Source organism: Peromyscus maniculatus, chromosome 5, assembly GCF_049852395.1.
Source record: "Peromyscus maniculatus bairdii isolate BWxNUB_F1_BW_parent chromosome 5, HU_Pman_BW_mat_3.1, whole genome shotgun sequence".
NCBI classification, from domain to species: Eukaryota; Metazoa; Chordata; class Mammalia; order Rodentia; family Cricetidae; genus Peromyscus; species Peromyscus maniculatus.
Window position 1 is genome coordinate 98525215 of NC_134856.1, and position 72089 is coordinate 98597303.

At 41.9% G+C, this 72089-nt stretch overlaps 1 protein-coding gene across 1 annotated transcript; it reads left to right on the plus strand.

The window, feature by feature from the left end:
- Window positions 1-17383: 17383 nt before the first annotated feature.
- LOC143273524 (uncharacterized) lies at window positions 17384-22083 on the plus strand. Its single transcript, XM_076573603.1, has 3 exons — window positions 17384-17434; window positions 17850-18141; window positions 20359-22083. The coding sequence occupies exons 1-3, from the start codon at window positions 17384-17386 to the stop codon at window positions 20724-20726; spliced, it is 711 nt and encodes a 236-aa protein (XP_076429718.1). The 3' UTR covers window positions 20727-22083.
- Window positions 22084-72089: the final 50006 nt, after the last annotated feature.

Sequence of the window (72089 nt, forward strand, 5' to 3'; positions counted from 1 at the left end):
CGAGCATTTGGAATGCACATCTAGTTTTCAGTATGTCAAATCTAGAACTTCTCACCATAACATGGCAATAAATCAGAAGGAATAAAATCACTGCAAAACAAATGTCGGGGTAAAAATATTGAAAAAGTTTCTGAAGTTATGTTGAGACATTTTTTTGCTCGGTTGGTAATCAACAGACTGCTGCATGTCTTGACTAAGTTAATGCAAGTCGAGCTGCACTCGTGTGATGACACACTTCTGTTCACTGCTTGTGTCTAGTATAGGTTACCCTGTATGCTGCTTTCTAGCTTTAATTATCATGAAGCATATTCCTTTATCCCAACTCCAGCTTCCTTCTATGAGAGCCAATGCCAGCTGTCCTCCTGCTACAGAGCAGGGTCACAAACAGGATACATTTTTTTTTTTTAATCTGGAGCAGAAAGGATACATGGAGAAAAGGGTAGAGTTTTGTCTCTACTTATGCCCTGATTTTATTTTACCCTTCTCTTTTGAAACAATAAGTAACAGCAAAGCCTTCACACAACTCTCAAAGATTCCTAAGACTGCCAGGCTATCAGGAGCAGGGATGAACTTCAGGCAGAACACATTGGTAGAACATTGATGTAAGTGTGTGATCACCATGATTCAGGCAGTGGTTAAGTCTCAAGATGTGTTAGCTTTGTCCAGGGCTTGACACAGCATGAGGCTGTGACTCAGAGAGTGGAGTAGAAAACTCCTAAGTTCCAGAGTATAGCTCCTGAGAAGGACTTTGAACTCCATTGATTGCTTCGACCTTCAATGACCCAGACTCCTAAGCTATGAAATGATGGGAAAAATCGCCAGCCCTCACCGCTTACAGACAGATCAGAACTCACTCATGCTTACATGATGAATAAGTACTGAGATTTAAGCCTAGCTAGCCAAAGCCAGAAATTTTGGCCTACACTCCACTCAGCCTCTGGCAGATAAGATACTGTTTTTTCTCCTCTTAAATTTTCTTCCTCGGAAATAGTATCCATAACTATATTTATATTAGGATACAATGAAATGATTCAAATGGGAAGCAGCAGCCATCTACACATTTAAGTGCTCCAGGCCCCAAGCCCTTTCCCAGAATGGGTCCCTGACATAGAGCCAGGACTGGGAAGTATGTGAGAGTCTTCCTGCTGGGATCTGGGGTGCAGTTCTCATGAGCAAAACTGTCTTATAAATTACACTGTCCTAGTGACCTGAATCAACAATAGGCTTTCAGTACTCACAGATTAGCTGGGACCTGGGATCTGAGTCATCCATAGGCTGTAATCAGGATATAAGTCAGAGCTAGAGTTAACTAGATGCCCGGCTGAGACCTGAGGACACACTTTTAGGGTGACCTGCTCATGGACTATGTGAAGGAAGCTTAGTTCCTTGGCTTGTGACCTCTCTAGATCACTGCACAAGGATTTTCAAAAGATAACGATGGCCTCTTCCAAAGCAAGAGGTCTGAGAGAGAGTAGACCAGAGTGTTGGTTGCTATGCCTTCTGCTTTGTTCTACCAATCACACTATCGTGCCCAGAGAGGAGCAGAAAATTGTGCCAGGTAGTATGCCGGAGCTGAGGACTAATCTCAGAATCTGGCTGCCATCACCACTGTCTTCTACCTGTCATCTGTTAGGACAGGAAATTAGCCCATATAGTTACATTTTTCTTCTTTAGAAATTGTTATGATTTTCAGGACATATACCATATTCTGAGTCAGCTTTATTCTCATATTGGAGATGCTTTGGCACAGGTGGATATTTTTTTACCTGTCACCGCCAATCTTCTTCCTGACAGGCTGGGGAGCTTCAGGAAGGAGGGGATCACTGTTACATCTTGGGGAAGCTTTAAAGTAGGATGGTAAAGGGATGGCAAAGGACCCAGTATACATCGTCAGAAGAAGAGGAATGACATGCTAGGACAGCCCCTGATCACAGGAGGCTAGCTTCAGGCTGGAGACCGAGGAGAAACAGCGATATGTGGGCCAGCCAGAGCCCAGTCAAGAAAGGTGTTACATGCCACATTTCAGGGTGTTATGTTTGATGCAACAGTAGCCACGGGATCCTAAGTACATTCTCGATTGCTGTGATTATCTCAGAAATACCCCCCTGGCTGTGTGGGAAGACGGTTTCTGGAGAAGAAAGAAGAGGCCCACTTAATTAGCAAGCCCTGCCACTGTTTAGGAGGCCATGGAGCTTCCAGCAGGAGCAGGGTTGCCATCACAGAGGGAATGGGAAGAAACAGTTTAGTTACCAAGAGAAGGACAAGGGAAAACTGTTGACTAGGTGATTCAGCACAGAGAAGGAACATTTACCAGCTGAGTGAGGTGGTGAAAAAAATCTACAACTAGAAATCACATTTCTGTGTGCTTATAAAACTAAAGACAGCCTCTATAAAGTTCTTAATCACATTTTCAGCATGGTAAGGATAACACTGCAGTTTAAGCCCCAGAACTCACATTAGCGAGTACTTACAGATCTGAGAAGGCAAAGATAGGCAGACCCAGGACAATGACTACAAACATGTAACACAGACAGAACAGTGAATCCTAATTAACAGAAAGGCCACTGTGCATATGCCATGAACATATAAAGAAAACCTAGTACCAATAAGCATTTATCATTAAAATTATAATTTATTTTAAAAATATTGGAGTAATTCCTTAACTATCCAGAAGGGATTTCCCTCCAGGGAAGTACCACCATACTTCACAGAGCTACAGATCATAAGATTTAGGTCTAATAAAGATATATTGAAAAAACTAAAAATGATATTGATTTTATAGAATATCCAGAGTCTGGAAGCACAAATGAACATGCCTAACCCTAAGTGTAGTCATTATATGAAGAAAAAAAACTACATTTCTATATTTTATAGAAACACATATATACACACAGGATATCTATTTTTATACAATATATACATATATATTTTTAAAACATCACAGAAGAGTAATGAATCTAAAACAAATAAGATATTCCTATATTTTATGTTTCTCTGAGAGACATCCCTTCTCCAAAATCAGCTATTAGTATGTGTTCACATATATGCCTGTGCACTTGTATGTACACATACGTGTGTGCATGCATGTGTGTATGTCCATATGAAGATGAGGTTATCAATATCATGTACTCTCCTTCATCACCCTCCACCTTATTTTTTGAGGTAGGGTCTCTCACTTAACTTGGAGCTTAATAACTGACTAGACTTATTGGCAAGTGATGCCCCAGATCTACCTGTCTCTGCCTTTGTAGCTCAGAGACTACAAGCACCCTCTACCACACTCACCTCTTTATGTGGGTGCTGGCTAATGTACAAGGACTTTATCTACTGAGCCGTTCCCTCAGTCCCTCAGCTCTTCATTTTCACAAATCTTTACTATAGTGGCAGTAAAGTTAGCTGAGGAAGGTTCTTCTTTGTTACTTTTAATTGTTTAGACTATGCTTCATGCTATTGTTAAAATTAATTGTAACTGCTTGAATTTGAGGGCTTCCTTCATTCTATACACATTTTCTGAGCCACCTTCAGGATCTCTGCAATGAATTTTAAAATTGCATTCTTCCTTGTATTTCTGGTTTTCTTTGATAAATGTTTGCACATATACAATGAAATACGTCCCTGTGGCTGTTTCAGATCTTACATGTCTGGGACTACTTTGCTGTGTGTAGTCTCTTCTGCTTTATCCAGCTGGTGGAGTCTAGCCTGCTTTTTCCTTCCTTTTCTGACCCCTCCATGCGACCACCGACTCTCTGCAAGGAGCCATGTTTCATGGCTCCTTTTGATGAAGGACAGTGACCTGTAACCTTTGCAGAATGCAGACATACAAGGGTGCTAGACAGAAGAATGCCAGGCAAAACCTCTGTTGGCAACAAATTGCTGTATTGCCCTTTCCAAAGACATTCCTTAGTCTGTCACTGCCCTGGGTTCAGGATCTCCAGTGAAAAATCCTGGGGGAACATAGGAAACTCTACCAGCCATTGTTAAGTGAGGAGGACTTCTAGAAACTGCCATCCCCAGTCTTGTTTTCTCACTATCTTTCTCCCCCATCCCCATGTTTAATATGAGTCACTGAGAATATAAATATAACCAGCTGCTAGGAGTATAAGAACATGGGTTATTATATTATAATGAACTAGAGGGGCGCAAACTGAACTTTTCCAAAAAGTTCACTGCTCATCTCTAAAGAAGCCAGTTGGTTTTCTTCATTTGCTGACTTCATTTCTAACCCCAGTTGTCTTTTAGGAGCTTCTAAGCACCTTTGGAAGTAAAACCTCCCATGCTACCTGCTTTCTTGGGATTGTCCCCAACAGTGTGTGGTATCCTGCTGTGATTATAAATACTGGACCTTTTGGGTTTCAAAGGCATTTTTAGCTTGCACTAAGTATGACATTTTTTATGAGAAAATTGATTAGATGAATTTATTAGATGTATAGAGGACTTGTTCCTAATCTTACTGGTGAAATGGGATAAAACTTTGGGGCAGCAAAAAGAGCCACATGTATCTGGCTGGACCTCATAAATGTCTTGTTATATGAGGCATCAGTTTGTGTGGTTGCACAATTTCTTCAAAACTAAAATTACATGTTTTTTATATTGTTTTTGGTCAGGACTTGCTGTGGATATTGCTCTCTATATTGTGAATGTGTTGCTCTGATTGGTTAATAAATAAAATGCTGATTGGCCAGTAGCCAGGCAGGAAGTATAGGCAGGACAAGCAGAGAAGAGAATTCTGAGAAGAGGAAGGCTGAGTCAGGAGTAGCTAGCCAGACACAGAGGAAGCAAGATGTGAAGACAGAACTGAGGAAAGGTACCAAGCAACATGGCTAAACATAAATAAAAATTATGGGTTAGTTTAAATGTAAGAGCTAGTCAGTGGTAGGCCCGAGCTAATGGCCAAGCAGTTTTAATTAATATAAGCCTCTGTGTGTTTACCTGGGTCCAAGCAGCTGCAGCACTGGTGGGTGAGAGAGATTTGTCCTGATCACGGGCCAGGTGGGACACAGGAAAACTTAAGCTATAAAGGCTAATTTGCATAATAATAATTTTACCTGAAAAATTAAAACCTTCATTTTGTAAAACACTTTCTTTGATATGGGATGATGACTTCCCTTTAGTCCTTTTTTTTTACTTTATATTTTTCACAGGTCCCCCTCTCCTCCTTCCTCTTGCCTCCCAGCCTTTTCCCCAACCAACCCCCTATTTCTACCTCCTCCAAGGCAAGGCATCCCATGGGGAGTCATCAGAGTCTGGTACATTCAGTTGAGGCAGGTCCAAGCCCCTTTCCCTGCACCAAGGACTGTGTGAGGTGTCCCAGCATAGGCACTAGGCTCCAAAAAACCCACTCATGCATCCTGATCCCACTGCCAGGGGGCCCCTTAAGCAGGTCAAGCTAAACAATTGTTTGACCTATGCAGAGGGAATAGTCCAGTCCCATGGAGGCTCCATAGCTATTGGTCCACAGTTCATGAGTTCCAGATAGTTTGGTTTGGTTGTCTCTGTATGTTTCCCCATTATGATCTTAATGCCTCTTGCTCATGGAATCCCTCTTCTGTCTCTTCAACTGGACTCCTAAAGCTCAGCCTGGTACTTGGCTGTGGATCTCTGAATCTGCTTCCATCAGTTACTGAATGAAGGCTTTCTTGGTCCAATCTGTACTGGTAGAGTCTGTCAACATTTTGTTTTGTACAGACACTTTATAGATAAGACACCCACCTTATTAGATTTCAAACAATAATGGAAAAAGAAAGGGGGTGGTGCCTTCGATTTTGATGCCCAGGCAGAACAGACACTAGGCTATAACTTGAGTTCCTACCAGTCAGTGCTGAGGGGTTAGTACTACTCTTCCTTGTTAGCTTTCCTGTTTTCTTTTAAAATTAATTTATATAAAGTACATGAGCAATTGTCTTACACAGTTTAAATATTATAGATAAGACAGAATTTCTTACTCTCCTAAGTATTACATCCTTACCGGAAAAATAAAAATAATTCTCAAGTTTCTATTCATGTAAATCTTTTCAAAAAAGAACAACAACAACGACAAAAAAGATACTCATAGGAGTGCTTCTATACTCCTATAATTAAATTAAGATATATATTCACACAGACTCTGTTTGTCTCTCTGTCTCTCTCACTCACACACATGCATACACTACTATACACACACACACACACACACACTCTACTTGGCACACAGGACATTTATGACCTTGTCACTCTGTACAACCACAAATTCATGTCCTTTTAAAGGTCTCCTCCTGGGCCCTGGCTTTGCACTGTGAGGAACTGGAGAAGCAGAAGCCTGCATCAGCCTCAAGGCAAATACCAAATACCCAAATATCAAGTGCAGTATGTGTCTCTGCCCAGCTGAGGCCTGCGGTTGGCCACGGTTGCCACCACCTTCTTTTCCCCAGGGTAGAAATTTTCTCCAGATGCCTCAGGATCCCATTACAATTCAGCTACTGCCACCCTATTTAAAATGCTTATACAACGTGACCAAGACAGACTGCTTGAGTTTTAGTCTCACCATATGTCTTTGAACACATTGTCTACTTGCCTCAGTTTCTTCTCCTACTCTACTACCTTAGTTTTGGAAAAGGAGCACCTGCCTCACAGGGTGATAGGGTCATACCTGAGATGAATCTTTAAAGCGTTAGATATGGGCCTGAAATAAGTAAGGGCTCTCCATGGTGAGAAGCATAGGCTCAAGTTGCTTTTCTAGACGTGTCTGATCCTGCACATAAGGGAAGATGCAGGGGGAAGGTTCCTGGGTCTGAACCACCCAACCCAGGGCTGGTAGCATTTAGTGCTTTTTGCTGTGCAGGAACCACTTAGTGTGGATCACTGTGCTTCGTTTTGTGCACAGAAGATAGAGGCACCGTAAGGAATAAGTGGATGTTTGAGGGCTGCTAGGAGTTGACATAGTATACAGAACACAGGAAGAAAAAATCAGGATGTGGTTGTGTGGCATGAGGACACACAGGAGGTAGAGGAAGGGGAAATGCTGTAAGAAACACCAGTTAACAAAGTCTCCCTTCCAAACTCAGGGGTTGGCATCAAATAGTCGGAGGGGAGCAAATATTTTCTGAATAAGTCATATGTTCCAGGCTTGTCTTAGACAAGGCAAGTTCTCATATACAACATTTAACCCTCAGTACACATCTGAGGTCACTGTTATCAGGCTCCTTTTTGTTGTTCTTTTGATTTGTCTCTTTGCATTTCTCTTGTTTTAATGAAAAAAAAAATGAACTTATTTCTGGCTGATCCTAATATTCTATTTTACTTCTTTTTCTAAATATCCCAACCTTAGCTTCTCTTTGAAATCTTTTTTTTTTTTTTCTGAAAATGGAAGGAGATGTGGAATGCACAAGACACAAGAAAATGAAGCCGTCAGTCCATGATTCTCTGGCAACAGCAACAAAAGCATACTCTGTGTTACAGTGGTTATCGAATGTTGTTTTGAGTCACTGGGAGGGCAGAAATGTATGCAGCTACTGGTGGAAAAGCCAAACACGGGGAGGATTAAAAGAAAAGGGGGGGTTGCTGGGCATAGGGAGGATAATGATGGTTTCTTAGGAAATCTTAAGAGAAAGAGAAGACACATGATATACTCAGAAGCCAACGATTTATTCAGAAAGTAGAAAGTTTCACATCCCCCATTCCAAAGGATGTACTAGAAGGAAAATAGGTCAAGCCTGGAAGAAGACAATGAGAAGAGGCAGCCACAGGTTTAGGGACAGCAGGCTAGTTACCTGCTGATGTTTCCCTTGTGAAATACAGCTCAAATTTTTTATTTGTGTGGTAAGAGCAGCACGTTTGGATGATGCTAATTGACATAACTGTGTGGACAGAGGTTAAATTCAGTTGATCTGTAACATCCTTTTCCCAAACTGATGACACACTTCAGCTCTGTGCAACAGGGTTTTTCCAAAAGACCCTTTTCTCCTATAGGGTGAAATCACTGGCAGCTGATTATGAAGCTGTTTGCCTGGGCTGCCTGGAGGAGTGAATGTGGATGAACTTCAAGCAAATAATGTTGACAATACTAACAGTTCTGAATTTCCTCACCTGCACCCTTGCTTCAGCTTCCCTTCTTTTGATGTTACAAAAAGGAAATCTTTACCAATCTCTGACATTGGGAACATTTCTTAACTTCTACACTGGCTTTCTTTGCTCTTTCTTTAAAATTCCACACAGTCAGTCAGCACTCAGTGTTCACATTGCTGGGAATTATTAGGAGAACAAAAGTTCCCAGGACAAAGTTTCATGCTCTATGTAAACAAAGCCTTGTTTCTATTGTTTTCCTTTTAACCATGAGCAATTAAACTGGAAACACAATTGTGAATTTTCTTTGTGATGACTTTGCACGTCCTGTGACATGAACTCCATTTTCTCTGGGATCAGCAGAACCCTTACTGGCATGTACACATATCTTTGTTGCCTCTGCTGTTCTGTTATTATTAATTCATTTATTAACTCAATAAAGTGCAAAGTTTGATTGCACAAGGCACTCAGTGGACACTCAGTGAATCTCAGCCCTGAATGAACATGCTCATTTCAAATGAAACTCAAAATGACTTTTCCTGGTTGAGTGGCTGATAAGTTGTTCTTCTTGTGAGATCTTATTGAAAGCTATTGCTGCTGTGTAGGTGAGAAAAGGGTTAAGAAAGGTCAGTCACCCAAAGATGGCCTGCAGAAAACTTTAGCCTGCTGCCATAAAATATTTAGTGAAAAAAAATAAGGAGAATGAAAATAATATGCAGAGGAAAATATAGCAAAGACTCCTGGTATCTTTTAGATTTTCAATACATGAAGATGTTTATGTCTATAAATGTTCTTGCAACAACCTGGACCTAGTTGGAACAAAGCTGCTAACAGGACAAAGAAACTTTGAATGGCTCAGCGATTATGTGTCTGAGAACAGTATTACCTCTTTGTCTTAGGGTTTTTTTTAGTACTGTGAAGAGACACCATGACTATGGCAACTCTTACAAAGAAAGCATTTAATTGAGAGTGGCTTGCTTACAGTTTCAAAGGTTCAGTCCATTATGATCATGCTGAGGAGCATGGCAGCATGCAGGCACACATGGTGCTGGAGCTGAGAGTGCTACATCTTGGAGGGAAGAGGAAGTCAACTGACTGACACGCTGAGTGAAGCTTGAGAAAGAGACCTCGAAGCCCACCCCCACAGTGACACACTTCCTCCACCAAGACCACACTTCCTCTAACAAGGCCATACCTCCTAATAGTGCCATTCCCTTTGGGGGGCATTTTCTTTCAAACCACTACACTCTCCTTCATGGACTCTTTACAATACTGATGAAATCAATATGACCAAGGTCACTTACATCTCTCAAAAAGATCAAAGTCGTTTAACTGGTAGAAGAGCAATTACAAGGATTGAGGTGAGGATGGAAATGAAATATGCTGACCAAACCATTCACAAGCCGAATACATGCTAGAGATAGAGGAAGCACAGAAAGAAAACTGTGATAATTAATGTACACCAACAGTAGAACTTATTTTCACCACATAGCCTCATATATAAGGTAAGTATGTGAAGTCATAAATGTTACTTAGTTAGCTTCATATAAGGAAGTATTTGTGTACCCCAAATATAAGCAATTTTGTGTCAATTAGACTTCTATATAGGGGAAAATAAAATAAGTTAATAGAGAATTGTGAAAAAGACCAATCAACAAAAGAAAAATAAGTCACTGGGAATCCTAGTTAATGCTCACTAGATAAATGAATACAGGGTAAACAGTGATCAAAAGTCATTGAAAATACGGTCCCAGTGGTAAGACTACCTGTACTCACTTGTTTTATGTCTACTTGACATAAGCTAGAGTATCAGATGAGGGATCCCCAGTAGAAAAAAGTGTCTCCATAAGACTGGGCTATAGGCAAGCCTACAGAATATTTTGTTAGTGATTAATGTGGGAGGGCCCAGCCCACTGTGAGTGATACCATTCCTGGGATGGTGGTCCTGGGTTCTGTAAGAAAGTAGACTGAGCAAGCCATGGGGAGCCATCCAGTAAGCAGCTCCCCTTCATGGACTCCCCATCAAATCCTGCCTCCAGTTTTCTGCCCTGTATGAGTTCCTGCCCTCACTGCTTTTGATGATGAGCTGTTATATGGAACTGTGAGTGAAATAAACCATTTCCTCTCCAAGTTGTTTTTGGTCATGGTGTTTCATTTTATCACTAGAAACCCGAATTAAGAAACTATCCTCACAAAGGGATAGGTACAGAGTATTGCAACCACTGGGGAAATGCTGTGTCTTTGGCAAGTCCAATATTGGGTGGATAAGGATGGCTTGATACTTTCAAATATTCTATTCAAATTAATTTTTTTTGCTTCTCCTTTGATCCTTTCCATGTTCCCTGGGGAACTCAAGACCATGCAGAGAGTATGTGCTGACCTTAGGACTTTGAACATGGAAGCACTTTTGAGAGACTGCATTGTAAATCAGTATGTTGACACTCCATATATTGTCATTAGAGTTACCTAAGATGCAAATGAAGTGAAATAGATTCCAGTTGTACCTCTTTCCATGAAAATTACCTTCATGCAAAGAATATATTGTTCTTCTGGTATGTCTGCCAATCTTGACAGCTTGCTGTAGTGATTGGTCCCAAGAGAAGTAGATGGAATAGTGGAGTGTTTTATCAAACAGGTGTCTGTGCCAGAGAACCATGAAAAATTCCCTGAAGTAACAAGTGCCCCCTGCTAGATTCTTAGGCGATAACTTGATGGCCTCAGAAGCTTGGGAAGCTGAGTGGAACTGTGCCCACTGAAGGGCCAAGGTAATGTTTCCTATGCCGAGTTAAGGGACTGGAGCTAGAAGTGTGAGATCCTTAGTGTTGTGGTAGTACTGGGCTTGGAAAAGCTCCATTTTTCTCTCACGTTATGCCTAGTGATGTATAATGTCTTACATCTAAATGGTATAGGGTGCAGATTATAATGTGGGGCACAATTGCTGAGTCCTGGATCACTGCATTGGGTCAAGGACACATGGAAAAATGACAGAAATAGAGGCAATTTACTTAGAAAAAAAGTGCTCTTCGAGGCAGCAGTGGGCTAGCAAGCTGGAAGAGACCCCATCACATGACTTCTGATCCTTAATAGGTAATTGATTCATTTACCTAGTACCTGTCTTCCCTAGGAGCTCTTGCAGCTTCTTTGACATATGTGCTCTACTCACCATGTGTAGCACATGGCTGGAGGGTTTACAGTCTTCCTCGGACAACTTTTAAGTGTTAATTTTGATCTCTATTTTACTATCCTTATTGAAAACCTAGACAAACAAAGAAATGTGTTTTTAAGCCACACAATGGGGCTACCAAGAATTGAACCTTAGCCAACATTTCTGTAAACTGTATGTGGCTACGTACTCTCCTGATCCAATGACTCATTTTCTTCCTCCTTTTCCTTCTCCCCCTACTGTTTCTGTATTGTCTTCCTTTAGAAATACCTTTGCTGGCAGAATAGTACTATTGAAATCAGCTTGGGTTCAACCAAATTGTTTAAACCATACCATATCAGAGGGATGGTCTGCAACCTCATAACTTTATGTATGTACCTTTGCTGAATCAACTGAGGCTTCCTGGAACTTAAAATATTTATCTTCACTTGAAAATGTCCAAGCCTCATTTTCCTTACACATATTCTAGTCTCATCTTCCCAAGCCACAGAATTCTGCTACAATATTAAATGTATCCATGTTCATAATATAGTATTCACAAGTGCCCTGGTTTGCTTTTTGGTTGCTGTAATAAACACCATGATCAAAAGGAACTTGGATTTACAGGTTTATAGTCTATCATTGAGGGAAGTTAGAGCATGAACTCAAGGCAGGAACCTGGGGGCAGGAACTGAAGAAGATACCATGTAGGAACACAGCTTACTGGCTTACTTCCTCTGGCTTGTTCACACACCTTCCTTCCTTCCTTCCTTTCTTCCTTCCTTCCTTCCTTCCTTCCTTCCTTCCTTCCTTCCTTCCTTCTTTCTTTCTTTTTGTCAGCTCACCAAAATACTTTAATGAGAGGAAAATCATAATAAATACATCCAGGAATAATGACTTGTGTGTAGCTGGTGATTTATTGCTAATTAATAAACAACTTATTTTTACTAATAAACTAAAAACACATTAAACATTTCTCAGTGATAATTCATAAATACATGTTGGCAAAGTATGCAATTCTATACGGCAATATAGGTAGATGATCATTCAAGAGAAAACGACTTGGAGCCTTTTCCAAAGGGCATTCCTGATATTGCATGTTACCATGGCAGGGTTTGTATGAAGATATAAGAAGCTTCATTAGAGCTAAGAGCAAATGACTTAAAGTGACATTGGATTTCATTGTCAGAGTGTCTAGAATTACCCTGTAAGCTCTACTTCCAGGGAAACATGAGCAAAGCAGTGTACTGTCATGGATTAGCCTTATTCTACAGACCAACACCATTAGCTTCTATATAAAAAGTACTCTGCAAGTACATAATACACTTGGCTTAATTTAAAGGAAGGTTTAACAACTCATTGTTGGGTGGATATCAAAGCTGGAAAATCTTCTAATAGAATTCCCTACCCTCCAGTTTCCTTAGGTTCGTCTGCTGTTTAAAACACTCATCCTTCCTTCAGTTCCCAAACCATCCTTCCTCTGGAGAGCAGAGTATAAATTATCCTACCTAAAGTTCAAGAATGACTATTCCCACATGTATCATATCAAAGCTGAGAAGAGAATACAAGAACGCTTTAAAACCAGTATACTTCAAACTAGTTCATCTGAAAATTCCTAATAAAACTGATGGTTAATCTCCCCCAATTTGTCTGTATCTTTTTTTTTAATTAAGAAATTTTCTACTCACCCTACATATCACCCACAGATCCCACCTCCTCCCTCCTCCCAGCCCCCATCCCTCTCCCCAAGCCATCCCCCATCCCCACATCTTCCAAATCAAGGTCTCCCACTGTGAGTCAGCAGAGAGCCTGGCACACCAAACCCAGGCAGGCCCAAGCCCCTCCCCACAGCACCAAGGCTGTACAGAGTGCCACACCACAGGGACCGGATTCCCCAAAGCCTGTCCATACTCCTGCCTGATCCCCCCGCCTGGGTGTCCCCCAAACAGTTCGAGCTAAACAGCTGTCTCGCTTATCCAGAGGGCCTGGTCCAGTCCCATGGGGGCTCCACAGCCACTAGTCCACAGTTCATGGATCTCCACGTCTTCCCATCATGATCTTGACATCCCTACCCGGGGAATCCCTCCTCTCTCCCATCAACTGGATTCCCAGAGCTCAGCCTGGCACCTGGCTGCGGATCCCTGCATCCACCTCCATCAGTCACTGAATAAAGGCTCTATGATGACAGTTAGGATATTTGCTAGACTGGTCACCAGAGTAGACCAGTCCAGGCACCTCCGCAATCACTGCCAGTAGTCCAAGGTGGGGTCATCCCTGTGGATTCTTGAGAGCTTCCCCAGCACCCTGCCTCTTCCCACTCCCATGATGTCTTCATCTATCACGGTGTTTCCTTCCCTGCTTTCCCACTCTGTCCCCGCTCCAGCTCTACCCTCCCCTTTCCCTATGTTTTCACCCCCTATTCCTTGCCCGCTCATGAAGATCCCATCCACTTCTACTTTGCTGGGCTATCACAGCTTCCTCACAGCTAGAGTGACAGCTAGAAGAGACTACACAGGGGAGTCCATTTGATAGATAAAGAAATAGACTCAAATTATTGATTGTTACCTTTACTATCTAACTGATACCTGTGCATATAGGAAGTACCTGATACATAATTAGGGAATAAATAAATAACTTATCTTGTGTATTTAATGCTGTCGCCTCCATATATTACATTATAAAGTATTTACTAGATAATTCCTTGTCCTGCTCCCATACTCATCACATTGTAATTTTTCTTGGAATAGAAGAGTGATACTTTGCCATGACAGCTTTGAGGCTGGCTGCTCCTTCAGCACCGTGGAATTCTGCCTTTCTCATTCATATCAGAGGACTTCTCATTAAGTCTTCACACATGTTTCCAGTGCATCTCCACTATAGGATACTCATGAGTGTTTGTCCTTTTAACTGGAGTGAGGTCCCCTCAGTGCATCAGAAACCTCACTAGATCTCTACTCGTGTTACCTTTTCAGGAACCTAGGTCTGCTGTACCTATAGAATGCATAGAGCACATTAATGATCTATCAGTAGTTGTTGAATAAGCTAATTAATTCATCATATTATCTTCAAAGTTAAGAATGAATTGATGAGGTAGCTATCACATCCTTGGAGTCCCAATAGTAATGGTACCATGGGCATGATGTGAAACAGCAGCTCTCCAGTGTCTATTCATCTTCTGAAGCTGGAACATTATACTTCGAACAGCAACTTTCCATTTTCTCCTCCTTCAAGTCTGCAGCAACTACTGTCCTGCTTGCTTCTATAAATTTGCTTGTTTTAGATACTTCCTGTGAATATAGTTATCCAGCTTTTACCATTCTGTGCCTGGCTTATTTTATTTAGAACAATGTCTTGCAGATTTATCCATGTTGCATGTGTCAGACTTTCCCTTTTTGAAAGCTGAGTATATTCCATTGTGTACCACATTTTCCTCCATCCATTGATGGGTATTGAAGTTGTTTATGTATCTTGTTTTTTGTTAATAATCCTGAAATGCAATGAATAAAGCTGACATCGCTCTGAAATCCCAATCTCAATAATCATGATAAATACCTCAAAGTGGGATTGCTGGAGCACATTGTACTCCTACAGTCATACTGTTTCCCACACTGGATGCCTCAGTTTTCTTTCACTTCAACAGAGTATAATGGTCCTGCTTCCTCCTCATTTTTTCCTAACACTTGTCAGTTTTTATTTTTGACAATGATTTGATGATTATCATTATAGGTATGAAGTTCTAAGACATCTTGGGTCAGACATACAATTCCCCAATGATTCTTGAAATTGAGTACATATTTGTTGGCTATAATGATGTCTTACTTTTCATTGGTAATAAAGGAATGCAAGCTTAGTTTTTTTTCAATAATATAGTGGCTACCACCTTCAGATAACCTTCAACTCTGTACATTTAAGAACAACTACTTAGAATGAACTCAACTTAGTTTGATTCACCCCAAATCCTGATTCCTTCCACACTCAGTGAATAATTCTGCTTAGGCTGAGAAAGCAAGACACCACCCTGCAGGAGGTCCAGTATTGCAGCAGGAACATGGCTAGGAAGAAGCTGGGCAGGGGCATTATAGCCATAGCAAGTGAAGCTTTCCATTGCATTCTCAAGTGTCAACCCCTGTATCATCACCTGTGCTAAGTAAGCATGTAATCCTGAATCTAAGAGGTTCTCACAGGGCAATGCTCTCCAGAAGAGTACCAGGTTGTGCACAGGGTGATAGCATCCTCATGAGGACATGTCGTCTTGTCCTGAATTCCTTCCCATGCTGCTTGTCTTGCCACTCATCTCTGGCAGCCAGGCAGGGCACTTTACAGCTAGGAAACCATTCAGTGCTGTCTGCCTCTGGCCTGGCCAGGTTTCTGGCTGGGTGGAGGCCCTCTTACCCCACTGTACAGCTGCAAGATCTGAGCATCTGCAGCCCTGCCCTCTCCCAAGGGCCCCAGCAGCTGCAGCTGGTTACTCCTTGGCTTGAAGTGGGGACCAGGCCTGGGCATAGCCATACCTTCCTGCAGCCCTAGAGACAGCCTGGCTCTACAAAGGAAGAAGCAGGGGGTAGCCAGAATGAGATGCTCTGATCCAGACTTATTTTGCTGTTCCTTGTGGTTTTTCAGAGGAGAGAAACCTAAGTTTGACCAAATCCCCTGGATCAGGAACAGGAAAAACAAAATGAAATGAAACAAGACTAAACAAAAATGTCACTCCTTGTTCCTTGGTTGCAAACTCTCAAGAGACTGTGGGAGAGGGGAGCTCTCAGAAAGAAGAAAAGATAGACTTCTCTTTCAAAAGCTTCCCAGTGCTACCTCAGAACTGTGGGGTGTAGAACTGAAAGATCCCAGCATACTAGCTTAGCCTAACGCCATTTCAAGTAAGGTCTGAAAAGCGCAGGGTGTCTACAGCCGGCCTCCTGGCCCCAGAAAAGGGTACTAAAGGTCAGAAAAACAACTTGGAGCCAGGCAGCAGGCGTGTCAAGCTCGGGGAAAAACCACGAGCTGCCCTGAGTTTGAACCCGGCCTCATTTGAATCGTCCAATCAGAGCCCTGTAAACCATGAGTTGCCCTGAGTTTGAACCCGCCCTCCTCGTGCTCCTGCTGCCCGACCCTATAAAAACCCTCCGCTCCAGCCCGGGGGCGCGCCAGTCTCTTGAGCTTCTTGAGGGACTGTGTTGCCCCGGGTACCCGTGTTCCTGAATAAAGCCTCTTGCTGTTTGCATCTGACTTGTGGTCTCGTGTGATCTCTGGGCGAGGGTCTCTCCAGAGGGAAGACTGCCTTCGGGGGTCTTTCATTTGGGGGCTCGTCCGGGATCGGAGACCCCCACCTCGGGACCACCGACCCACTGTCAGGAGGTAAGCCGGCCTTGGTGTATGTCGTTTCTGTCCTGTCAGATTGTTGTCTGTTTGCGCGCCTGAATCGGTCTGGAGTCAGTGGGGCTGAAGGAGCTGACGAGCTCGGACTTCGCCACTGCGACCCTGGAAGACGTTCCACGGGTCTCTGAAGTCCCCTTCTGGGGCACGGGAAGTCCACTTCGGGGGCACGGTTTGTCTGAATGTTAAATGTTATCTGTTTGCGCGCCTGAATCGGTCTGGAGTCAGTGGGGCTGAAGGAGCTGACGAGCTCGGACTTCGCCACTGCGACCCTGGAAGACGTTCCACGGGTCTCTGAAGTCCCCTTCGGGGGCACGGGAAGTCCCCTTCGGGGGCACGGGAAGTCCCCTTCGGGGGCACGGGAAGTCCCCTTCGGGGGCACGGGAAGTGTTGTCGGTTTGTCTAAGTGTTGAATGTTGTCTGTTTGCGCGCCGGAATCGGTCTGGAGTCAGTGGGGCTGAAGGAGCTGACGAGCTCGGACTTCGCCACTGCGACCATGGAAGACGTTCCACGGGTCTCTGAAGTCCCCTTCGGGGGCACGGGAAGTCCCCTTCGGGGGCACGGGAAGTCCCCTCTGGGGCACGGTTTTTCGGGGCCACCCCCGTATCAGAAGGATACGTGGTGCTGGCAGGGGACGGAGAATTCAAACACTCCGTGTCCCCATCTGAGTTTTTGCTTTCGGTTTTACACCGGAGCCGCGCAGCGAAACTGTTTCTTGTTTGTGGTGTCAGTTTGTTTTGTGTTCTTTGTATAATCCTTCTCCATCCAGGCGCGGCGCCTCCTGTCATGGCGCCAGCCGCGATCCCGGCGGCTGCGCTCATGGCGCCTCCTGTCATGGCGCCAGCCGCGATCTCGGCGGCTGCGCTCACGGCGCCTCCTGTCATGGCGCCGGCCGCGACCACCTCAGCGGCCGCGCTCGCGGCGCCTCCTGTCAAGGCGCCGGCCGCGATCCCGGCGGCTGCGCTCGCGGCGCCTCCTGTCATGGCGCCGGCCGCGACCACCTCAGCGGCCGCGCTCGCGGCGCCTCCTGTCACGGCGCCAGCCGCGATCTCGGCGGCTGCGCTCACGGCGCCTCCTGTCATGGCGCCGGCCGCGACCACCTCAGCGGCCGCGCTCGCGGCGCCTCCTGTCACGGCGCCAGCCGCGATCTCGGCGGCTGCGCTCGTGGCGCCTCCTGTCAAGGCGCCGGCCGCGATCCTGGCGGCTGTGCTCGTGGCGCCTCCTGTCATGGCGCCGGCCGCGATCCCGGCGGCTGCGCTCGCGGCGCCTCCTGTCACGGCGCCGGCCGCGACCACCCCAGTGGTTGCGCTCGCGCTCGCGGCGGCTCCTGTCACTGCGCTCGCGGCGGCTCCTGTCAAGGCTGCGCTCACGGCGGCTCCTGTCACGGCGCCGGCTGCGACCTTCCCGGCGGCCGCCCCCCCCCATGATGACCCCGCTCGCTGGGGACTCGGAGGAAGAAGAAAAGCAGAGAGTTTTCCTGGAGGCCTGGAAGCAGGTTCCGGGCGATGACGGGAGGCCAACCCAACTCCCAAATATCATCAATGCCGCCTTTCCCTTGACCCGCCCAGACTGGAACTTCAATACACCTGAAGGTAGGGAGCATCTACGTCTCTATCGCCAGTTGCTCTTAGCGGGTCTCCGAGCGGCCGCCAGAAGGCCTACCAATTTGGCTCAGGAAAGGAAAAAGAAAAAGGAAAGGAAAGGAAAGGAAAGGAAAGGAAAGGAAAGGAAAGGAAGAATCACCCGCTGCATTTTAGAGAAGCTGAAGGAGGCTTATAAGATGTACACTCCGTATGATCCAGATACCAGTCTAGCTCAGATATCCGAACCAAATTGCAGCGGTTGGAAAGTTTGCAAGCGCTAGGTTTGCCAGATTTATTGAAGGAAGCAGAGAAAGTGTTCAGTAAGAGAGAAACTCTTGAGGAGAGTGAGGAAAGGAGATGGCAGAAACGTGAGGAAAGGGACAAGAAAACAACATAGGGAGATGAAAAAGGTTTTGGCCACCGTTGTGTCTCAGGGACAGCAGAGAGAGGGAGATAGGTTGGGAGAGCGAAGGAGGCCACCCCTTGATAAAGATCAATGTGCTTACTGTAAGAAGAAGGGACCAAGAGTCACAGGTCCTAAAGGAGACCCCCTACAAATCCTTGCCCTCAGTTTAGAGGAAGAATACCGTTTGTTTGAGGCAGAACCCACGGAGAAGTCACCTGAGGAGCTACAGAACTGGCTGAGGAAGTTTCCTCAGGCCTGGGCAGAGACTGGGGGCTTGGGGTTGGCACGCGATCAGCCACCGCTGATGATCTCACTAAAGGCCTCCGCGACTCCCGTTTCAATCAGACAGTACTCAATGTCACGGGAAGCTCATGAGGGGATCAAGCCCCATATTCAGAGGCTCCTGGATCAAGGGGTGTTAAAGCCCTGCCAGTCACCTTGGAACACCCCTCTCTTGCCTGTTAAGAAACCGGGGACAGGAGACGATAATCTCCATCCCCCCTCCTCGGAACCCCCGCCAAGTTCGAGAATTCCTGGGTACGGCTGGGTACTGCCGCCTTTGGATTCCTGGCTTTGCCGAACTGGCAGCCCCATTATACCCCCTCACTAAACCAGGGACCATGTTCCAATGGGAAGAGAAACATCGGAAAGCATTTCAACAGATCAAAAAGGCCTTACTCGAGGCCCCGGCTCTGGGTCTGCCAGATCTAACCAAGCCCTTTGAGCTGTTTGTGGATGAGAACTCAGGCTACAGGATGGCCTCCATGCCTCCGCATGGTGGCAGCCATTGCCGTATTACTCAAAGATGCCGGAAAACTGACTCTGGGACAACCATTGACTGTGCTGGCCTCCCATGCAGTGGAGGCCTTGGTCCGACAACCACCGGACAGATGGCTTTCTAACACCAGAATGACTAACTATCAGGCCTTACTGCTGGACTCAGACCGGGTAAATTTCGGGACCACAGCCTGAGAGAGACCCCGTGCCCTATAGCCCAGAAGACCATGAGCTAGCAAAGAAAATGGACTGGGAACAAAGAAGACAGGCATATATACTAGGGGACCGGATGGTCATGCCAACTTCCCATACCCGATATATGCTGAGATTCCTCCATGCATTGACCCATTTGAGCAAAAACAAGATGAAGACCTTATTAGACAGAGAAAACACCTGGACAGTGCTGCTGAACCAGGATCAGGTACTCCAGCAGGTAACTTCCACCTGCCCAGCCTGTGCTCAAGTCAATGCAGGAAAGGTTCATCTAAACAAGGGGGCCTGCCAAAGAGGCCATCGTCCTGGTGTTCATTGGGAAATAGACTTTACAGAAGTAAAACCTGGACTCTACGGGTACCGGTATCTCCTGGTCTTCGTAGACACCTTTTCTGGATGGATCGAGGCATTTCCAACCAAGAATGAGACGGCTAACGGGGTAACAAAGAAACTGTTGGAAGAAATCTTCCCCAGGTATGGGATGCCTCAAATGTTGGGGTCGGATAACGGGCCTGCCTTCGTCTCCCAGGTAAGTCAGAAGGTGGCCAAACTATTGGGGGTTGATTGGAAACTCCATTGTGCATACCGCCCCCAGAGCTCAGGACAGGTAGAACGAGCTAATAGAACAATTAAGGAGACTCTAACCAAATTAACGCTTGCAACTGGCACTAGAGATTGGGTGCTCCTACTTCCCTTAGCTCTCTATCGAGCCCGAAATACCCCCGGCCCACACGGCCTAACCCCTTTTGAGATCATATATGGGGCCCCACCTCCTGTTGTAGACTTTCTCCATCCTGATATTTCCTCTCTTGCCACCACCCCTACTTTAGAAGCACATCTTCAAGCCCTCCAGTTGGTGCAGAGGGAGGTCTGGAAGCCCCTGGCCAAGGCTTATCAGGAGCAGCTAGACAAGCCGGTGGTGCCCCACCCCTTCCAGATCGGGGACTCCGTTTGGGTCCGACGACACCAGACCAAGAGCCTGGAATCACGGTGGAAGGGGCCCTACACTGTCTTGCTGACCACCCCCACTGCACTCAAGGTCGACGGGATTGCTGCATGGATCCACGCCTCTCATGTGAAGGCTGCCAGGGAACCCGACCCAGCAGGATCCAGAAAGTCAACATGGACAGTGCGCCATACACAAAACCCCTTAAAAATAAGGTTGACCCACGACTCCTCTTCCTCCCCCTCCTCTTAATCTCTACCTATCCCCAGGGGACTAGGGCGGCAGAGAGCCCGCACCTAGCTAAGAGGCTCACTTGGCAGGTCATCTCACAAACTGGGGAGACGGTCTGGCAAACGACCGCCTTTCACACCCCCTTTACATGGTGGCCTAACTTACATCCAGATCTCTGCCAATTAGCAGCAGGGTCAGAGGACTGGGACATCCCTACCACTGACCCCATGAACCCCAGAGCACCAGACGTCTGTCAGGATGGTAAGGGAACTTGCAAATGTAGTGACGGGAGATACGGATGTGGCCACCCCGAAGCCAGGAAAGCCCTGTCACAACTATCCTTCTACGTCTGCCCCCGGGATGGTAGGGACAGAAAGCTGATTAGCCAATGTGGGGGTTATGAAAGTTACTTCTGTAAAGCATGGGGATGTGAAACAACTGGCAATACCTATTGGAAGCCTTCGTCCACTTGGGACCTCATTAGGGTAAAAAGGACTACCCAAGGGGAAAGCCGCACATGGCGCCCACTCACCCGAGCATATTGTTGGGGTTTCCCAGGCGAGCTTAGTACATACTGGGAGGGGGAGGGCCCCTGTATAAACTTCACCTGCAACCCCCTAAACATATCCTTTACTCAGAAAGGAAGGGGGACGGCACAAGATTGGATTAAAGGAAAAACATGGGGACTTAGATTTTTCATGACAGGACAGGACCAGGGATTTACCTTTATGATTAAACTTAAAATTGAGGAGCCCTCCGCCTCTATAGGCCCCAACCAGGTTCTCGCTGACCAAAAGCGCCCCTCTTTACCTGCTCCAGCACCCCCGAGGGCTACCACCCGACCCAATTCGGTCATTCGCCCAAGCACGGCTCCGAATGCCGCTGTAACCCCTGTCACCCTCCAACCACCCAGACCCGGTACGGGAGACCGGCTATTGAATCTTATAGAGGGCGCTTACTCAGCCCTCAATGTTACCAGCCCAAATCGGACTCAGGAGTGCTGGTTATGCCTAGTTTCCACACCTCCCTATTATGAGGGGGTGGCCGTAGTCGGAAGTTTCACCAATTCCTCTTCACCCCCATCAGGATGTGCCTCAACACCTCAGCATAAGCTTACAATCTCCGAGGTGTCAGGACAAGGACCAATTTATCAGGGAACGTGTTTCTATAGTTCAGACCTTGGTATTGACCCAACAATACCAACGACTCAACCAAGTGGGAATGGAGCCACATCCCTATTCTTCCCCATGAATGGAGGATTCCATTCCCTGAGATAAGAAAATGGGGGAATGAAAGATCCCAGCATACTAGCTTAGCCTAACGCCATTTCAAGTAAGGTCTGAAAAGCGCAGGGTGTCTACAGCCGGCCTCCTGGCCCCAGAAAAGGGTACTAAAGGTCAGAAAAACAACTTGGAGCCAGGCAGCAGGCGTGTCAAGCTCGGGGAAAAACCACGAGCTGCCCTGAGTTTGAACCCGGCCTCATTTGAATCGTCCAATCAGAGCCCTGTAAACCATGAGTTGCCCTGAGTTTGAACCCGCCCTCCTCGTGCTCCTGCTGCCCGACCCTATAAAAACCCTCCGCTCCAGCCCGGGGGCGCGCCAGTCTCTTGAGCTTCTTGAGGGACTGTGTTGCCCCGGGTACCCGTGTTCCTGAATAAAGCCTCTTGCTGTTTGCATCTGACTTGTGGTCTCGTGTGATCTCTGGGCGAGGGTCTCTCCAGAGGGAAGACTGCCTTCGGGGGTCTTTCAGAACTTGGCCTTTGGTGTGGACAAGAGGATGGGTCCCTCTCTGGTACAAAGCTAAGAACTGATGCTTAGATCAGGTACAGCTGCTGTGTTAGCTAGCTTTCTATTGCTATAACAAATTACCTGATGTAATCAACTTATGAAGGGAAAGGACTTATTTCGGTATAGTTTTATGGTCCATAATTAATTGACTCCATTGCTTTGGGCCTATGTCAAGACAACACATCATGACATAAGCATGTATGAGTGGAGCAAAACAGCCCTCACAGCCATGAAGTAAGAAGAAAAAGGAAGAGCTAGAGTCCCACAATCCCCTTCAAGAGCATGCCCCAATTATCTAAGGACTTTTCACTAGGCCCCACCTTTAAAAGGCTCATTCCTCTCAATAGTAACATCCTGAGCACCAAGACTTTAACCAAGCCTTTAAAGGGCACTTAAAACCCAGCCACAGCATCTGGGTTCTCTCCTTGGCTTTGCCATTAACTTATATTCTGAGGTCAATGTAGTCTTTAGGGATTCCAGAAACAAAATATGGGAGAGCCAGTAGTTTAAAGTAGAATATCATGTATTCATCATTTTCATTGCACAAAGAAGCCATGGGCTTGCCATTTCTTAAAAACCAATGTGGTAGAATGAGGTTGGTTTTTAACCCAAGATGTGTGTGTGTGTGTGTGTGTGTGTGTGTGTGTGTGTGTGTGTTGTGTCTTGTTCCTGTCATTCAGACACTATTATTTCATACGCAACCTACCTTACTCTAGAGTATTTTACTCTAAAGTACAAAGATCAGAAAAGAAAAAATGAGTATTTGCATTCTAGCATGTCTTATAATGGGCAATTTAATTTGTTCTTTGAAATTTTCACATTCATTTAACCATAGAGCAGAAGGAAGGAAGGAAGGAAGGAAGGAAGGAAGGAAGAAAGGAAGGAAGGAAAGAAGGAAGGAAGGAATAAAGAAGGGAGAGAAGGATGGATGAAGGGAAGAGGGAGGGGGAGGAGAGAGGGATGGAGGGAAGGATGGAGGGAGGAAGTGGGGAAAGGGAAATGTTGAGTAAGCTGTGTTACAGTAACCTGTATTAAGCTCACTGAAATGCAAAGTCTTTTCACATCTCTCTTTAATAAATATTTTAGAATAGGAAATATAAAGAAGACAAAAATCACATGAACTAATGTTAACACACCCAAATGAACAACTTTCCTTATTTTGTCTGTTTGTTTCTAATGGCACACTTTATACCAATTCACCTATCTCTTCATGTGAACCATCTCCCTTCTCCCTTGCACCATGCCATAGATCACATCCTGTCTTGTGGCAAAGCACTGCCATGACTTCTAGACCTGGATCTTTAATCTTTGCTATACTCATATAGGCATGTACATGTATGTGTGTATAAACAGGTGTCTTTCTAATTGTAGTTCAGTAATAACCACATAATTTATAGTGCTTTGTAATTTTTAAAAATCTTATAAATATCTCATCGTGATATGTGTATCATTGGCTGCTACCTCTTTTCAATGAACATCATGGACTTATCTGGCTTTCTTTAAAATGCAGTTTTCTTATTCTGTATTGACACATCCTATTTTATCTTCCCATTCCTATACAGGCATTATTTTAGGTCCTGATTCCCTAAGACCATTGTGCATATACATATAATATCATATTGAGAATTTCTTTATTTTATTTGTTTAGAAGTTATAATTCTATAGACACATTTGGTTTGGTTAGATAACCACAGAATTCACTCCAAAGTACTGTAGAAGAGTTTATTTAGGCTTGTGGTTCCAGAGGGTTAGAGTGACAGAGGCAGCAGGTGGGCATGGCAGCTAGAGCAGGGTGCCATGCCAAGGGCTCACATCTTGAACTACAAGCACAAAGGAGAGAGAGAGAGAGAGAGAGAGAGAGAGAGAGAGAGAGAGAGAGAGAGAGAGAGAGAGAGAGAGAAGCTGACCAGGCACAACATAAGGCTTTGAAACCCTAAAGCCTGCCCCCAGTGACATACAGTGACATACTTGCTCCAGCAAGGCCACACCTCCTAGACAACCCCCCTCCCAACAGTGCTACCAACTGGGGACCAAGTGTTCAAATACATGAGCCTATGGGAGGCATTCTCATTTAAAAAACCACAGCACTCTTACCAGTTTAGAAAGATTACCAGCAGAAATCAATAAAATACATTCCAGATAGACTAACAAAGTAGAATAATCACTTTTGAAGGGAAGTTGTCAACTTTGAAGGGAAGATTATAACTATACATCATGCAGTCAGTGACTTCTATTCTGAAAATCTACCCCACAAGACAGAACACTTGTATAGTGTACTACTGGTGACATCACAAGACTAGATGCTGTCCATTAACATAGCACTGATCAAAAATGTTGGCAACAAATTAAGTGGGCAAGTAGGGGTTAGCTTTCTTGATCATATTTTATATTGTTTTGCTGTTAAAACCACATAAAGGCAGTACTCATAAGGATAAACAACACTCTGTGAATGTATTTTCTACATTGCCACTAAAACACATATTATACAAATATTAAACTCATACAAATATTAAACTCATATTATACAGATACTAAATGTAATGTATTTTACATTGATCTGCATCCATTGTCCTTAAAGCAAAAAAAACAGTGGCAATCTTCACGAAGATTATGGTTGTAATGATAGTAAGAGTTCCCACTTATAAACTCATATCATCGGGAACAACTGCTTAGTGTAAAGGGAACATTTGGCCTGAGCTCTCAACTACATGAAGACTGTCTGCCACATACAGTTGTATGTTAAGGCCCTGTCCTACATGACCATAAGAAGACAACTATGTGGGCAGTGGATTGTTCTAAGTCCCCTCTCCCTTATTAGTACATGCTAATTTTGATATTAATAGGATTCAGTTTTATATTTTCATATACTATACAACAATGGTCCTTTACCCATCCTCTCACTTTTCAGCTTCCAGGAATCCTCACTACACTCTATTTTCTAGAAATCTTAAGAGGTTCTGAGTTTGGATAGACATATTGGGACTTAGGATGGCAACTGAATTCAGCCTGACTTCTTATTCTTTGGACAATATCCCTGTTTTCAGCCCCCAAATACCTCTTACAATACTTGTTTTATTAACTTCTTTCACAACCTTTGATTTTTGGGTGTGCCTGTCATATGATTTCCTTTCAGGCATTGCAAATTCGTGGTAACAATGGCAACAACAACAACAACAAACCATTCTGGGCATGGCTCCTCCTGCTCTGGAGAAGAAAGGAAGCCCAGAGAACTTGGTGGCTTGTCTGGTGCCCATGGGCTGGCAGTGAAGTTATAACTTGGATTTAGAGGGTTGCAACTATCCTAAAATTCTCTCATTTATCACATGGATGACTTCCTCAGAACTGTAAAGAAGGACTCTCGGGTTCTTTAGACAGTTTGCCAACAGATGGGCAGCTACTGACTCCCTGAATTGAGACTTAAAGCCGGCTTTGTCTGACTCTCAGGCCATCTATGTTCTTTTCCTTTGGAGGCTTGCTCTTTTCCAAGAACTCACCTCCATAGGAGGTAGATGTTCTTCCGTAGAAATTTTAAGGGTATTTTGTTTAGACATTTTGGTAATTGAAAATAACTTGTTTGTCAGCTGGAGGTTGTCTTCCCACCAAGAAACACCAAGAAAGATACAATAAAAAAATAAATAAACGAATGAAATAACTGAAAAGATTTTGCTTGAAATTTTCTTAAATATTCCCTGACTCATCACTTTCCATGGGGTAGGGGATGTTATCTTCACTGAGAGTGGGACCACCCTGTTACCCATGTTGAGATAATGTTCTTTTTGTACTGATGTGAGGTGTCTGGACACACAACCAGACATGTATCTTCAGCTCAACTTTTTGAGTATTGATTCATTGATTCATTATTACACAATTACTAAATTCCAGCAAGTTCTCTGATGTTTCCATAACCAAGAAAGTTCTGATGATAACGGGTATATTTCTTGCTTCATGAGTGTTGGATATAATGAATATGTATCTCCCTAATCCAAAGAGAAGATATAACTTTAGAGTATTATTAGCCCCCCCTCCCAAAAAAAATTGCTTCTTTTCTGGCAGGGCAGAGGCCTGTGAGGTGCCAGATAATATCTTGGATTAGAATGTGTCCACTGGATTGGCACACCCAGTAGGGATGTGCACCTTGTCACTGGTCAAGCTCTGTGCTGAGCCTTCACCAAGAACCAACATGTCTAACTCAACACAGAAGTGTTGGTATGTAGTGTAAATGAAGCTTTCAAATGTAAGACAATCCATTTGAGTCCATGCAATCAGTGAATGCTCAGGCAAGGATCTGAGTCCCATTTCTTAGACACTTTACTTGACTAATATGCTATTGGCTAATGCGGATGCAGATGAGGGGTGTATTATATAGGATTGAAACTACAAAAATTACAGGTTCATCTTCAGACCTTTTGGCTTCTACATTCCAGCTACTTCAGAGCAAAGAAGTTTGTTCCTGCTGTTGTATTCTGCTTCTGACATTCTTTGTATCAATTTTGCCATAAATAAGTGGTTACATACAAGCCCCTTATCAGGACCTTTTTTTTTTTAGTTCAAAAAAATCTCAAATATATGGCAGTCTCCCCAAATGACCATTCAGTCAACCCTCACCCTATTTAGTGTGGGACCTGCTGTCTACATTCTTCATGCTGTTCTGGGAACATGACTCCCCATCAGAGAACCTTCTCTCTGTGTAACTGGTAAGTTATCAGTGTGGATAGTGAATCATCTTTTCCCTCTGCTTACTGGAGGACAAGCCCCTTAACGAAAAGATATTAACATATTTTCTCCTCATCTTATATCTATCACTGACTATGAACAACTGGAAATTTTCAGTAACTTCTTGTTTGAGGAATAATTCAATAAAAAATTAAAATCCAAAATCATTTGTAAAATATAAATTATAGTTATAATTCGTAAAGTTGTGCTGAAAATAAAACTAAGGAACTGGACCTTCAAGAAAAGCATTGCTGCTGAGTAACTGAGGTACTTTTCCTTTCAGCACAATTCACTGGAGAAATGAAGTCATACCGGGTCTTTCCTTTCTGTGTCAGGCAACACAGCACATGGTGATGGCACATATACCTAGTTCAAGTTTGTCTTCAGGTTATTGTACATCTACTAGAGCATTGATTCACTATCACAAAATTGCTAAATTCCAGCAAGTTCTCTGATCCTCGCATCCCAAGAAGGCTCTTGAGATAAGAGGTGTAATTCTGGCTTCATGTGTTTGGGATGTTTCAAGTTTCAGCTTGCAAGTACATGAACCAAAGGGTATGGGCTCAGAGCCTCTTAACAACTGAATTGGCAACAGGTGAAACTCTCAGCCATGCCTAACTAATTAATGTGCTCCACAGACATTGCTGTTGTTATTATTTTTCCTTCTTAGGTCCACCTGGAAACCGGAACTCACATTGCCTGTGTGATCTGCATGGTCTTGATCCACAACTGTTTGTCTGTACTATCCCCAGGGAAATAATGATCCCTCATTTTCAACAGGGTAGAAATGGGCTGACAGGCCCAGCCACTGTGAAACTACCCTGAGATCACAAGATGAGTGGAATTCCAAGCTTTGGAATCTGTTGCCTCCAATATCACACTTATAAGTGGGTGTCATCATCAAAGCTAACAAATTTTCTGGCCCCACACCCCAGAGATTTCGGTGGGTTATTTTAGGGTTGCTTTGCTGTTTAAGGCAGGAAGAAAAATTGTAGAAGGGCATCATGTCCAACAACCTCTGAATTTGTGGAAGATTCTGTATTTGACCACAAGGTCCTAAATTAGGCAGAAAGGCAACCACAGTGTAAGGCCTAGTCCCTTGTGTGCCTCGGCAGGCAGTTCCTCCTCTCCGACATTACTTCTCCACTGTCCCTAAACCCACAGAGACTGTTATCCAATTGTCCTCTGTTCTCTCTTCCAGCCTGAAGGGTCAAGAAGTGTCCTTATTAGCGTTTAAACCTGCTTTCTGTACTTGTCACCTCAATTCAAGACTCCTTTTAGTAAGATATTTTAACCTAAAAAGGTTAGTGTATAAGATGAGCTAGTCTGGGGGCAGGGGCAGTGTTACAAGTTCAGTAATCTAGATAAATATTGATTCATCCTGCTATACCGAGACAGGTAAGTTTAAAGTAGGGAAATAGAAGAAAAACAGAATTTTAAGACATTTTACCCCATCTGTATGCCTTTCTCTGTGCTCTTCATAACCCTTGTCCAGCCTCGCTCTTAGAAACATCCCTGATGTTTGGGTCTAAGATGGGGATATTATAGCCTTAGCAACATTGGAACTCACATCCAAGAGGGCATACTGCTCGAGTAACAATCTCTACTTTGTAAACTTTGATCGCCTCCCCATTCTTGCATGGGATTTCTAAGGCAGGGTGGGGAGGAGGGAGAAATGTCAAGGTTTTCCTAGCTGTAGTTGCCATTATCGTGCTGTGTTTGATAATCGGCAGGACTGATATTACTCCACTGACCGGACGTTTCTGAAATAGTACCACTATCAGGTAGATCAGATAGTTGGCCAAAGCTTTGGCACCAAAGAGACTCAACAAATACATTTCATCACACTGCCCCTGTGCTAACAGCAGCTCTATGTGGATAACCTCATGGGAATGGAAGTTGAGAAAGAGCTATTTCAAGGCTGCCAACTCCTTAATCTCTGCTCTGTTCAAAATGCAAACGTGCTGCTTTTTATGCTCGCAGTAGTAAAACAAATCTGTGGGGTTTTTCAGCCCTCAGCATGGGAAGGTAGGGAGAAAAGTGAACAAGGAGAATCACATGTGAAGAGTCTGTAGTCACAATGGGAGGAAGAAAACGGGAAGTGAAAACACCTTTCAAAAAAAGAAAAAGAAAACAAGCACTCAAAGACCAAAAAATATAGGAAATTATCTGACTAAAGGAGGGTGAAAGAAAGAAAGAAAGAAAGAAAGAAAGAAAGAAAGAAAGAAAGAAAGGAAAAAGAAAGGAAGGAAGAAAGGAAGAAAAAAAACAGCTTATTTTATTTGCAACCTCAACACTCAGTTCTTTGTTAAGGCAAACTAGAGAAGTGCCCTGTAGACTCAAAGGCTCCTGAGTTATCAGGGAGCTGTTTCCTGGGAATGCGCTCACCCACTGAATACAGCTGCCTGAAGAAAGGCAGAAAGAATAGTGCAGAAAAGAAAAATCTGTAAAAACAGAGCCGCCCTCCGGGCTTTGTCACAACAAGGATGACATTGATGTGATGGAAGCCTGTGGAGATGGTGGGTAGGCGCTGCCTAGCTTTGGAGGGCTTCCTGAAGGGACCCCAACTCTTCTAATGCTAAGGGATCTCCTGATGCCTACAGGTTCTGTGTGCAGCCTGTGCTCCTCCTGTGACAAGGGTGGCAGCCTCCTGGGAGGCTCTCGCCCCCATGCAGACTGTGGAGCCCAGGCTCCATGGTCCAATAGGGGCTGGACTACAGCCATAAAGACACTAGGACTGAGACTTTCTCATCTTTTTACTTGCCTCCAGAGCAACAATGGGAAGGCTGTCATGGCCCTGGTCTCCCAGTGTCTGCTAGGTGTCTGTCTGCGACCCTGAGATCTTCCTGTGCCTTCCATCCTGCCCTTCTACCCATTGAACTAATCTAGAGGGACTAAAACTCTTAAGCGGTTTTCAGAACATTGGGAAAGAGGCCCCTAGTCCCCTTTCTCTGTTAGTCATTACAGGATGATGGTTCTCCACAGACGATTTAAACAGTGTGGTAGCTTTGCTATGACTATATAGAGTGATTCCAAACCTATTGAACTATTTCTTAATTGTGATTTATTTGTGTTCCTTAATTGAAACAAAATGGTACAGCATTCTACAATAATGGTACCAAGTCCTTCAGCCCATAATAATGTGCAATGCTACTTTTTTTCTTTGTCTTTTATGGGGTCTGGCTATTTAAATCCCTCCTAACTACTTGTATGTCTGGGTGTGACATTCCAGATTGGATACAACAGAGAGAGCCCTGCAATGCTCCTTTCTAAATCCAATCCTCGCAGCCTTGTTATCTTTGTCAGAACAACCTAGTAACTGCTTCCTCAATGTTTTAATTTAGATTTCTGAGATACAAGAGGAATTTAGATGTTATCCCCCACCCCCACCCCACCTTAAATGTGTGGCAGCCTTGCTGTTTCTAGGACAGGGCTAAAAAGAAACAGATCAAGCCTCAGTGAAGCCCTGAAATGTTATTCTAAGGATCCCTCAGATTTCCGTCCTTCTGTACAGTATTGAGCCTCATTTAGAGCTATAGCACACAAGAAAACAGTTGTGGCGTAGCCAGAAGACTGAAGACGTGCAGGAGATGGGTGACGATGAACAGGAGGCAGCTAATTGTTTCAGTTCTGCAGTTTGGGCGAGTTGTAAGTGCAAATGGAAAAATGAGAACTCCTGTTTCTTTTACTGTAAATCTTGAACGCAAACACTTTGAGCCCCTTGAGCATTACAGTGTGTCTTTTTATATATCTTTTGGGAAGGCCATTGATACACATTAAGGAATCATTTGGGTGAGATTCAAAGCTCAGGTCATTTGATGACTGGACAGTTTCTAGATGAGACATTAAGTAGTTCATACAGGCCCAGAATTCTCTTGTTAAAAAAAAAATACATATTGCAACAACTTCACCAGACTGAATACATTTAGAGTCTAAAACACTTTTGTATATCCCCATCTTGTCCTTGAGAAAGTCAGGTGTCCATGGTTAGTGGATAGTACAGCAGATATCCAATCCAAACTGTGAAAGACAAAGAGCTACTGTGATAGGGTAAATGTTTCCTTCTCTGTTTCTTTGCCAGCTCACTCTGTTTCTCAGGTCACTGCTTTGGTGAGGTCCCTAGCAGCTGACAAACAGAGCCTAAAATTTAAGACAATCTTGGAAGGTGAAGGCCCCCTTCCTTGCACTTTCAGTGAAAGAGCCCAGGCAGCTTGCCTTGGGAAAGAAACAGAACAAAAGAGAGGCATAAGCATTTATCTGAGGAATTCCCCTGCCTCCTCAGCAACATGCTTGTTTTGGTGTGCTGTGGTCCCTAAAATCCTCCTCAGAGTTTTGAGATTGGAGCATCGAGATATGATAAAGCAATATGTTTGAAATCTAGAAGAAGAAGAAGAAGAAGAAGAAGAAGAAGAAGAAGAAGAAGAAGAAGAAGAAGAAGAAGAAGAAGAAGAAGAAGAAGAAGAAGAAGGAAAAAAAGAAACAAACAGAAGACAGCATTCCAAACAAGGGTGATGGTAAAGCGAGAAGGGGTAACAAAAGAAAAACACAGCATTGGCTGGCTAAGCCAGCTTCCAAGTGTGGAGCACTCGGAGTTAATTTCAAAAGCTAATTGCAAGTGTAACTATTGTGATCTTTGTAGGAAAATCCAATAAAGCTGTCAAAGGAATTTCGTATTGAGTGCTTTGTGGTTGGGGAGCTATCTGTTTGTTTGTTTTGGGCTTAGTTTATTCCTTTAGTCATTTAGGTGCCATTTTTGTTGCCATGGTTTAACTTTTTCTATATAAATTATAGCCATTTTTCCATTATTTAAACAAAGGCACAGTTCTAGTTTTCTGTAAATTTCAGCAGAGAAGAGTGTGGGGAAGCCAACGTTCATTGTCCTTCTGAAGCAGCTCTTGAGTCTGGAACCAGACATTTTCAATCCCCCAAGCGTTTCAGATTGAGACAGAGCTTTCTGCTCTCCAGTCTGTATCTATGGAGAACAATGGCTGTTTTAGAAAATAAGTTTCCCCTAATGGTATTCTCACCATATAGATAGTTTACGTTTGCCTGTTAATTGAACCTGGGACACCAAGGGGGAAGGTATTTCATCAACATGGTGGAGAAGACAGTACCTGAGGAAACCAAGAAGCAGGGGAAAGAAGAGATCTCAAAACCAAAAGGTTGTGGCTTTTATGCTTTCAGTGTTTCCTCTCTCTGTGTCTCTGTCTCTGCCTGTCTCTGTCTCTCTGTCTCTGTATCTCTCTCTCTTTCCTTCTCTCCCTTTCTTCCTTCCTTTCTTCCTTCCTTCCTTCCTTCCTTCCTTCCTTCCTTTCTTTCTTTCTTTCTTTCTTTCTTTCTTTCTTTCTTTCTTTCTTTCTTTCTTTCTTTCTTTCTATGTGTCTATGTGTGGTTATGAGGTTCAAACAGCAGGGCCGCACTGTTGCCCATGCTGTAAATTCTTTGCCTCTGATCTAAGTCTTTAGTTCCAAATTAAGTTTTTTTTTTTACAGGGAGGAAAGCCTAGGCTGACTGAGAAAAAAAATAAAGTTCTTTTGGGAAAGAATTTTGATTCTTTTTTTTTTAAATTTTTATGCTTGTAAAGAAAGAATATTTATAATATTTATATTTATAAAGAAAGAATATCCCAGTTATTTCTACTTAGAAAGTGACGGGGCTGCATGTTCTTGTTCAAAACCAATATTACAAAGACGGGTCTCAAAGGTTTCCACAACTAATGGATTTGAGAGTAGTTGAATTTTGTATTTCTAAATTGTGTGTGCCAATTTCTATATGGATTATACTTTCAAGTCTTTGATTTTGTCCTTGGGCCATGGTTTCCTCTCTGAAACTGCTACAGGCATCTATTTTAAAGGAAAAACTAACATCCTATACATTGTGCAGTTTTATATGCTATATAAGCTTTGTATATAAATCCTTCGCTGTAGTGTATGATGAATTCAACCAGTGCTCAGACAGTTAAAATTGTACAAGAAGGAAATCACAGTCACTGGTATTATAGTATCTAGCTCAATGTCCTAAGCAGTGGGACTCTGATTATAATGTTGGTAAATGAGTGGCCAGGGGATGTAAAATAATTTTGACTTAAATTTAATGTTTTGGGGACAAAATGACAGTATTTACAGAAATAGTGATACTCAAGTATATTTTGAAAATAAACTCTTCTACTGTTAAATCATTTGATCATTTCTGTCTTTTCCACACTAGTGGAAATTGCTTGTCCACTTGCCCAGCATCAAGTATCCATTAGCTTTCTCCTAGTGACATCTTGAATTTTTTGGGAGGCTGCCTATCCTAATAACCTTTCCATTGTTGTCTCTACAGCTCCTTCCATCCACAGTCAGTGTATAGTAAAAGTGAAACTATTCCTACCCCTGGCTGAAAAGTTGGGTTTATAATCCAAAACTGAACAATAAGGCATAGCCACTGCTTACTGGCTGAACATAGATCCAGGCAAGCTAAATCAACCCAGTAAAGGATTTAATGAGAAAGATTAAGAAACATTGAAAGAGCTGACAATATGGAGTTTGAGCTAATAGGAAGCCATTTTGACCTCAAAAAGGAAGTAATTGACAAAAAAATGAACTGAAAAGTTCCAAGATCTTCTGAGGACTTAAATGTAGTGATGAAAAATAGCCAAACTAGGTACATTGAATATTGGCTGAAAACATAGTATGTGGTATTGCCATTTACCAAAGTGAGGAAAGAGCAAAGAGACACAGGATTGAAAAGGAATAAAACCAAATACAGATTCATCTACCCAATGGGGAAGAAGCAAATGTAGACACATATTTGAGTCCTCAGTACTTGGTTGGCAAGCGAAGTCACTATGTTGGAAAAGATAGCAAGGCCAGGCCCTTAGACATGCTGACATGTATATCCTTTGTGAAAAGAGGCCCTGGCCAACTGACAGATGTGGCTTAATGGCTCCTTCTAGTTCTAGAGTAAAATTCAAGCTTTTCTACATGCTACATGATTCATGTTCTCTTCCTTTACATCTTTCCAACCTTTGTTCTATTTGTCATGCTTCTTGTAACTTATATTCCATTAAACTTAACTTGTTAGTTTTCTCTCAGGTCACAGCTATTACAAGGCCTGAAACTGAGACACTAAATACATTTCTTAAAGTTTCAGAACAAGGCAATGTAGGTGGAAAGGAGAGCCCACTCTTCTGTCTCCCACGTTAATCTGTTAAAGTCCCTCTCCCCCTCAGTTGGGTGGATTTTAGGCTTCTCACATTGTCATCAGGATAAAACCCTCTGATGATGATTCCAGGAGCATAGGACTTGTCCAGGCATCAGGGGAACATACCTTAGATCTAAAAATGTTGCTTTAGTTCATTTTAAGTATTTTGGCATATTGTCTAGAATAGCTAGGGTAAAAATAATGAATAATAATAATAATAATAGCCAGAAGACAATATCTAAAGATTTAGGCTGAATGCCTGCCTGCCTTAAAAAAATAATTTACATAAACTTAAGGTAATTTAGCTGCATATAATTACTTTCCAAAGCAAGGCCAGCCATGAGCCAACTCTGCCACTATTGTCTTTTCTAATTGGCTTCATTTCCATGGCAGCCAGCACTCCCACACACAGGACACGTCCTGCTTGCACTGGAGGGCACACAGAAGACAGGCTCCCACATGGGGTGGCCAGATGTCCTAGATTAAACAGAATGACACAGGAGCTGGAGCTACTGTCTGTCCAGTGTGTGCAGACATTCTGGATGGAATGTCCTTCCAAAGCGAGGCTCTTGGAACTGTTGGAAAGGAAGACACTCACGTCTTTCACCATTTGGGTCTCAGGAGGCAGAGGAATGAATTGTGTTGGCCCAGCCCTGGGGACTACTTCATTGCCTTTGTTTGAAAGGAAATGTTTCCAGTTCTATAAAGAGCTTTCCTTTATTCCTAAGAAGAAAGGAATGATACAAGCTTACACATTTTGTGAGACTTCTAAAGGAGGCATTCCTGAAAGTTTGCCACTTGGGATAGATTACTAAGAGATTCCAGGGAAAGAAGAGGAGAGGGAGACTACACAATAGGTACTGCCCCAGAGGAGTCATCGTCTTCTGCACAAGAAGAGCAGGAAAGAGTTCTCAGAAAGCAAGATGGGAGCTAAAGACTGTGGCAGAAACCCCAGGGTCTTGCCAGAGTGTCATCTATTTACTGGGCTCTAGAGCACCCAGAGGCTCTCGAAGCCCTCATTAATCACTGTTCTTCCTTCCAGAGAAGAAATGTGGTTTTTATAAGCTGGTTCTTATGAATAGGGCTGATTACAAAGCTGTAAAAGTCAGACATGAATTAGTGTGCAGAGTCCCTAAAGTCCCCAAATGCCACACCAAGGCAGGACTTTTAAGTGCAATTATAACTTCTGGAACCAGCATAACATGATGTTCTGCATTTGAAAATCTGGGAAAGCATCTGCATGAATTTCTTATTCCATTTGCTATTTGCATACTTGCAAAATGTAAAAACCTGCTTTGGCATATGTCAGGAAAAAAAACTATAAAATTCTTTTTCAGAATAATGGAAGAAAAAAATGCAGTGTAAATATTTGTGTCAAAAGCTTGATAAGGGGAATGCCCGCCCACACCCTCAGTGATGGTTTCTGGCTCTTCTTAGCAAAGTAGTTTCAATGGACAAGCAGTTATGAGGGAAAGTGCAAATGATCCTAACTTATTAGGAAAATGCTTCCATTACTAATTGAGTGGCAAAGCTGAGCCTTGGCCTTCATAGTCAGTCTTCATTGCCAGATAAATGCCCAGTGGCTTCTGAGTGGACCTTGGCATTTTACCAAGCTGAAGCTTGATGTCAGTGTCTTTGCCACTGTGCCCCCTCCTCACAGAGATTCTTTCTCTAGAATCCTTGAAACTGTGCCCAGTAATTTGTTATGTTTTAACGATGACAAGCAAAGAGACTCGTTTTGCTATTTTTACATCAAGGTCTTAGTTCTGGAGATGCACTATCCATTTAAGCACTTGGTGTTGGTTCTTGCATAAGGAAGGTAGTTAGAGGCTGTTAGCTGGGCTTGTGTCATCCCTTCAACTGTAACTTACATTTTCAGGCACATAGACAACGCACTTTTTACAAACCAAGTCCAAGATATTTTTGCATACCCAGAGATGGGCATAAAGTATTAACATCTGAGTGACCAGCAGTGAAGAGATAAGAGAGTCAGTTTTCTGGCAGCCACACTGGGACACTCCTCCTTGGACCTTCACACATGTGCATGGACTAAGCATGCTGCTGTCATGTGATCGCCTCAGGATAGGTACTCTTCTGCAAACTAGGATACAAATATAAGTCAAATATGGAGTCTGTTTTTGGAAAGAAAACCACCTTTCTCCTTTCCTTTTTTGTGGAGATAAAGGTAGGAAAGATTATAATGTTAAATGGTGAGTGTTATCATGGATAAGTGAGTGGAAGCCACCAACAGCCACCAGCAGGGAGAGCATGCTCCTGGCCCAAAGCCCAGCCTCCAGCAGGTAAGTGTGCATGCAGCTGTCCTCAATCAATGCTCTCTCCCTTTCTGCAGAAGGACACTGGACATGACCTGTTTGGATCCTTGCTCCAACAGGCAGGGTCATAGTCTATTCACATTATTTGTAAGTAGCCTTCTCTTTAATTACAAATGGGCCATACAGCTTTACTCAGGAAGTTTCAAAAAGTCACTCAGGAAGTGCCACCTGATCTGCTATTCTTGCTATCGTGATACAAGTTTTAGTAATTATTACTAAAGGTATTGAAGGGGCAAAGAATGTACCCCCTCTCTGGGCTACACAGTTGCTCTAAGAGGTCCTCTGGTGCCAAAGCTCTGCTGGGAAGAGAAGGTGATGATTAACTCAGCAGGAATTTCATCTGTAGAGAGTTAACGATTGACAACTAAGATAAGACAGGCAGACACTCAGGGATAAGAAAGGCACAGTGATCAGCTGGCCCAATGCAACGAGAACATAAGGAAGGAACCAATGGCAAATACAGCCTGATCCATTGTGTACTACCCATCGGCAGGCATCCTTTATGTAAAGTTGTTCTCTCACAACTGGGCTAAGGACATTCCTGTCCTCCACATGAGGAAATGCAAAAAAAAAAAAAAAAAAAAAAAAAGAAAAAAGAGGGCTTAAATAACTTTCTGAGCTAACACTGATGAGAAATGGTGGAGATGAGCTATAGACCCAGTCAGCTTGCTCTCAAACCCAAGCTCTTACTGCTATGCCTTCCCTGTTCTACAGTAGCATACATGCTACATATATGTTGATGTCTGTATATATGTGGAAGTGTATATGTATATGCAGATATTGATATTGACTCACTGTTCATTGAAATTGGCTGAAGAGAGGTAATAGATAGTCTCAGTCAGCTGATCTAGGAAACTCTTCAGGTTCCTAGTCATGTCTCGTGGTCTAGGTGGCAGCTGTTACTCTATGCACTTGCCTAAGTCCTGGTGGGTGAAGAAACACTTTATTTTCAGAAGGCTTGTTAATTAAACATCAGAAATCCTGTTTGGTTAGATTCTTGTCCTCCTGGTTTCTACTAGCTCCATGTAACAGGAGCTACTCAGTTGATAATGGCTTTTTGTAACCCTAGTGGACCTGCTCAGTAGCTGTGCTGCAGGGGGTCCTCTCGCAGACACTGTCCCATCACAGTGCCACTGCCCTGTTCTTCCTTTCTTTTTGATGAAACTGGGCAGCTGACAGTAAGGATCTCCTGTCACCCCCATGGCTGTTCCCCATGTTCCTATCAATCAAGTGTCCCTACAGGTAGCAGCAATGACTTTCTACATAATAACTATCTTCACAAGTCCCCTAACCAGATTTCTTTTGAGCTGCAGTAGAACGTGTTGGGACCTATTTGAGAAATTCATCTTAAAGATTTTTCAATGTCAATTCCATCTTCCCATCTGATACAGAAATACCCTTCTTCCAACATTATAATAAGCCTTTCTTTTTATTTTTTCCACAGCTTTAATTATTAGGAAAAAAAATCCCTTAAGTTAATGTGAAATACCAATTTCCAGTTCTGCTTTCTGAAGGCACAGGAAAATAAATCTTGTACTGTTAAGATAGTAGTGTCCTTGAAGGGAGAAAACTTAGACAATAAATGACCCTTCATTCTTTGTTGTAGTTCTCTGGTGTTTCCTTCCCGCCTGCCTACCGGTCTTCCTCCCTCCCTTCCTCCCTTCCTCTGTCCCATTTCCCTTCCTCCTTTCTCCTTCCCTCCCTTTCCCTTCCTCCCCTTTTCTTCCCTTCCTTTTTTTTTTAAAAAAAGATTTATTTATTTATTATGTATACAGTATTCTGCCTGCAGGTATGACTGCAGGTCAGAAGAGGGTACCAGATCTCATTACTGATGGTTGTGAGCTACCATGTGGTTGCTGGGAATTGAACTCAGGACCTCTCGAAGAGCAGCCAGAGCTCTTAACCTCTGAGCCATCTCTCCAGCACTTCCCTTCTTTTCTTTTCCCTTTTCTACTCTTTTCATTTTGTAGCAAGAGCTTTATGTAGCCCAGACTGACCTAGAATTAAGTAGTTGTCCTTGTTGAACTCACAATCCACCTGCTTCAGCCTCTTGAGTGTTGTGATGACAATGGTCTGTCACATGCCTGGCTATTCCTTGGTTTTAAAATAGAAAAGATACTAGGAAACAAGGTATGCCTGAACACTGCTTTAAAAAAAATCAACTTTTAGGAGGCCACATGGGAGTCTTGGGGAAAAACTATAACATAAGAACAAGAAAATCCTAAAGTACCTTTGAGGCCAATGGCCTCATTTTCAAACAAGCCATCTGAGGTCAGGAAAAGGAGAAGACTTACATCTAGACAGTGACAGCAGAGGCAAAAGGCAATTCTTTCAGGCTACCTTACATGAGAAATGGAAGTTAGAGATCGAAGTCAATTTGATTAGTCCCAAAGAATTATGGGAAGAGACTCTGGACTAGAAAGCAGCAGTAGACTTGTTCTGGAGGAGGCAAGATAGGAAGAAGTGACCAGTGTTTTCCAGGATGACACATGTTTTTACATAGAAGAGTTAAAGTATTTTAAATGCAAACATACAAGGATCTATTATACGTATGATTTAGATACCTATGCTTCAAAAATATCAGAACTTTGAATAAAAATGCCTTTAGAGAAAACAATACTATTCATACTTTATTTTAAATTTTCTAAATTTCATTTATGCGCTAATATTTTCTTCATCACCAAAACTCATGAACATTAAAAATCATCACAGTAAGCCACTGAGGAGACAATCACCCCTCATGTGACCATCCTGTCTGTTGTGTTGACTTATGACCACTGTTAGCATAACAACACCAATGAAAATAATCACACAATGATCTCTACTATTTGCAAATAACTTCCTTGGTATATATTCTAAGGAATTAGAATTATATGGTCAGAGAATATAAATATTTTCCTTAGAGTAACTGATAAAACTACAATAATACCTTTCAGAAAATTTGCAAAAATGAACAGTTCCACAGGATTGGACATAAGAACCCCCTTTCACACAATGAACTCCAAACTCTCATCTTTAACATATACAGTACTGAGCTAATTTTATAGTTGTAGCTGTTTTACAATTTTTAAATCATTAATAATAATGACGTTTCTAAAATCCACAAGATGAGATACATAATCTTTTATGAAAAAAATAAGTAAAAGCCTAAAAGAAAAATACCATGAAACACAATATTACATTATTATTAATATTACAAATATCTCATTATGCTATTAAATCTTACTCTTTATCTATTGTAGATAGAGCCATAGGCATGTTCCTTTAAATAAGGAGCAATTTTATAATGGTTTGTTAAGTGAGTGTGAGCAAAAGAATCTGAGGAAAAGGGCACAATTCATTGTCATATAGCAAAAACAGTGACACATTCACATGGAAATAAATCTCACAAGTACACAAAAAACAAGAGGAGAAACTGAAGGTCATTTCACTTATTCATGTTCTTCTTTGTAATTAAATTTTAAAAGTTTATTTAAACAACTGCAGTTTGCCCTCCCTCCCTTCCTCCCATTTCCTCTTCCCACCTCTTCCCCTCCCCCCTCATCCACCTCTCCTCTGTTTCTGTTCAGAAAGGGGCAGGCTTTCCATGGAATAAACAAAGCATGGCATATCAAGTTGCAGTAGGACTAAGCTCCTCCCCTTGTATTAAAATTGGGCAAGGCAACCCAGTATGAGGAATAGGTTCCCCCAAACTAGCCAATGTGTTAGGGACAGGCCCTTCTCTCACTGTTAGGAGTTGTCGCAAGTCAACTGAGCTACACAACTGTCACATACATGTAGAGGGCCTAGCTCAGCCCCATGCAGGCTTCCTGGTTGTTGGTTCATGAATGTTCTTTTTATCTTGTGCCCTTCTCGATGAGTCCCAGAAATATACTGAACTTTGTGTGTAGCTTTAATATACAAGTCACTTTAGGTAGCAAAAAGTTAGATTTTATGTATTCAGTTAGTTAATTAGCTAGTTACAGTGTTTCTTTAGTTTATAGCTGATACATTTGTTATACTTCATTATATGAGTTGAGTGTGGATGGCTTTTCTCTAAATTAATTTCTTTACATTTGTCTACAGTGAATCCTATCTAGCCCTCTCCTTACCACCTACATAGGTATTTACTGTAGTTAGTCATTTTTAGTTCGATCTAACGCTTAAGCTTAATGTCATTTTCAAAAACAGAAATTCCACTGTGTATTTTATCTCCCAGACCTCATACTAAAGATGGTAATTTCAGCACTGGAGAACTCAACAATTTACATTGTTATACTCTGAAATTTTTCTTTTCCTTGACATTTGCTTTCTCAAAATAAGGAAGTTCTTTGCATTTTAAAAATGTCCTTTTTTTTCCCTCCTCAAGTCTCAAAGCCATGTCTTCCCTGTATTTTAAGTTAGGCTGTGATGTTCTATGTGCTCTGCTTCTGTTACAGATGTGCTTAGCCCTACAAAAGCTGCACTTTTCAGTGATTGAGAATTGAAGAGGAGTCCAGAGAATACCAGCATGAACAGGCATCGGTGGGGGGAGTGAGCATGGCAACACTCTGTTGTTATTGACACTGAGCACAGTGACCATCACAGTGAGACATGTTCACTTACTTTCATCCCTGATTTCTGGAACTGAGATCACCTGAAGCTATTTCTCTTTTTTTTCCAGATCTGGGATTTAAAAAAATAGTAATAATTAAGTGCACCATATTCAGTCTCATGTTAATTGATTTCTTTGTTTCCTGTATTATTATATTTGGTTTTCTGCATACAATCTTAGAGTAATAATGCAATTGCTTCTGCATTTCTAGGGTTTTCTACTTTATTCAAGTTTGTTGTATCAAATGATATGAGTATGAGTCTTTTTTACAGCTGTGACATGAGTATTCTGAGTATTCCAAGCCTAATTATTACATTGGATTTATAATTTTCCATACCTAATAATTACATTGGATGTATATTTTCTATATTTATCCTCTATCATAGTAGGTGCATTTTTTGTACCTATATTTCACAATTTAAAAAACTGATATTAAAATCAATTAAATATTTTTTCACTAACAATAAGATTCAATAATACAAAGTTCTTAATATTAAACTCACTCATTGTATTATATAAATCTGACTTTTAAATGGTTATTATAATCAATTTGTTTTTCCTTTTTTTTTTTTTCGAGACAGGGGTTTTCCATGTAGTTTTGGTGCCTGTCCTGGATTTTGCTCTGTATACCAGTGTGGTCTCGAACTCACAGAGATCTTCCTGGCTCTGCCTCCTGAGTGCTGAGATTGAAGGCGTATGTCACCGCAGTCTGGCTTATAATCAATTTCTTGATTTGGAATTTAATAATAAAGTATGAACCACCATGTAAGGTAAGGAGGGGGCTAGATAGGCATCACTGTAGGCAAATGGAAAGAAATGAATTTAGAAAAAAACCATCTACACTCAATTCATGAAATTATGTATAACAAATGTATCAGCTATAAACTAAAGAAACACTGTAACTAGGTAGTTGACGAACTAACTAACTAAATTTAACTTTTTGCTTCATAAAGTGGTTTGTGTATTAAAGGCACACACAAAGTTCAATACAGTTCTGAGACTCCTCTAGAAGGGCACAAGATAAAAAGAAAGAAAAGGAAAGGTACTGGACATCCTTTCAGAAGCGTCCAGTGAAGCTCTACATTGTACAAGGCTGCCTTCATAGAAACAGGCTACCACAGTAACCAGTAGGATAAAGGGTCTAGAGAAACGTTGCAACAGTTAAGAGCACATACTATTCTTTGACAGGACCTGAGTTTAATTTCCAGAACCCACATAGGTGCCCCCAAACTGCCTGTAACTCCACTTTCAAGGGAATCTAATACTGCTGGTTTCCTTAGGCACCTGGACATGCAGACACAGACATACAGACACACAGACACACAGACACACACACACACACACGCACACACACACACACACACACACACACACACACACTTTAAAAAATAAGTAGAATAAAGGACACAAAGAGCAATCTGCTGTGTTCAGATAGCAAAACAAATTACAACTAATAAATAAAATAATTAAATATTCTGTATAAGAAGGTAATTAATAGACAACATAGAAATAAAGCAAGAGAAGGTAAAAGGTATTCGGTGAAGAGCAAGCTACCAAAAGATTAGTTTCCAAGATTGTTTGCTTTTTCTTTTCTTCTTCCCTTTCTTTCTTCCTTTCTTTTTCTTTCTTCCTTTTCTTCTTCTTCTCCTCCTCCTCCTCCTTCTTCTCCTTTCTCTTCTTCCTCTTCTTATTGGTTAGTGAGAGGGACATTGAAGTATTTTCCAATTAGAAAGTTTTTGAAAGGGTAAGAATTATGAATGACTCAGCAGCTGGACAAATGAGTTGCCTATTATTGGGATAACTAGGTAGGAAGAAAGATAGGACTTAGAGGAGAATCAAAGGTTCATTTAAGACCATGAGTTGGAAATCTGCTTAAATAATCCAAGTGGTCAAGTATAGTTGGATATATAAGTTTAAATGCAAGGGCAATGTCTGGGTTGAAGACATCAATTTTGGAATATTTGTTTCATAGGCTAGATTGCCAAAAGTGTGCTTATGCACCATGATGAAGATCCCAGGCATTGACTCAACCCTGTAATATGAATACAGGATGATAGGGAGAATGTGTAAAGAAGAAAGGCAAAGATGCCAAAGATAGGACTGTAAGCCAGATAAATACTGTACTCCAGAAGCCAAGCAAAGGCAGAAATTTAAAAAGAGAACCAACTGTCAAATGCTGCTTATCATCACATGAAATGAGAATGACAGAGGGTCATTCACTGGCCTGAGAAAAGGTGGAAGTCATTGCTTACTAGCACAAGAGATACTTCAGAGGACTTGTTGGGATGTCATTTTGACTGGACCAGATTTCAAAGAGAAAAGAACCTAGAGGTGGCAAAGAAAAGCTCCATTGATGAGTTTCCCTGTAAAAGAAAGAGAAATATGGTAACAATTTGAATTAGAAGTAATGCTAAGATCATATTCACTTTTAGTAGAGAAACGATAACTCGTTTCTCTTCTCTAAAGCAGTATAAGGGAGATGTCATAAAGGATGGAGGAGAAGACTGGAGACATGTATTTGAATAGAACTGATGACAGTGGTTGGGGATAGCTCTGGGCACAAATGGAGGGAGAAGCCCATCCCATAGTGATCTGCAGAAGATGAGTGACTTGGAGTACAGTGCTATGAGCAGCACAGGAGCACAACTGTGGAGGAGCAGTTGTATGCACTCACCACCCAGTGCTTTCCAAGCCAAAGAAAAAGTAGGTGATTTGGGGAGAAGAAGATGAAGGTGGGATTCAAAGTTTGAGGAGAAGAGAATCTGATAGTAGTCACATACATGGGAAGGTCAAATCTGGAGCATGGTATGGTAGAAAGAGCTAATGTTTTTCCTTCAAGTTCATGGTCATTAAGTGTGAGCAGAGTGGTGAGGAATCATTTTTCTCATAGTATACCAACATTTTCAAAAATATGATAAAATATCCATACTTGTCAATGGTCTAAGAGATTCTCTCCAGTAAACTATTTTCTTTATAAAAATCACATGTATACATGCCTCCTTATCTATAATAACTTAAACAGTGTGGTCACTACTCTTTACCTCTATTTCTAGATAACATTTGTAGTGATTTGAATGAAAATAACACCATGGCATCCTTAGGTGACTTCCCAAGGCATTGCCTAGTGGTATCTACTCTATGTACCCCTTCTCTGTGTGTGCAGCACAGGAAAAGCCCTATGGAGCAGTTATTTGTATCTACAGCTAAGTCTTATTATAATGTGTTTACCTACAGAAATGCCCCATCACCCACAAACCTGCCATTGAATGTCTGACTCTAAAATCAGGATAACCAGGATCAAAACTCAAAAGGATCACAGTGGTGCATTTCAGCTCATGCCCCAGAAAGAAAAGGTTTCTGGGAGAACTCTGAATCAGTTTGGTCCACCAGAGTTTCTTTCTATGCACCAGGTATTGACATTTGAATTTAATCATTAGGAAACAGCCATTCCAGCTGTATGCCCAAAGTCTTATGGGGAACCAAAGTTAGTGCTTCCGTGGAATTCTATGGAATGTTATTACTTGAATTTGAGATATAGTTGCCCTCTGGCCTTTTAAAAGGCATAATTGATATATTATAAAGACTGGGCCACATAACGCAGTGGTTATGTTAGATGTGTGCATCTCTGACTATATTTGTGAATTCAACTTCTTTCTGATATTAGATTTATTTCACATTTCAGAAATGCTAAGACATGCTAGAAAAGGTGAACCAAGTTCTATTACTTTCTGTTGCTGTTACAAAAGACCAGGACCATGGCAACTTATGGAAAATAAACACATTTATTCAGAACAATTGGAACCTATCATGGCAGGGAGGCACAGCAGCAATCAACAGTCACGGCAGCAGGAGCAGGAGGCTGAGAATTGACATCTTCAAAAGCAAGTACAAAACAGAGATTAAACAGCAAGTGGAGTGAATATATAAATATAAATACTCAAAGCCCACCCCTAGCATGATACCTCTTCCAGCAAAGCTCCACCTCCCCAAAGTGCCACAAGCTCCTCAAATAGTACCACTAACTGGAGACCAAGAGTTCAAAAATCTGAGCCTGGAAGTGATATTTCCATTCAAACCACCACACATGTTATCTAGAAATAGAGGTAAAGAGTAGTGATCACACTACTTAAGTCGTTACAGATAAGGAGGCAAATATACGTGATTTTTATAAAGATGTTGTGGGAAAGTCTCCTAAGAGAGGCACAGACAGCAATTTCAGAAGAATAGTAAAGCAAAGAATTAATAAAGGCCTTACACTGAGGCATTTTCTGAATGAAATTGAAAATGATGTGTATGATTGACTAGTCGTTCTTATTTCACAGGAAAAGCAAGTCCTTATTAAGAAGTGTGGGTATAAGTAGGAAAATAATAAAAATGTAGCTGAAATGTCGAGTTGAGCTCATGAAAGCCAAACCAGTGAGTTTTCATCTTAATATGATTGGCTGCTCTTCTGGGGAGGAGCTACTGCACCTTATGAGAAAATAAGAAACATGATTGGAACATTCCATGGAACCTAAGGAGCAAATCAGATCAGAAAAAGAATTGGAGATGGATACACCAGCGAGAAGGCTATTCGTTGTTCAGTGGGTAGACTGAGGTTCTGAGTTTGGCTGATGACAAGAATGGGAAGAAGAGAAATGCAAACAGGGTAGAGATTTGGGGATTTGCCTGTATAAGGGGAAATATTAAAAGTTTCAAAGTTAATAGAAAATTTGAAGTTAGATAAAAGCTCACCTGGTCCTTGTTGATAGCTGTAAGAGGACACAATAGTAAAATGTATGCTAAGAAGATTCAATGGTTGCTCACGTCTGTAAATAAGCATGGTAGTGAAGTTGTGAGCTGGTATTTCTGTGTTCAAATGTCATTAGGAAATTTCATTTGATTTTTTAACACAGATGAGGATAATGAAGAGGTAAAAATGACACATGGATCACCTCAGTAGTTTCCAAGCTCTGTTCATCATACCTTCATACATTTTCTACTGCTCTAACAGAATATGATAAGCTGGGTAATTTATACAAACAGAATTTATTTAGCTCATCTAGTATAGCCTATGATGAGGGCCTTCTTGTTGCCTCGTATCATAGTGGAAGGAAGGCAAAGTGAGCTCAGGACAGAGATCAGATAGGTCAACTGTGTACTCACAGTGAATTTACTACTTGATAAAAGCCCCTGTCTTTCAGTAAATCCCCCATGACATCCATCCCACTTAACAGCCTCCCCTTTTAATATTGTTTCATGGAAAAATAAATTTCTAACACATAAGTGTGGGAGGTGAGATCCAAATTATAGCACTTAATCAGAGCATCCAAATTGCAGACATTCAGAAGCAAATTTCGTCCTGGCTAGGTGTCAGGCATCAGTAATATTCTGGCCTGTACCAGATCATTATGAGTTAAGTGGTCAGAAAGGAACAACTTTGGGAGATGATGGACCATATATCCACAAAATTACCAAACACACCCATATATCCACAAAATTACCAAACACACACACACACACACACACATACACACACACACACACACACACACACACACACACACACACACACATACACACACCCCTTCAGGTAATCATAGTACATATCATATATTCCGATGGAATCATCCATCCCTTTTCTGGAGGAGAATTCTACCTGCTCAGGGCAACCTCAAGTATGTCTTGTGACCTTTGTTCTCCTTTTCAAACCACCTGAAAATCTTCCTCAGCTTATACATATTAACTGGAGGCTTGCAATTCCCTGAACACTCTATTTATAAAAATGTTTACTGTAGGAACTACTGAACTCCATCCTTTTACACAGTCTTGGTGACTTTACTGTTGCTGCTAGTGACAATAATAAGGCAAGACCTTAGCAAGTCTTCCTTTCTTCATCTTTAAAGTGGGGAGGCCTGAGCCAGATGTGGTGGTGCACACCTTAAATTCCAGCACTTGGGAGGCAGAGGCAGGTGAATATCTGTGAGTTCCAACCTGGCCTGGTCTACAAAGCAAGTTCTAGGACAGCTAGGGCTGTTACACAGAGAAACCCTGTCTTGAAAAACAAAACAAAGAGTAGAGAGGCCTGAATAGAATATTTTTATGAGCTGTTCTCTGAGTCTACAGTCTCACTAGTTATAGTTTGAATGCATGTTTAAGTGTTAAAAGGAGTTTTAAGTGAGATCTTGCCAGGATATTCTTCCAAATCTTGACTCTGTCCTACCTTTCCTGCTCACTTTCTGTGAAGGAGTCAGTTTCCCCAAGCATCTTGTTACTAATGAGATGCAGTGGTTAATATTGACTTTGAGTGTGGTTGGATTAAGAAGTACCAGTTCAGCATTCAGGTACGAGGCAAGAGGGAGTGTTCATTCACACACACAGTAGCTTCGGCTTTGATTTATAGTAACTTCTCATGTTATGGAATTGATTTGCATTGAACACAAACTGTAAATAAAGGAAAGAAATGGCTGGAAAAAAAAAAAAAAGAAGTACCAGTTCAGACTGGCCTTGAACTTATGATCCTTCTGCCGCTATTTCCTTCAGCAAATCCTGCTAATGTGCTCTAGTTGCCAATTGGACCAGACCAATGACTCATTGCAATGAACATTTTATGGGTGGGGCTGATTGGACAAAAGGGTGTACTGCATGACACACTGTAGCTCTCAATGCCACTAAGACAAATGAATAGGTGTTGGAAAGATGGAGGAGGGAGATGGGTTGTTTGTTTTAAATTAACTTGAGGGGGTTGAGGGGGACATGCTGTAGGGGTGAGCAGTGGATATGGAGGGACTGGGAAGTGAGCAGGATTGAGGTGCATGATGTAAAAGTCTCAAAGTATCAATAAATAATGTTAAAAAAAAGAAATTCCTGCTCAGGGGGTTAATGAAGCATACCCCTTGTATGTCTGTGGGACAGTTAGTTCTGAGGACTCTACCATAATCAACAGTTCAACTGCTAATGGATTCATAAACCATTGATTAGAAGATTGAGGTGAAGAGTTGGGTATGTCCATAGGGGCTCTCTTGCTCTGGCTCCTTCCTGTCACCCATTTCCTTGGCTTCCTGCCAGGACATGAGGTGCTCAGCACTGCCTCACCCTCCCTGTTACGTTGGGCTGAATCCTCTAAAATTGGGAGCCCAAGCGAAGGAGCCCTTTTATTTATATTGTTCCTAGATAGTTTGGTCAGAGTGACAAGAATAGTAACTAAGACAAGGAGGCTGGCAACAGCTCCGGAAGCAGTAGTCATGTAAGGTACTCTAGAATGTACTTAGGTTTTTACAATCGGGCAACATTAGCTTAATCTAAATGGTCAAAAAGAAGAAAATATGCATTTCAATTTTTCAAAATAGGAATTACTCAATTTTACATTCTTCTAGTCATTACTGTGCTCATCTCTGTCTGATTCTGCCCCTCTACTGTGTCTGAGTTTGTATGAATCTGGAGAAAGAGCTTGAATATGGTTTTATCTTAGTTGGTCAATTATGAATGTGTTGACTTAATATATTTCTTCAGATTCTGTTTTTCAATATAGTTTTATAGCAGTATTAACATCTTATGAGAATACAGCAACATACTCATTCTCTTTTCCCAATTTTGTTAGGGTTAAATTAAGTGACAAGTATTATATAATAACTAATATTATATCTATTTCACTAATAGCTAAGGGTTTGGGTCCCACAAACTGCTGTCATGTCATTTCTTCCCATCACCTTTCTCTGTCTTATCACAGGTGGAGACCTGTGGGCCCATAGGCCTCCAGCTGGATGCCAGACCTTACATACCTTTCCCCAGGGAAGTAAAAATGGTCATGTAGCAGAGTTTAGCAATAAAAGTTATAGCTTTTCTAAATTGCTGCTGTTGTAATAAGAATGACCTTCATGACATGTTTCTTTCTGAGAACATGTTAGGTTATAGCATTATATTGGGCTTTTAGTAATAAAGTTTTTGTTCAAATCAAAAAGCTTCAGTTAAATTTTCCCTTTTGGTTATATGACTCTTACTAAAAACTGCAAGAAGAAGAGAATTCTGCATTACCACCAAGTTCCTGTTGGAGAAGTGGAAGGTAAGTTCATTTATTTTCCCCAAGTGCATTTTTTGCCTGCCTCTTGCCTTGATCATCTGAGCCAATGTAGATCATTACTGCTTTATGTACTATGCATACCTCATGGCCAGCACATACTCTAGACCTTGCAGACTCTTTTTGCATTTGACCTTTCTAAAAGTATGCTTATAAACCTTTTCATTATGTCCAGATCAGACTAGCTGATGTCTCCCTGCAGAATATGTACCTGGCTGAAAAGGCTTTTTAGCTGAATTATAATGTTGCATACCTTGGCTAGCTCTAAGTAGCATACCACACAGAAAGAGACTGAGTGAAAACATCATGGTCCAAGACTAGACAAAACACCCAAAGCATGTATGTTTGGCTTATTATTCCTCACACCATCAGCTCTATAACATCTCCCTTCAAAGTATCTCAAACTCCTTTTGCTTCTTGTCTCCACTGTGCAACTGTAACCTAAATTTTTACCTATCTACCCACTTCTAACTACCATACCAAAACACCATAGGTTAGGGGCACAAGACTTTTCTTTGTCACAGTCCTAGAGGCTGGTATCCCAAACCATAGATTGTATGGCTATTCTGGTGGAACCCTTTTCTCTAATGACTATTGTAAAAGGCTCTATTTTCATAGTTTTTAAAGTTTATTTTAATTAATTATTTTTTCCAACCCTGATCAGTCTTCCTTCCCTCCTTTCCTCTTCTCCTAGTCCCTCCCTCAACTTCACCCCCCCACCTCCAATCCACTCCTCCTTTCTCTTCAGAAAAGGGCAGGCCTCCTATGTGTATCAGCCAGCCATGGTATACCACATTGCAGTGAGACTAGGCACCTCATCTCCTGTTGAGGCTGAATGAGGCAACTCAGCAGGAGAAATAGGTCCCAGAAGCCGGTAACAGAGTCAGAGACAGCCCCTATTCACACTGTTAGGAGTCCCACAAGGAGGTCAGGCTATAAACTGTAACATACATGCAGAGGGCCTACGTCAGTCCCATGAAGGTTCTCTGATTTTTGGTTCAGTTTCTGTGAGCCCCTATGAGCCCAGGTTAGTTGACTCTGTGGTTTTCTTATGGTGTCCTTGGTCACTTTGGCTCTCACCATCATCTCTGCATCTGTTTCAATCTGTTGCTGGGTGAAGCCTCACTGATGACTTTGGGGCTAGGCAACACTCTATGAGTATAGCAGAATATAATTAGGAATCATTTCATTGACTTTGTTCTTTTGTGTGTGTGTGTGCCAGTCATATTTGGTTCTGTCCCGGGTCTCTGGGCTGTCCAGCCTTTGGGTCCTGGCCTTCCAGGCAGTGTCAGGGGTGGGCTCTCTCTCATGGCATGGTTCTCAAGCTGTAGCAGTTATTGGTTGGCTGTTCCCATAACTTCTGTGTCGCCTTAACCTAGCATATCCTGTAGGAGATGGCTAGTTTAGGCCCTGTATCACCCATTGCTAGAAGTGTTAGCTAGGGTCACCCTCATAGATCCCTGGGAGCTTCCATTGCACCAGGTTTCCAGCTCATTCCAGAGATGCCCCATACCAGTTCTTTCCCATCACTATCCTTTCATTCTCTTCCCATCCTAGCCCTTCCATTCTCATGGCCACCCCCAAATCCAGACCCCTCCCCCATCCACCTGTGATGTCTATTCTATTTCCCCTTCACAGTAAGATTCATGTGTCTCCTCGTGAGCCCTCCTTGTTACTTAGCTTCTTTGTATTTTCATAGTTTTGCCACTTCCAGAATGGCTACCTCACAGTACAATCATATGGTGAGCTAGGAATTTGACATACAGATTTATGAGGAAGGTATATGCAAACATCCAGTCCACTGTACTAACATCCCATCTTTGGTATTTCCACTACTCTGTTTTGGTTTAATTTGTGACCTTCCCGTGTATTCCCTCCACATCAGCCAGCCAAGCAGTTTTAAATGTATTTCTGATTATGTCTTTCTCAGTGAAGTTATAAACTCAAGCTGGCCTAACAGGCCTTCACCAATCCGGCCCCTTACAGAAATCTAGTTGCTTCTTCTGCTACAATCTCAGATGCAATCGAGGCTGTGCAACTCAATGGTTAGCTGTTTGTTTGTGTGGTACCTACCCAGAGAGTTGCAGCCTCTTCACTTAAAGTTTCAGCTCCCACCCTCCATCATATATTCTCACATCCAGCTTTCTTTTATTTTAGGTCTTAGCATACATTACATGCCACTGGTTTTTGTTGTTGTTGCTTTTGTTTTTTTGAGACAGGGTTTTTCTGTGTAACCCTGGCTGTCCTAAAACATACTCTATAGATCAGACTGGCCTTGAACTCAGAGATCTGCCTGCCTCTGCCTCCTGAGTGCTGGGATTAAAGGCTCATACCACCACCTCTGGGCACATGCCATTATTTTATTTTGTTCATTTTTTTGCATCTGCCTCATGCATGGCACTAAAATTTCCTCCCTTCCCCTATCCTTCCCTCCCTTCCTCTTCTTCCTCTTCCTCCCCACCTCTTCTTATACTTCTTCCTGCCATCACCCCCCATTTCTTGCTTCATTGGTAGCATCTAGAATAGTTCCTGACATATAAGAAGTGTTTTCTAAAACCATCTGTTGAATTGATGACCTTTTTGTCAAACAAAATTTTGTGATGCAGACACCAGTAGCTTAAGTGTATGAGTATTTATACAGCATATATATAAAGGTATACTTTTATAGCATTTTTGTAGGAGGTGGCTTTATAATAAAAAAGTCGTGTCTGTAGCAGAGTAGGAGAAGAAGGCAAGACTAAACATTTTCTTTGTTATCTATCCTTGCCACATCGCCTAAATTATGCTGCTTAAAATTCCTGTTTATATTATGCTATACTTTTTGAAGTTTTGATCACTATTACAATTAAATGATACTTTTCTGTGTTTCTTGATTCCCTATTTTCCTAATTGATAAAATTATCATGAAATAGAGACCAGGTTTATTTATCTTTCATTCAAGTATTTGTGGATAAAGTGGATGAGATATTTCATCCAGGGAAATAAAAGAATAAGAGCTTGCTTAGGCATCCCTATTGATTCCTCTTCTAGATTCATCCAGAAAAAAGAAAAGCAATGCTTAAGAGAGAAGTGTTACGAAGAGAACACTTCTCAGAAAGTGTTAGCTCCTTGTCTTCTGAGAGAAGCCTCAGAATCCCCTGCCGCCATGTCTTTTCCTAAACTGCTATATCCCTATGGGAAAGGGCCTGGTGGAAACTCAGATGAGGGTAACCTTGCAAGATCCAACCTCAACCTTTGGTGGCTGTCTCTTAGGGGCTGAGAAGTTTCACACTCATTGTTACAAACACTTAAGGCACAGCTATACAACATTTAAATATACAGGTTAAGAATTAGTGAAAATGAGGCTTGAGAGATGGCTGTCAACATGAAGTGGTTCACCACTGCCAAGGCTTTCAAAACCCTCTTCTGACTTCTGTGGGCATGTACATACACACATAAATGTGTGAGGGTATGTGGGTACCCTTCATATACATCCATAAATAAATAATATAATAAACCTAAAAAATAGTATAAAAATTGTCCTGATTCATCTGTAAATATTGTGAACTACAATAATGACCAGCCCAACAAGACATATCCAACCTTGGAGGTAACCAACAGCTGTCTGATTGGACTTAAGGACCACTCAATGGGAGGAAACTCATGCCTGGTTCCATAAAACTCATCAAGAACCCATGGCTGGAGAGGACATAGATCCTAGAAGAGAGGCTACTACTACAATTTTGCTAACTTAATATAATATCTAACTGCCTTCTAAATATTTATTCCCATACCCATAGATAAATTTCACTTTCACACCTCATCAAAGAAGTTTCCTCCTCCTCCTCCTCCTCCTCCTCCTCCTCCTCCTCCTCTTCCTCCTCCTCTTTCTTCTCCTCCTCCTCTTCTTCTTCTTTTGCTGCAGATGGAGAATAATACAAAGAACCACAACTAGTCAAAGTGCAGAGAATAATTGACTGTGGGGTACTCAGCACCAATGAGACATCTATATTGTAACTTCTACACATCCAAGGCTCAGGATATATCTTGGAAGGAGGGTGGAAATATAAGAGAAAGAAGAATGCAAATTTCTCCCACATATTCTGTTTAAGACAAGGCAGAGGCTATGCACCCATGTACTCTTAACAGTATGGTTGCTTTCACAAGACTTGGAAAGACCACATCAGTGGACATGCTGACATGGAGGGAAAAGGGCTCATAAGATGCTATTCCTAATGCAAAAGCTCCAGACAGTCATGGATACAGACAGTCCTCCATACTGCAGGAGGGCAAGTCTGTTTTCACCAGGGAGGAGTCTCTGATAGGTCACCCAAGCCTAAGTGGTCATCTCTAATCCCATGTACATATGGGTGACACTAATTAGATGTGTATACACACACAAACACACACACACACACACACACACACACACACACACACACACACACACACACTTATTTGCTGTGGGATGGTCTGTATGTCAAATTGCTCTGATTGGTCAATAAATAAAACACTGATTGGCCAGTGGCTAGGCAGGAAGTATAGGCAGGACTAACAGAGAAGAGGAAAGAAACAACAGGAAGGTGGAAGGAGTCACTGCCAGCCACTGCCATGACAAGCAGCATGTGAAGATGTCAGTAAGCCATGAGCCACGTGGCAAGGTATAGATTTATAGAAATGGATTAATTTAAGCTATAAGAACAGTTAGCAAGAAGCCTGCCATGGCCATACAGTTTGTAAGCAATGTAAGTCTCTGTGTTTACTTGGTTGGGTCTGAGCGGCTGTGGGACTGGCGGATGACAAAGATTTGTCCTGACTGTGGGCAAGGCAGGAAAACTATGTATATCTTTAAGAAGAAGATAGTTATTTGAGAGGGAGACATTGTTAGGATGACACAAGAAGAATTAATGGGGGAGGCAGGGGTAGAAGTAATACAGTGTGCTCACATGTGAAATCCTAAAAGAAAGTTTATGAACAAAAAGTTTTACAAATACACAAATACAGGAAAACGTTCAACCTAAAATCCAGGAAGAGTGTAATGTGCATGAAAATAAAGTTTGGAGTATGTTCTGTGGTTCTTGAGGTGGGGAAGGGATTTTTTTTCTCATTATTCAGCTTTTGCTCTAATATCACGATGTTTTTCTATTACTACACCAAAGGCCAGATGGTAGAAGCTTAGGAGGAAGAAAGTAGTTGTGATGAGCTCGCAGCCTTTTGATTGCCAGCTTTCTTTCGTAGTTGCCGACTCCACTTCTTGCCTTTTTCCATCTCCTGCAGCGCGGCTGCTCTGGTGAGTGGGAGGGGTAGCGTCGGGGGACTCAGCTTTGCAGATCTCTGGAGTGGAAATTCCCCTAGTCCAGGACTAGCTCCAAACTCAGCTGCTGGCTATTCCGGGCCACCTTAAAGTCTAAGACAGGAACATGGTGATGGGGGCTGTAATTTCCCAGGAGTCTCTCGACACACTCACTAGGCATCTTTAGCTAGCAAAATTATGCTTTGCTTTCTACCGTGTCCTTGAGTTTTAAATATTGAAACAGATTTTGCTTGGGATAAAGGAAAGCAGATATGGGAAACACAACTTGTTCTCAAATTCCAGATCTGATCTGGCTTTTGGTGCAGGACTGACAACAGGAATATAATGAAACAGGCAAGTGGGATTATGCCAGATTTTGTGATGTCTCTAAGCATGTCTCCTTTAAAACCGTTTTCTTAGCTACACTGTTTGCCTTTTATGAGCTGCTGCCAGAGGCTCCCCCCAATGAAATACTTGCCAATTACTTATCCTATGGCTGTATTTTGACTTTCTGAGAATATGAAGAATGTTCCATGAATATCTATCATGTAGTCATCTTGGTATTTCAACCATGTATTAGAAGAAAATGAGCAAGAAACACTAGCATGTGACCAGACTTCTGTGGGAAAAGTGTGGTCTGCTTAAGCAAAGAAGCATCCAGGTTCAGCTGTGAAGAGCACAGGGGCTCACGGGTACTGTAAGTATTTTTTGTCTATAGCCGATGAGTACAGCTCTATGATGTAAGGGTTTTATTATCAATTTCATTTTAGAGATGAGGATCCTGAGATCCAGTGAGATAGTAACCATTCCAGAATTCTATGGCCACCAAGATTTAGAGAGCAATTTGAAGCCAGGCCACCCCTGCTGCAATTAACATCACTGCTACTGCCCCAGGTCTTTGCAAATACCTGCTCATATGAACAAAATTAGCCACACAGAAACAAGCATAAAAGATGCTTGTAATTCCCTTTCTCCAAATAATTCATCGAGTCTTCCTTTGTAAACATGAAAACAGTAGTGACCTACTGATTGAGTCAAATATTTTAAATGTAAACATCCATTTTCTCATTCTTGAGATAGTTGCTACGGCAGCAATGCCCGCAGCTGCATTTGATTGCTGAGAAAGCACCCTGATGGATGACTGGAGGGTGGCCTGCCATGAAGTGGCAGTGTGAGAATGAGAGGCAGTGTAAACAGCAGAGTTTTCAAAGGAAGGGAAAATGGGATTGATAATATCTTAAAGTGAGTTTCAATGCACATTTATGTCTCTTGTGAGAAGAGCCATCTTCATAACTTACAATTAGTATTATCACTGCCCTGCTGTATGTTTATTGGTGGGAATTATACATGGTGATTCTCACCATTTTCAAGTTGTTCCTATATTCATATACATACATACATACATATACATTCTTTTTCAGCTCATTATATCTTTATTCATTAGGAAACATTAATGCCTGATGTTTCACCAGGATGATTAATAGAGGTAATTTGCACTATATAGGGGAGGCTGGTATCTTAAGCATAGTAAATACTCAGTATTTAGGGAGATATAACCATTACTATATTATTATTATTATTATTATTATTATTATTATTATTATTATTATTTACTATGTCATAGCTGTAACTCAGGGCCTCCCACATGCCAAATGAGTGTTCTGTCACTGAATTATACTCCTTGCACCAGAAAGGGCTTGTAGGAATAATAAATAGGAACAATAACAACAAACAAACCAGTAAGGATGTTATTTGTCAGGGTGCCTAACAGACACCAGCCCTGTGGTTGGTCACACTTCATATAAATCTACATCTCTACCACAACAGACACAAGATGAGTAGTCAGTTGGCTGCAGTCAGGAAATAAGAAAAATGAGTCCTACTACGCTGGATAGGGTATACACAAGACTCTAGCCCTGGCCTCAGTGGCTTCAATAATAGCCCAAGGAACAGAAATTTCCTGGAGGATCACTTGATGAGATACTAACTTAGGAAAACCAACTAGCATCTTTTATTCTTTTGTGATACTGAATGCAGTCATTCTCTAGTATTCTTGAATTCTCCCTTTCTTTTTTATCATCACTGTTATCCATTCCTAACTCCTGTCTAGATTCTGCAATAATGACCCAATTTTAGCATTTTAGTGTGCCTACATACTAACAGCAGTAGATTGTTGTTTTAAATGCAGGCTCATGCACCAGGGATAGATCCTGATCCCACTGCCAGGGGCCCCTTAAACAGACCAAGCCATCCCTGTTGCATGAGATGGCTTTTAGAGCCCATTACCTAAGGTGGGACACCTTATAGAGCCTTGATGCAGGGGGAGGGACTTGGACCTGCCTCAGCTGAATGTTCGAGGCTTTGCTGACTCCCCATGGGAGGCTGTACCTTTTCAGAGGAGGGAATGGGGTGTTGGGTTGTTGGGGGAGGCTGGAGGGGAGCAGGAGGAGGGATGAGAGGGGGATTTGTGGTTGTTATGTAAAATAAATTCTTAATAAAGAAAAAAAATTCAGGTTCTTGTCTCCATCCAGAAGCACTGAATAGAAACTTGCATTTTCAAGAGATATGTAGATTCCTATGTTTGTTATGTGCTCTATTTGATGGTCCTACTGTTCCTGGAAAACTGACATGTATTTATCAATCCTGAAAGTTAACCTGACTTCACAATACAGCCATGCCTGCTTTCTGTGGCTTGGATATTGTTTGTTCCCTGAGACAGGTGTACTAGAATTTGGTTATTCTGATGGTGGGAGCTTTAAGAAGTGGGACATAATGGGAAATATCTATATCATGGGAATTCTGTACCAGAAGGGATAACTGTGGTTCTATTATGTACTACTGTGGTTCTATTTTGTACTACTGTGGTTCTATTCTGTACTACTCTTCTAAGAGAAGACTTTTACAATGTAAAACCTTCCCACATGGATTCATACTGTTTTCTCATGTCCAAGTCTAGTCTTATTTCTTCACAGCTAGGAGAACCTCCAGGACTTATGCATTTTGGACTTTTTAGCCACCGGAATCATGAACAAAACAAATCTCATTTCTTTCTTGTGGTATTGTGTTCCCCAAAATATTGTGCACCCTAATAAACTTATCTGAGGTCAGAGACAGAACAGCCACTAGATACAAAGACTAGAAAATGGTGGAACTCACACCTTTAATCCTAGCACCCCAGAGGTAGAAATCCCTCTGGATCTCTGTGAGTTCAAGGCCACATTGGAAATGGCCAGGCATAGTGACACACACCTTGAGTCCCAGAAAGCAAGCCTTTAATCCCAGGGAGTGGTGGTAGAAAGCAGAAAGGTATATAAGGTATGAGGACCAGAAACTAGTTGGCTGCTTAAGCTTTTAGGTTTTGAGCAATACAGTTCAGCTGAGAGCCATTTGGATATGAGGACACAGAGGCTTCCAGTCTGAGGAAACAGAATTAGCTGAGGAACTGGCAAGGTGAGGTGGCTGTGGCTTGTTCTGTCTCTCTGATCTTCCAGTATTCACCCCAATAACTGGCCTCAGGTTTGATTTTATTAATAAGAACTTTTAAGATTCCTGCTACACTTTCTTTCTTTCTTTCTTTCTTTCTTTCTTTCTTTCTTTCTTTCTTTCTTTCTTTCTTTATTTATTTATTTATTTATTTATTTATTTATTTATTTATTTATTTATTTATTTCAGATTCCAGGACCACCACCTTCAGTAGTTTGGGTCTTTTTAAGAAAGATCTTAATCTTCTTTTTTTTTTCCCCAAATTTGAGCATTTCTTTTTTAAAAAATATTTTTATTTTATAATTAATTTAATTTTACATATCAGCCATGGATTCCCCTGTCCTCCCTCCTCCCACCCCCCAGCCTTCCCCCACCCAATCCACCCCCAATTCCCACCTCCTCCAAGGCAAGGTCTCCCCTGGGGAGTCATCCCAGCCTGGTACATTCATTTGAGACAGGTCCAGTCCCCTCCTCCCTGCACCAAGGCTCAGCAAAGTGTCTCAGCATAAGCCCTAGGTTCAAGAAAGCCAGCTCATGCACCAAGGATAGTCTGGTCCCACTGCCTGGGGGCCTCCTAAACAGTTCAAGTTAATCAACTGTCTCACCTATCTAGAGGGCCTGGTCCAGTTCCATGGGGGCTCCTCACAGTTCATGTGTTTCTGCTAGTTTCTCTATTTGTCCCTGTGCTTTTTCCAATCATGGTCTCGATATCTCTTGCTCATATAATCCCTTCTCCCCCCACCCTCTCATCGATTGGACTCGTGGAGCTCCACCTGGGGCTTGGCCATGGATCTCACTAGATGCGAGTTCTATCATGACAGTTAGGGTGTTTGGCCATCCAATCACAAGAGTAGGTCAGCTCAGGCACTCTCTCAACCATTGCCAGTAGTCTATAGTGGAGGTATCTTTGTGGATTTCTAGGGACCTCTCTAGCACTCTGCTTCTTCCTATTGCCATGGGGTCTTCACTTATCACGGTATCTCTTTCCTTGTTCTCCCACTCTGTTCCTGATCCAGCTGGGACCTCCCGCTCCCCTAAGCTCTCTTTCCCCCGACCCTTGTCCTCCATTACCCCCACCCCAACCCCCAGTTTACTCATGTAGCTCTCACCCATTTCTCTGTTGCTTGGCGATCCCTGTGTCTTTCTTAGGGTCCTCTTTACTAGGTAGCCTCCCTGGAGTTGTGAGTTGCAGTCTGGTTATCCTTTGCTTTACATCTAGTATCCACTTATGAGTGAGTACATACCATGTTTGTCTTTCTGAGTCTCATTTCTTTTTAAGGTACTCAGTTTTGAATATTTTGTAACAGTATTGGAAAACAATCTGAGACATGGATGTTCTAGTTTTTGCTCTTCTGGGTTTCACTTGTCCTTGCATAGGGACAGACTTCTCCACATCAGACTTGTCTCACAGATATCTTTGTCATGTTGCTCTGTCTAGCCTTATGGCTGCTACTCTTTTGACCACCTAATGAACTTTATGTCTTAAAGTTTGAAAACATCCCAGTTTGAAAATAATCCCAACATAGTATTTTATCTGATATATGTAGCCTAACCACACATGAATGTTTGTTTGGTATTCGGCACTGGTGAGTATTCTGTGCAAACTTTGGATCAAAAATAAAGTTGCTGAATCACTAATAAAAGACCAGGTAAGGCCTAAAGCACAAAAGCACACTTTCACTGTTACAAGATTAGTGGGACACTCAGGGTTTTTCTATTTCTAGTCATCTAATATTTTGCATTGGAAAACTAATCACTCTATAACTGTGCTAATCAGTATCTTCTAAAGCCTGAGCCTATGGTAGGGTTGAACATATGAAAATAAACGCATATTGAATTTTTAACTTTCTCCAATCTGTACCAAGGTTTGATCTGAATCTGCCCTATGTGAGGGTCAGGAAGCAAGAGAACAGATTCTGGAAACAGTCCTAGGATCTCAAAACATGGTTGAAAAGCAAGACACAGAAGAGGCAGAAAGGATTAAAGTAAGTCAACTATTATTTTTCGTTTCAAGTAACTTAATGCACTTGGAGCTGCTCAACTGATGTCACCACTTGCTGCTCGTTTGTGAATTATAGCAAGCCGTATCCAAGTTTAGGAGACAGCAGAGCTGAAACATCAAGAAATCTTATTTTTTTGACTGTCTTTGTTTTACCATTTCACAATTTTCCTTTCAGAAAATTAAAGGATACTTTAATACATGCAAGTATAGAAGTATTAGCACACACAATTTACTGTGGTTTATGTAAGGTCAGTTTTTAAGCTCTCAATAAATCTCATAGTCTATTACCTATAAAAGACAAAAACTCAAGTTTTACTGTTGGTGGGAGAATTTCATATCAAGTGCCTTTTTCAGATTTCCCTACCAATTGGGAAATTCTATGATCTGAAACCAAATTTTAGATTGAGTACTTAATTGCTATGCATTTGGCAGTAACAGAACATTCACTTAATTGTGGCATAAATATAATTTAATTCCACATGGCAAAATGTCTACAGGCAATTAACTGGTTTGCAGAGTCATTAAGATCAGAAGTTCAAGATGCTGGAGAGGTAGCTCAGCATTTAAGAGCATTGACTACTCTTCCAGAGGACCAGGATTCAATTCCCAGCACCCACATGAAGAGTCACAACGACCTGTGACTCCAGTGCTGGGAAATCTCATGCCCTCTTCTGCCCTTTACTGGATCCATACTGTAAACAGATCTGGATTCAGGCAAACTGCCCATACATAATACTTACATGAAAAGTCTCACAATAGACCCTACTGAAAAAAAAAATCTGTGTGAATGAACTGAAGGGCACATGGATAAAATTTCCTCTAAAATATACAGCATTAGACTGTGTGGGGTGGTGTTCTTTGGAAAACATGTTCCAAGTTTTACCAAACCTAAACTTTGGGGAAGAAAAAACAGTTTCAGAGTGTTGACAACCAATAACATAGTGAAAATCACTGTCAGAATACAATTTGAATGTGGTTTGCCGAAAGTTTGGAAAGACTGTGGTATGGCCTCTGATGAGTCAGTACCTCTGGCCACCTACAGCTTGACTGTGTTCTGACTACAGTCTAAGCTGAGGACCAGAAAGAGCAGGGATGGAATGGGAGGGAGTTGGCTCAAGTTGTTTTCCTCTCAATCCTAGCACAGTCATCCACAGACAGAATACTGTTCCTCCAATATGTAATAAGCATTGCACCACATGCTAGGCATCCAATGATGCTTATTACATGTTAGAGGAACAAAAACGCTGAGAAGCCTTGCCTCTGAGGAGCCTGTAGCCCACAGAGGAAAGAAGGCAAGTGTAGGTGATAGTTAATTGCTGTAAGGAAGAATCTCTGATGTTAATGAGAGCAGAGAAGGCATGCCTGCATATACCTGCCTGCACTTGAAGAACACGCCTCCTATGCATTGTTCTTAAAGGTACAAGGGAAACAGGGGAGAGAAACTAAGCATATAGTTTTCAAGGCATCCTCTTTAGTTTTTTAATCTACACATCTGGGATAGGAAGTACAATCTACAGCTTTCAAAATCATTCATCCTTAAATATCATAGTTTGTTAAAGTCAAAGAAGTCTCTTCTCCCCCTCTTCCCCTCCCCTCCCTCCTCCTCCCCTCCCCTCCCCTCTCCTCTCCTCTTCTCTCTCCTGTCTTTTCCTCTCCTCTCTGTTGTTGTTTGTTTTTGGTCTTTTGGGGGCTTGCCACCCAGCTCTCAAATAAATCACACATGGTGGCTTATACTTAATTATAAATGCCCAACCTTATTTTGGCTTGTTTCTAGCCAGCTTTTCTAAATTTAAATTATCCATCTACCTTTTGCCTCTGGGCTTTTCCAATTCTTTTTTTTTTTTTTTTTTTTTTGGTTTTTCGAGACAGGGTTTCTCTGCGTAGTTTTGCGCCTTTCCTGGAGCTCACTTGGTAGCCCAGGCTGGCCTCGAACTCACAGCGATCCGCCTGGCTCTGCCTCCCGAGTGCTGGGATTAAAGGCGTGCGCCACCACCGCCCGGCTCCAATTCTTTTGCTTCTTTAAATCTTAGTCTTGCTTCATGGCTTGCTGTGTAGTTGGGTGGCTGACCCCTGATATCCTCTTCCTTCTCTGGCTACTTCTACATCTTTCCTCCTCCCAGATTTCTCTCTATATATGTTCTCTCTGCCTGCCAGCTCTGCCTATCCTTTCTCCTGCCTTGCCATTAGCCATTCAGTTCTTTATTAGACCATCAGTTGTTTTAGACAGGCAAAGTAACACAGCTTCACAGAGTTAAACAAATGCAACATAAACAAAAGTAACACACCTTAAAATAATATTCTACAACACCTCTGCTCTTCTCTCCTCTCCTCTGCTCTTCTCTGCTGTCCTCCCCTCTCCTCTTCTCTCCTCTCCTCTGCTCTCCTTTCATCTCTTCTCCTTTTGCTCTTCTTGCTTCTTTCTAAATCTATCCCTCTTTTGAAATTTCTCTCTCTAAATCTCTCTTCTTTCTTCCTGTCAATAAGAAATTTATTGGACCAAATACAAAGATCTCTAAGAGCAAAGAATTACATGAGGCCCAATTCTATAAATCCCTGAAACTCAAATGGCCTTTGAGTTTGGCAACCCTAAACCAAACTCAAACAGGCTGTGGCTGGTGCAACCACTTGCCTCTTATCTAGGTTATGGCCATTCATCAAAAACTGTTGCCAGGAGGTGTTTGGATTATTCGTGTTCCAATTACATCTTCTTTGAGTGTTCATATGATGCAACGGTCCAAAGACTAGGGATCCAAAACGCTAGTTCAATCCTGAGCCATCAATCAGAACTGTTTGAAAATTGGAAAACTGGTCATTCCCTGCTTGTAAATGCTGTCCCTAATGCCCCAAAACAACTGTTAAAAGTTTTCTTTGGGATTTAACTAAGATTCCTGGGGATTTAAGATACCGGCTGCCAGATTGTTAAAATGCATTAATGTTTACAGTGATTATGATTACAGGATCTAATAATAAATACTTGCATATGCTGGAACACAGCCCAAATCCTACTGTTTCACAAGAAAGTCTCAGTGGAAAGCTACAGTTCTTCAGAAAGCTGCATACAGGCAAATCTGAGACAAGTCTAGGCCCACAGAAGGCAGCTATGTGCCAGCAGGCTAATAGATTCTCCCCAGACCTTCAATACTTTAGAAAATAAGAAGAGAAAAATATCCATTTAAATTGTATCTTTTCATTACTATCAATTTGGATAGGTAGAGTGTATAAAAGCATGAGTTTCAGATTGCATCAAGCACCCTATAAGTCAGAGAAATAATTACAGCCAGAAATGACTCATCCATGCTACTGCGCAGGACAGGATTCTCTCCAATGTGCCACTGTGATTTTAAAGCATAAATTGTAGCCAAATCTCATCACACTTTCATCTATCCAAGGATGGTGAGCTCAAAGCCTCAAAACTTCTTTCTGGCTAATGAGGTCCAGGTCAAGGTCTGACTCATTGTGAGCCACATACCTCTCCTGAGTTGCCAGGCCACATCCTGGGACAGGGTCAAAGTCCCAAGAGGCCACGTTCTCCCTACTACATAGAATGCAATTCTAGTAATATTTGCTGGACACAATTGTTATGGGCAACATGAGCACCATGCCAAGTCCAACTTCCTCTCTGTACCTTACAACCTAGTGGTCCTCTGTCTATGCACACACAGAGGCTGCTGATTGCTCTGTTTCTAAGAGCACACACACACACACACACACACACACACACACACACACACACACACACACACACACACACAAACACCAAAACAAAAACTGACTAAAAACAGGTTTCACACCTTTGTTGACATCGTTTTTTCTTCTTGCTTCTCTCATCAGGAAAAGATTTTCATTGTAAACTATCTCTTATAAGGGGTAAGGATAAGAAGATTGAGAATTATCTGACAGGAGGTAAACATAGTTCAGAGACAACTGAGGCTAAAACCCAAATGTCCTAAAAAAAATGAACTAAAAAAAAAGTACACCTGAGAAACTGATGAACTTTCAGAGTTCTCCAAATCTCAGGAGTATTGAGTATCCTTTTTATAGGCGAAAGGTCCAATCTGCACCCCATGCCCAATACAGAGGACTGCAGAAGGCAAATGTTTACAAACTGTGCTGGATTGTTTAATCCAAAACCTTCCCCTCCTGCCTTGGGATTGTATGTCTACATGAAGTTCAAAAGGCTTTTAAAGATAAGGTGGACCAGCAAGCACCCAAGAGCCAATGAGAGAGCCCTTAGCTTGTCAACCTGATATGGGCTGATTTTACAGATAGCCAATCCACAGTTGGAAAAGTGATGAAAGAAATTCTAGCAGGGGAAAGTGTCAGAGCAATCCCTGAAAAAAAACTACTGGCAGAAGCCAGAGGGGACAGCACAAGAACAAAACCCGCACTGTAATGCTCCTTCGACCAGCGAGTGGCTTCGTGTTGAGTTCAGAGCTGGAGAGTTCTAATAGGATAGTCTGAACACAGGGGAGAGAGGTCTCTCACCTTCCTGGATTTCTTTTCAGTGTGATGAATGGTCTTCTAAGTCCTCTCTGATTTGCACAGCTGGGCCGACTAGCAGATAGGATTTCTTCATAGTTCCTTCAGTTAGAATTGTTTTCTAAGGAGATACCATACTTTATATTTTTGAAATTTTCATAGCTTTACTATGGTGTAGTTACTCTACAGGCAATTGTTCTCATTTAAAAAAATGGACAGGTCTGGGATGAGGTAGCTCAGTGGTAGAGTGCTTGTCTAGCTCATTCCTCAGCATCCATCAACAACCAGTAGTTAGTTCTCTGGTGAGGATCAGGGCCCCAAGAACCTCCTCCACCACCCATGACTGACTGACAACAGGCCCAGTCTTGAGCAGGCCCTGTACAAGTGATTGGAGCTGCTGTGAATTCATGATAGCAACCGCCACGCCACAGCATTCCAAGTGTTACAGCCCTCCTGTGTCGTTGCCACAGTGTTCCCGTAGCCTCTGGAGGGATAATATAGAAGTCCCATTTGGGGCTGGTGACTTAAAAGTCACTTATGCTCAGCCCTTGGAGCAGCCATGAGTCTTTGTGGGCATTCAGTCATTCAGTGGAAAAAGAAGTTTGTCCGAGTAGGGCTAAAAGCAGCACTTGCCTGTACACATACCTATAGTAGTTCTATGAGCCTCAAGGCATTTCTTATGTCATTACTGTTCTTCATAAGTACACAGGAGACTGATAATATTACTATTGTTGTCTCTCAGAGAAAGCCACAAAACTCCCAGCAACTAAACAGCTCAGTCAAGATCACATTACTTTAAATAGTGAGAGACTTGAGCTCAGGTCTCCTAGTCTCCAAAGCATTTGTCTTTCAAGTGTAAACACAGCTCTGTATAAGCCCAGTGACAGCTTTGTTCTGCGGAAGTTACATCACAGAGAGCATAGAAATGACTTGGTTTCAGAGTAACAGGAATAACTTTCTTTTAAAATTGTTCAAACTATTTTCTGACAAAAGGAAATCGATTATGTGATAGTTTATCCACATTATTTCTTTTTGTAAAGATCACAATATTTTCATTAAAAATATAAAGCCCAAGAGAAAAGAAAACCCAAATGGGCTAAAACAAAATCCAGAAACCTAATGACCAGAATATAAATGAAATTTCACCACAGCAAAGGAGCTTCACATTCACACGTGAGAAATTTATCCATCCGTTAAGAGTTCATGTTTAGACACTCAGTTTTTTTCTTATCATCTGGAATAAAGGTATATATCTGTAACTACAACACTCAGGAGACTGAAATAGAAGAAGCATGATTTCAAACTAAGTCTGGGCTACACAGTAGACTTAGCCTCAAAGGAAAACAAAATCTTGCATGCAGGGTTTTGGACATGAGATTTTTTTTTTGGGGGGGGGGTAATGAACCAAGAGACTGGTTGTACTAACTTTCTCCCTAATCCTGCACAACTCCACACAGCACTTATCTCAGAAATCTCTTTTTTACCTAGTAACCAAGGATTAGCATTTCAAGTTCTAGTTTGGGTATTCTATACTGGGAGACAGGGAACATCAAATTCACTACACACTGATTTCCACACCTTTGCAGGAAACAAGGCAGATTTTGCACGTGGTTCCCTACACCCATCATCTCTAGCCATTTGAATTCAATGTAAACATTCAAAAGATTGAACAAAGGTCTATTTGAGGGGTCAGGCATTGGTCCTCATCAACATGGGTCTGGTTTCACTGTTAGTCTTAGCTGAAACTTCCAGAATATGTAGCTTTGCCTGTTTGCAGAAAAGGCCACAGAAAACTGTCAGGGAATGCTGAAACACTTAGCTGCACTGTGAACTGTAAACTATGGGTGCTTCCATCTTTGCTGGCAAATCTCAAGGCAAGAACAGGACAGCTCCTAGCAATCCTGTTTGTTTCACAATGGTGTATTCATTTGTTTGTGACAGTGACGTTGTATTGAATGGGTTTGGTGAAGTGTTCTTTCTTTCCTTCTGCTTATTTCAAGGAGAGTTTATTAGGAAGGCAAGTCTAAGCAGCTATGTCTGTGTAAGGAAACTGAGGATGGCCATCCAGACTCTGAGCACAAATACAATCCCTTCTAGTAGAGCCAGACGTTTTAGTTTCTGTATGCACCTCTGTGCGTCTTCCAGTGCTATGTGTGTGCTTGAGGGCAAGATCTGGAAACTGGATATATCTGCACATGTCGAGCAGAGGATTAGAGAATAAAGGTGCACTGGGAATTAAGCAACATGACATGTACATAACATCCGTTTAGGACTTTGGGGATGGAAAACAATAGACAGAATTCTCAGCACAGGGCTGAGGTTTCCACTGCAGGATTCCCAGGGCCATTAATGAAAATCGTGTGGCTGAGTCTTGTCACATCTGCTGAGAACTCTGCCTCAAGTGTCCTCATCATGCAAACTTTGGGAGCTCACAACTCCTGTGTTGAATTAGCATGCTCTTTTCTGGGTGCCAGTCCTTGCCTTGTTCTTTCAGTCCATCTATTGGAGCTTTTATTTTGTTTTATTTCCCTCAGGTTATTTCTGAGCCATAAAAGGAAAGGGCAAGGAGCAAAAGGAAAAAACAAAACAAACAAACAAACAAACAAAAAACTAATGATGTCCATCAAATTTATCAGGTCCACCGGCACTAACATGGTTCTGTCCTTTGCAAGGAGACCATTTGCATTAGGTTTTTATGGTGTGGCACAATTAAGTTGCAATCATTCCCACTGCCTGAACTAGATTCTTCATGACAACATAATGGCTGTCAGAGTCCATCATGAGGAGGACTTGAGGGGCACTCAGGGTGTGGCTCTCTACAGCATTAACACTGTCCACTGTGAGTCTGCATGCACAGCCTGGGGACGTAGGGAGCTTATCTTGGTACCATGTACTTTGAAAACAAAGAGCACTATTTAGCTTTCTCTCCTTCCCTTGAAGTCTGTATCTCTCATCTGATGCCTCAAGTTGCACTTCTCACGTGGGCACACCCAGGCAAACCACAAAGGAGAAGGGCTCCAGAGAATTTAATCCTATCACCGATGCTCGGACCTGGCTCAAAAACAAGGAGAAAATTCCCTCTCAGGATCTGAAATGCTTTTCTTTTTCCTGGTAAGCTCACCTCAGCATCAGAAGTTATAGCCAAGGTTTTTCTTTGCTTCCTTTGGTTTCTCAGCATATGTGAAGGCACCAGGCAGACAACTCATTGTTCTAATGCAAAACTGGACTTAGATACAGACCGCAGGTTCTCTTTTTCTTAAAACCTATTATTCCAGATCTTTTCTCATGACATTTGATTAAGAAATAAAAACATCCACTTGTTCCTTTTTCTCTTTTCCAATTTTATAAATTCATGATCTATCTCAGAAAGTCAAAAGGAATGATACATGTGAAAGAGGCAAGATTCTGAAAAGGAGTAAACTATGGGCTAAAATTTAAAAAAAAAAGGAAACCTTTTAGAGTACCCAAGGGATTAAATAACACTTCTGATTTGTCTGCTGAATTGAGTCCCCTGAGAAAAGTGTCAGGTTCTGGAGACTTTTCTCCAGTTTTCTAGGCAGAAGTTTTCTCATTCCCAACTGCTAGTTCACAGTGTTAAAAAGAATAAATGGGGTTGATCTGTAGTGCTCTGCAGATCACTTCCCTGTGTGTTCAAGGCCCTGGGTTCTACTTGCAACACTGAAAAACAAGTGAACAATATCAGGGCCCACTAGATGGTTCATCTAGTGTTTGCTTGTCAAACAAGCATGATGACCTGAACCTGATCCCTGGAATCTATTGTAGAAGGAGAAAACCACCTTCAACATGCTGTTCTCTGGCCTTGGCATGCGGCATGCATGCTATGGCATGTAAGTGACTACATTCATGCACACAAACTCCAATGAACACACCCCTCACCCTCCCACCTCCCACCCCCTCCCCCCCCCACAGAGAGAGAGAGAGAGAGAGAAAACAAATGAAAATAAAATAAATATTTAAAGAAATGCAACAAAACCCAACATTTCTGAACAGTGTTCCTAACTGAACATTTAGTAGAAATGGTTTTATTTTTAAAAACCTAGAGGGATATCTAAAGATATATTTTCTTAATTTTTATTGTAATTCACAGGAGAAAATCAAATGAAGAAAACAGGACCTTACCTGTAATTGAAGAATATTTGGGTATTCTTATTTTTCAACTTCATTTTAACACAGAATTTAGATCTCTTGCCAGTGGAAGACAGGTGTTATGACGGGGACTATGGAAATAATAATAATAATAATAATAATAATAATAGTAATAATAATTGGTAGTGGAAGAGGAAAGGCAAGGGAGGGTGAGAACAAAAGAGTAGTAGATAACTACAAAGATGTTTGAAAAACCCATACAAGAACATACTATTTTATAAGCTCCCTTAAAATATATGCTATATTATATGAATTGTGCACTTGTGTGTGTGTGTGTGTGTGTGTGTGTGTGTGTGTGTGTGTGTGTTTTAATAAGAGTATCAATACATGGGGTTATGCTGCTTGCATCCAAGAGCCATAAATGATATATATATATATATCCAAGGTAGAGGAGCAATTGGTGGTCCTACCTTGCTGTAGATCCCACAAACCACAATGACTGGACCAGCAAGATATTTACAGTGGCTCAATAGTGCCATTTTTATCATGGAGATAACCAACAACTATCTAATTGGACTTAAGGCCTGACCAACAAGAGGGAAGTCATGCTTGATACTGTAAACCTAGCCAAGTACTTGTGACTGGAGAGGTCATAGACCTGATTGCAGCAAAGGGAGGAGAACAAATGTAAGAGCTAGAGAACCAGGACTCCTGCAGCCACATAGTATCTTCTAGACACGACAAACTGTGCCAATGCAGTCTCAACAATATTGTTGTGTAAATAAGACCTTTATGATGACACCAAATGACATTCCAGCATGGACAGGGGAAATTCCACATGATTCCACCCCTAGATAAAGAGCTGCAAGTGGTCATTTGTTTCTGAGATGGAGAATCAGTTTCACCCAGAGATGGATGCCTGGGTAATAGGTTGTCCATTTCTAGTGGTCAGCCTGGACACATGCACATACCAGCAATCTTAAATGGGCTGGGACTCAGATGATTGTATAAATGCATGCACACACATACATATGCAATATACACACATATACATATTGCGTGTGTATTTGTCTCTGTGTATTTATATAACAGTAGTAATTAAAGAAGAGGAAAATGGGGCAAGAAAGGAGTTGGATGTGGAGACAAAGAAGCAGAAGTGATGTAGATTATTCTTGCATGACATTTAAAAAAACATTTAAGACAATACAAGGTGGGAGTATGCTATTCAATGGGAGGTTTGATTCTGACAAATGGCTTCTTTTCAGCTAGTCAGTCACCAATCTCACCCTTTATATTAATTCTATAGTCACTTTTCTACAACAAAGTCTTATGATGTTTTTATGAATGATGATCTTCAGGGTTATTTTTCATGGTCTCCTTTTTAATGAAGTCTTTTTAATAACAGATACCAGTGCCTATGTCTGAAACCCTCTTCCTTCCCTAAGGCTCTGCCTGGGACATCTCTCCTTTGATGCTATAGCTTTCTCTTCTGATAGGAAATGATGTCCCACTTGTTATTGTCTGTGCCTTCTCTCTGATATGCATGTTCATCCTCATGCTGTGTCAGGAAGATCTGCCTACCCTCAGACTAACCAAAGACCTAATTTTCTTGTGAAATTCATGTGAGTCTCCAGGCACAATGAGCCTTTCTGTTTTCTATGTTTTAGAAAAACTCTAGTTTTTGGTAAGAACTATCACAATTTTCATTTGTTTCCTAAATTTTTCCTTTGAAATATAATGTATTCAATATTAGGGACCATGGCTTCATCTGATGCCTCTGGTTTATCATACACTTGATGTTTAACCAATCTATTGAAATGAAAAATGAATGAATAGACAGCAATAGTTAGTGGTTCTGAACACTGAGGGTATAAAATCAACCCTTCATCATGTCTTTAATTCTCCTCTTAGTCAGAATTTTTAATTACTTTTGATAAACACGTTAAAGCACTATTTTACATTTGTCCAGTGGATAATGGCCCCCTGCTGAATGGAAACCATGGAGAGCAACTTTTATTTACCTGAGGTTCTCATTGATTTCAGAACCCAGAAACTGTTGTATTCTTGTTTTGGAATGGGTTTGGGTAGAAGCAGATGAAGAAAATTCTTTTCTCTATAGCTGGAATCTGGAGCATCCTGACTGCATGCTGCATGGAGAACACATTTTTGCACTGACAGGTGAACTGCTTACATGCAACTAGAGTAATGACTTTCAGGGATTTTTTTAAAAAATTAAATTTGTACTAAGGTCATTTATTTTAAAGTAAAGCTGTTTGGTAGGCTTTCCGCTGAACTTAGACTTCTAAGAGGCCTATATGTTTGGTGTTGAACCCAACCAGAGGCCACAGGGAAGTGTTAGCTTGTAGTTCAGTGACTCCTAAAGTCATACACTCAGCTGTGGAGTTCTTTTGTTTTCCCTTCAGGAAAATGATGAGAACAACTTGAAGCATGTGGAAACATTTCTACCCTGTGAGTTATTGGGACAGAGGAAAGGGGGATATATGCTTTCCAAATTCTGTCTAACGAAGCTGGCATTTAGAATGCTACTACTATGTTCAAATGCACCCTTGTGTGTTGGAAGTGCCCACCAGATGTTAAAGAAAATCCTCCATGGCTGCAAATAGAAGGCTGGAAAACACAAGCAGCTTGTCCTGCAGTCATTGTTCCAGATAGAAAGGAACGCCTTCCAACACTGGAGCTTCTGTACTGTCAGCTGCATTGCAAAGGCTTGCTCAATTGTCCTCAAACACTACATGTTGCAAGCAGCTGTCAGCCAGAAAGGAAAAAAAAAAAAAAGACCGCAACAGGCACATTTGTAGACAAGATGACACCTGAAGAGGACTACAGAACACAAACAACTTCATGCAACGCCACTGTTTTCTTGGACTTGTCAAGCGGGCAGGGAAGCTTGCAACACTGAGCCAAGGGAACAACAGCCCCCTTGGAGAGTTCGGAGTGGGTCTCTGAGCATTTGAACATGAATGGGTGGTGATGTGGGTAAAAAGAAAGAATGAAGACAACACCACTGTAAATGCCAGATTTATGGCTCAGCAGACAATAACCCAGAGGAACAGAATTACACAATTTTGTAAGAATGGATCTTTAACTAATTTTGTAATAGAAGAGCACAATAGGACAAGGAAAACCCATTACAGGGTATATCAGTCCACCAAAAGATGGTGAGTTGAAAAAAAAATGTGTTTGTTCACTGATGATCAAACGGAATTAAAGTCACATGTAACATGGCAGTGGGCAGGACACGCACCGTGGTTGGCAGTAGAATCGTCTTCAGTATATTAAAGGGGGGTGTTTCACACAAGGTCTATAGAAGAGGAGAAATAAAAATTAAATAGAACCTACTTTTGTCTGAATAGCTGTCTTCTTGCAGAAAGA

Coding starts and splice junctions, on each gene's coding strand:
- LOC143273524 (XM_076573603.1), top strand. CDS start 17,384: ATGGCGCCAGCCGCGATCTCGGCGGCTGCGCTCACGGCGCCTCCTGTC. Junction 17,435..17,849: donor TCACGGCGCCTCCTGTCATG/GCGCCGGCCGCG, acceptor CGACCACCCCAG/TGGTTGCGCTCGCGCTCGCG. Junction 18,142..20,358: donor GAACTTCAATACACCTGAAG/GTAGGGAGCATC, acceptor CCCCTACTTTAG/AAGCACATCTTCAAGCCCTC.